General features: G+C 40.7%; 1 long non-coding RNA gene across 1 annotated transcript; it reads right to left on the bottom strand.

The window, feature by feature from the left end:
- Positions 1-38,280: 38,280 nt before the first annotated feature.
- Positions 38,281-51,554, bottom strand: LOC140908188 (uncharacterized). Its single transcript, XR_012157795.1, has 3 exons — positions 51,327-51,554; positions 47,986-48,341; positions 38,281-38,813 (listed from the first exon to the last, which is right to left on the bottom strand). It is a non-coding gene; the product is annotated as an uncharacterized lncRNA (long non-coding RNA).
- Positions 51,555-72,089: the final 20,535 nt, after the last annotated feature.

The raw sequence follows: 72,089 nt of genomic DNA, 5'->3' as shown, positions 1-72,089 counted from the left end.
GGGGAGACACCAAGCAATAGCAGTAAGTGAAAGGAGAATAGGATTGGGTGGGTAAGGGGTGAGCAGAGCAGCAGTTGAGGGTGCACTGGGATTTGGCTTTGTACTGGAACTTTGTTGTGTTTGGGTATCCAAACAACAGCAGTCATCATGTGCCTCTTAGTCATCCAACATCCACAACAAGATTGCAATCTATTAGGATGTGGACCTGGCCACAAGGATCCTTTATCACAGACTGGAGTACACTCATTTATATCATCTCTGTGAGATATTTTTACCATGTTAATTGCAGCCTTATGAAAGTGTTCAGACACCACAGAGTCAAGTTAGATAACTCAGAAATTTCAGCTGGAGCAGAATGCACCTGCCTGTATATTAATTGTTGTTACGTAGGGCTAACTGATCACATCACTTGGCTATTCCAGGGAGTAAGTGGAAATTACTGTTTGCCTGTGTGGCACTCCTTAGACTTTGACTCCAGCCATGTTGGAATAATAGGGGTTACTCCTTTTTTATGGGCAAGTAGGCCAAGAAGACAGGGGGAGTAAGAAAAGAGGGGGAGTGAAAAGAACTTTGGCTTCCTCTCCCACATTAATAAGCCAAACAAGCTGGTGAAGTGCACAGATGGGAGCCCCCTGGTGATACATGTACTTCCTTTGCAACTTTCCCAGTAGTGGAATACCAGATAATGACAAGTAACTGATCCGAGATCTCTGGTATGGGAGTACAGAGCATTACCTGCAAGCCAGCAGATGAAATGTTGTCACAAGATTTTAGTATAAAGTTGAGTTCAGTGCTACTTGTTTGCATGGATTTACTGTGTATTCTCCTGTTTGAATTAATTTTTGCACCTCTCTAAAATTTAAACATTAGTAGCTGCTGAGAGGAGATATAGATTGAACTGAGGAAAGAGGTGTCTCCTTTATTGCTAACCATCCTGTCACATCACATTACGGACCATTCCATCTTACTGTGTCAGCAGGGCAGTCAATAAGATGCAACATAAGATGACATGACAGTTAAAACTAAAGGTGAACAAACACTGATCAGATACCTGCTGAAAATGAAGTTGGTTAAATCCAGAAGACACATGGAAGTGTCATGGCCTGGCAAACAAGACAGCTCACTACACATTTATTTTCAATATACCTCCCAGATATAATAGGAAGCTGGACAATTCTGACATAATGAAGGAGCTAGGCTGATAGTCATTTCTTTCTTTTAAATTAACACCATTTGGGGGAGGAGGAGATGAGTTTCAGAATTCTAGAACCCCAGTTTTAAATCTATATCTTAAATTGAATCAGAAAAGGTCTTGAAATTATTTTTCTTAAACTCTGTATGTGTATTTGAAGTTAGTATTCTTGAAAGGTGTAAGAACAAAAGCCCTATAAAGTTATCTATTTAACCCCTTCACAGACCTAGCATAAGCAATAGTCATGTAAGCTTTCCTCCCACAAATGTGCCCCAACTATGACAGAAGGAAGCACTTCTAGAGGTAAAAGGGGGGATTATTATTCCTTATTATACAACTAGCACCATTGCTATACAAATACATCATACTGATATGTACAAAGGCATGTAGAGAGCTAACAATCATTCTCCATGCCTATTCAATCTTTGGTATCTCTGCTGAGATTTCTAGCAAGACTGCTAACTGATGTCAACTGGGATGACACTTTTATATTGTGTTGTGAGGCACACACTTGCCACTTGGGAAGTGGACTGAGACTGGTAAAGTAATTTCACATCAGTCATCAAATAGCCATCAGACGTGGGGAAAATATGTTTGTAAATAACTAACCAGGACTGCATTTGTTCTGGCAAGCTAGAGATGGAATGCTCTACAACACAGCTGGGTGTGTCTAGTCCTGTCTCCTGTCCTGTAAAAAATTTTCAGATATCAAATTTTCCCAGCCCAAATTGTGTCAAAAATCTCAATAATAATAATAATTAATAATAAAAACATTGCTTTGGGTCTATTCAAACATTTTTTTAAAGATAATCACTAACCATTTCATTTCGCTTTCAGCCTTTCCCCCCTTTCCAGTTCAGAAATATCAAAACAGGAAGTTTTGACAATTTTAAAACTTTTTTTATCCAAATGTATTTCAAGTTGGGAGATTTATCAGAACAGACCCGTTTCACACTCAGGTTTGGTTTTGACAAATTGGCATTTGTCAGCAAAATCACAGCTTATCAAAATATTATCCACCAGCTCTAGTCTATGGCCTGTTATCAAAACCAAGAAAATTCAGTATTTACTCAAAGTATTTAGTTTCTAATGTGGGTTTTGATGGGTCAGTGGAAGGTGCAGTCCCAGACACAAAGCTAACATCAACCTCATGCTCATCCCCTCCAGAAATCTAAAGGAAAGACTGCATTTTACATCACTTACAAAAACTCCTTGGGTATTTACTTTAGCCTGGAAATAATGTTGGCTGGACCTCTGCCCTCTAGCCATGAATTTTCATGGCAATGGCCACTGATGTGCACTCATTAAAAATATAGAGCCAGATTCTCTCCTGAACCTGAGCTCCACTTGGTGCACGAGACAGGGGTTTAGCATCATGGGTCAGCTGTGCTCCACAGTCTCTTATGGTTGTTGCCATTAAGCTCTAACTTGCATCCTTAATGGGCCCTGTTCCAGCGGACAGATGTTGTCCCCATTAATGAACCACTTCTCCTCTGCCATAATCTCTCCCTGCCGTGGGCATGCCCCCTCCATTCCCTGATGTCCCCCCTATAGCACAGGGATGGGGGAGCAGAGGCACAGTCTTGATCTGTCGCATCTACCCCCTCATAATTGTGTCTTGGGAATTCATAGTCAGATTACAGCCCCTTTGCACCACTTGAATAGTGTAAAGAGGCTATAACTTTCTTGAGAATCTGGTCCTTAGTTGCCATCCATGAAAATACTGGTCAAAACTCTATCAGTCCTTCTCAGAAGGGGCATGATTCTGGATTCAAGATCCTGATATGGGAACCCTGTAGTGGGCATCCCAGGGCCCCTCTCTCGTTACGCTATAAAACAACTCAGACACACACACAAATCCCCATAGATTAAACAGGTTTCATAAAATGTGATGGGAAAAAAACCACAGCAAGCTCTCTTGACTCCTTTATTAAACGAACAAACAACCCAAACTATCTTGAGCATTTTGCTATTGCCTTTTTCCAACGAGTCACTTGACAGTAAGAGAATGTTTTACAGCGAAGATTGTCTACTAAACAACCTAATCAAAATATTATTAAACAATTACACTGCAGTAGGCTGTTTAATGAAGTGTTTTCAGTGTGGTTTGAACGTTAATAGCAACAGTGTTAAGCTGCTTTGTGCTCTGTGTGTCAAACAGCCTGAAGTAATGTGAGCTGACGAACAGCCAAATAAAATCTTGAAGCACCTTTGACAGACAATATACTTGTGCCAGTCTAAATCTTGTCATGCATTGTTATTGAGCAGGGAAATGACAAAAAGCAATGTCAAGAGCTTCCACATACTGAATATCATAGTTAACTCCATGATAACTGAGGGCCTCCCAGCTTCTTCCTTGTGGTTGGCCGGTGTGCTGACTGAATCTGAGTAGGCATTCAAAGTTACGTGGAGAGTGAAGAGTTTAGATTTCTATACAGATTTAGAAATACTCCTGAGCTGTTGCCTAGGGTGCTGCGTCAGTGTGTAATTTACACAGGACTTTCTTCTGAGTGGATCTGAGACATTTGATGGGAGTTAAATGATGGGAGGAATGCACTGGCAAATGAGAGATGGACATAGCTGATGTGTGCTGATTCAAATGTCTCTGGGAGCACTATGCCACTGGAATTTATTTGTTTTGTTTAAGAGAGGGGCCTGAATCCAAATCCAGTCAACTCCAAACTGCAGGGATAGGGGGGACATTACAAGACCATGGCCCAAACCACAAACCTAAATTCATTCTTGGGGCCTATATCAGTACTAGAACTTTGAACTTGAACTGTCCCAAACTGAATAGGCAAATTGATGGAGTGTCAAAATCCAGACCCAAATCCAGATTTAAATATAACTTTCATGGGAAGGCTGGACTACAAAGATAAGATGATCTTGTGGCTAAAATATAGGAATGAGAATCAGGAAATTTGTGTTATGTTCCATTCTCTCTCACAGACTTTCTGCAATCTTGGACAAGTGACTTAACCTTACTGTGTCTCAGTCTCTCCATCTCTGGACGGGGGATAATACTTCCCATTCCGTGGGTTCTGAAGCTTAATGCATTAAATTGATAGAGGTGCCAGTGGTGGTGATTTTATTTTTTAAAACTATCAAAATATTTAAACTTGTAAGGAAAATGCAGCACCTGATTAATTATACCTTCTATTTCACACATTGCCTAGTGAGACTCATGAGTCTGAGGATCCCCTCCTCTGTTTCCCAGAATGCCTGAAGTTAGGAATGGCCACTGATCACTTTTTTGTAGATTACCTCCCTAAGAGTCCATAGCCATGCAATAAGAAGGTGGGTTTCTTAAAGGCTGTATTGAGGCTACTCTCAGAAAACTTTGTCTGAATTTGTTAAAATGATAAAAACTGCTAAACTGAAGTATTTTTCTTCATGGCTATTGACAATAGAAGTTGGAACTATTTTTTTGTCTGTCTTCCTCACCTCAGCAAAACAACTGTGTCTATTCTCTGTTCTAAACAGCATCTTCTACTACTACCAAAATATATATTTTCCATTCATCATGAAACTGTTCTCTAATAGCAGAGAGACAGCCCTGAGGGGATGATTACCATGAGATAATTGGGTAACACACTCCTGAAGTCTGAGACATGGCTTGGCTGTGCTGTGCAGCACATCACCCCAGAGATATGATACAGACTATGGAAGTCTCTGTTTCCACTTCTGCCTCATTGTCTCTGTGTGCCAAGGCACTCATGTAAGCTGTGAGGGATACCTTTGTGTCGAGTGTAATCTATGCTTCCTAGTCCTCCAGCACAAAACCCTCCCCAGAAGTTCCATATATACTGCATGAAGTAACATACAATGTTTATCCTTTCCTCCCCTCTTGTTCCCTTCTAATTCTCCCAGGACCTTTCTCAGATGCCAAACTTTCTCAATAATTCACTGTCTCTACTAGCCACTCCATGAAATTCCCGATGTTGTCCTAGCCCTTCTCATGCTTCTGTGACCACCCCACCCCACCCCCAAACATAATCTTCCTGGCTGTTCCCCTGACTTTCACTTGACTTATGTAATAAAGTGACAGGTTTAAGGTCAGAAAGACAAAAGTTCCATAGGGTGCAAGTTAGTGCAGCCTCTGTCCTGCAGTGTCAGCTTTTCTACCTTATAGCTGTTAAAACGTTGGTGAAAATATAGTCAATGGGGTGAGGTGATTGAGGAAACAGAGATGGCTCCCTGCTCAGTGCTACTATTGACTCTGCTGTTGCACTGGTAGTGCAGAGTAAAGTCAAGCTGGGAAGGATCTCTATATCTCTGCCTGCTGCTTTCACAGCCTTGTGGCCTTAACCCAGCATGGGAGAGGTTGTTTCTGAGTGGCTGGCTTAGCAGAGGCTTGAGGACAAATACCTCTCCGCATTCAAGGATATAGCTACTACATTTGTATACCACCTCTTATTAGATGATTCCCTCCTGAAGACAAAGGGGAATTACCTTATAGGAGAGTCCAAAGATTACCTCCCCTGGGAAATCATTTTGAAAATCCATGGTATTTTGGGCAGCTCAGAGTAAAAGAAAATGGTTTACAGAAACCTCTTTTGAAGGCAGGGACAGTAATGATCCCAGAAAGGCATGACTTATCAGTCTCCAGAGATGAGATGCATCTAACAGAGTAGGAAAAAAAGCCCTCCCAACTTCCCATCACTTGAAACAATTCATCGCTAGAAACATGATTCAGCAAATGGAACACATTTTAAAGTACATATTCATTTTACTCCCTTTTTTTGCAAATCGAACCAAACCAATGAACTACAGTGTGGTGCAACATTTGGCTCCGGAGCTTGGTTTGGATTTCAAACATCCCAAATTCAAAGACACCACAAATTTAAAGACATGCACATCTGGGATTTATATCTGGCCCTGTCTCTAGTTTAGATTACAGAAATTAATGGGCAAAATCAGCACTTCTGCAGTCACTTTCTGCTGATTCAGCTAATAAAAAGCACCTCAAAGGAGATGTAAATCCCTCCTGATAGCAGGGAAGAAGACCCAGAGATTCTGCACATTCCCAACACAGACCTGTGCGAATTCCTGATTGCCACAAGCCCTGTAGGCAGTGGTGAGCTGGAGCTGCTTCGCACCAGTTTGCTAGAACTGGTTGTTAAATTTAGAAGTCCTTTTAGAAACGGTTGTTCTGTGAGGGACAACCGGTTCTAAAAGGGCTTCTAAATTTAACTGGCCAAAAGTGGTGCCTTAGGCGCCGATCCATGGGTGCTCCAGCTCTGGAGCAACCACGGGGAAAATTTGGTGGGTGCAAAGCACCCACCGGCAGCTCCCCGCCCCCGGCCCCAGCTCACCTCTGCTCCGCCTCCTTCCCTGAAAGCATTGCCTCGCTCTGCTTCTCCGTCCCCCCCAGGCTTCCCGCGAATCAGCTGTTCGTGCGGGAAGCTGGGGCGGGCTGAGAAGCAGGTGGCAGCTTCACACTCAGGCCCAGGGAGGCGGAGGGGAGCTGGGGCAAGGGGGGCCGAGGAGGGTAGCGGTTCCCCTGCACGCCCCCCACCCCGGGGTTACCTGCGGGGTGGGGGGCGTGCAGGGGAACCGCTACCCGACCCAGCTCAGCTCCAACACTCTCGGCCTGAGCAGGAAACCACCACCTGCTTCTCAGCCCTCCCGACCCAGCTCAGCTCCAACACTCTCGGCCTGAGCAGGAAGCCACCACCTGCTTCTCAGCCCTCCCTGGCTTCCCGCCAAACAGCTGATTCATGGGAAGTGGGGGGACGGGGACGGAAAAGCAGAGCGGAGCAGTGCGTTCAGGGGCAGAGCAGAGGTGAGGTGAGCTGGGGCCGGGCGCGGGTGGGGAGCTGCTGGTGGGTGCTTTGCACTCACCAAATTTTCCCCGTGGGTGCTCTAGCCCCAGAGCACCCAGGGAGTCATCGCCTAAGGCTCCACTTTTGATGTGATCAGTGGGGAGCGGCTGCTCCCCCTGCTCCTCCCGCTCCCCCCGTAGCTACACTACCCCACCCCTAGTAGCCAGAGGGACCTGCTGGATGCTTCCTGGGAGCTGCCCCAGGTTAGCACCGCCGGGACTCCCTACCTCACCCCCCGGCAGGTCCGTCTGGCTCTTAGGGGGTGGAGTGGGCACCCACTACGGTGGCCTGGTTCCGGAGGCAGTCAGGGGACAGGGGAGGGGGGTGGATGGGACAGGGGGTCAAGGAATGCAGGGGGTTAGGTGGGGCAGGAGTCCTGGGGGGCGGGGGTGGGCAACAACCTCCTCGTGGGGCGAGGAGGAAACCCGTTGTTAAGATTTTGGCAGCTCATCACTGCCTGTAGGAGCTATGTGGGAAGCACAATATTGGTAAAACCAGTGCTTAAAATGCTCTTAAAATGTGTTGGCGGGCAGGGTGATAACAGTCCACTCGTGGCTTGTGGGTGCAATCCAAAGCAGTGAGGGGTTGTGTCACCACTTGCCCTGTAGCCCTGGGTGCCTTACAATGCTTTCCTAATGGAGCTCCCAGCCTGGGATGATCACAACCAGCCATAGGCACCGACTCTTTGGGTGCTCCGGGGCTGGAGCACCCACAAGGAAAAATTAGCGGGTGCTCCGTACCCACCAGCAGCCAAGTTCCCGCCCCCTCCTCACCTCTTCCTCCCCTAAGCACGGGGACTTGGGGGAAGGCGTGGAATGGGGTGGGGAAAGGGCAGTGCAGAGAAGAGGCTGGGCCATGGGTGGGGGGGTCAGGGTTGAGCACCCACTGGGCAGAGGGGAAGTCGGTGCCTATGTCCATCCTACAAGAATGAAGGTCACACCCTGAGTTGTCTATGTGCTAGACAGCCCTAGTTCAGCAGCTCTGACCCCAGCAGCCTGTCTACAATCTGGCTTCCACCAGCCTTGGTGACAACTAGCAACATGACCCTACTGCCAGTCCTAAATTTCCCCTGAACCATGTGCCCTGCAATGTCCAGCCCTCTCCTGGACAGTTTTGAGAAATAACGTTAATTTGTTCCTCCAAAGACACAAAAACACATCACAACTTTTAAATTGAATTGGAATAAATACACTCTTCCATTTAAACACAGCATTGAGTTGGTTTATAGTAAGAATATAACTAATGTATTAACAAAAGGACATAGGTTAAGTGATGCCAAGTAAAAAGAATTAAGTTTGAAAGGGTTACAAGTAAAACAAAAGTGAAAACATCCATCTAAAAGTCTAAAACAATCGAACAAGATACAGGCTTTATTCAAGGTGGTTTCTCTAACCAATAATTCTTTTTTCCATCCATGGCTGACTGTCTCTCAATCAGGACCTCCCACAAAAGTACAAGATGCTGGCTTCCCTTGTCATCTTAGATGAAACATCTTTGCCTAAGTGGTTTCTCGTGCATATTCAGTTCCAGAGACTTCAACGCACCCATGGGCTGAAGGACCTATCTTTCTCAGCTTGCAAGAGCACTGTTCCCTTGTGTCTGTCTACTAATGGGCACCAAAGATGGTGTCTGTCCTTCATTATATTTTCCAAAGTTCAGTGAATTTGTATTGAGAGGCAGAATGATCTCATGTGGTCCTTTCCTTCCTCTGGGCTTCCCAACCCCTCCCTGTATGATTTCTATGTAAATTGGGTATCCATTGTTTCTGATTCCACCATGCTTAATTTACACAAGAGACATGTAGATAGCTGTGGCATTCCCACCTGTCTGGGCAGGTTGTACAGCCTAATATCAATGAGTATCCATAATTCCTCCTTACATAGTGTTAATACGTACATTTCACAATGATATTAATCAACAATGTGTCATTAGCTTTCAGAAAAGACCTCACTATATACACTTTTATAATACAGTAATATTGTACACAAACAGTTGATTCAATTGTTTATCACTTGAGGGTCAGTCTGTCCGTCCCCCCTGGCCCCCCTCCACCATATTTATAGACCAGTAAAGCTTTGCAATCTCTTCTTTGAAATTTAAAAGTCTTTCGAAGTACTTTGGAACTAATCCAGGTGGGGAAAACACATTCCTTTATCTGAGGCAGACCTGTTTACTAGTCCCCTGGCATGCCTGGTTTAAACTCATTTTAATAATTGTTCAAATATATCATACACATACTTCATGCAATAATATTAATGATCATGAGTTAGTTTTCAAATGATACCTCACAGGGCATATTTTGTACAAAGTTTACTACAATAATGTAGGGTTTGAATAAAGGGGTGCTTAGTGTCACGGGGGAGTCTATTAAAACCTAGGAGCAGCACCTTTGGTAAGATAGTGCTTAAAGTGCAACCCTCAGCAACTCGGGTCAGTTTGTAATTTTGTTTTTGTTTAGGTCTGCAATCCCTTATGCCCCCCACCCCTCCCATGCACACAAACTCTTTAAACACTTCATTAGCTTGCATCAGGAACTCTACCTGCCACATGACACCTAATTACAGGAGATGCAAATTATTTCCTCTCAGTCCTTGTTACCAGTGAAGAGAGGAATCTGGGCCTATGCATCTCTAAAAGCTTGGTGGTGACGGTATTGAAAAGGTTAGGAGATGAGGGACCCTGATTTTTTCCTCTATTCACTGGAAAACATTTTAATGGAGTTGAAAAGTGAAAGGAATACTCCTAATCTTTCTTGGCAGTTTTCTTGACTAAAGGTAGTAGAAATGTTGACATTTAGTTCTAATGAGTTGACTGGATTGCTGCTTTCACACCAAAAAAATAAAAAAAATAAAAAATGATGTTTAAGAATATTTAATGTTGTATTTTCCCTTGCACATAAACTGCTTGTTTCCCTTGCACATAAACTACTGATTGTTCTGTAATGGCAAAAGTTGTTAGCCAGTAACTTTCCACAGGCTATTTTTCCCTTCTTCTTTAGAGCTGATGTCTTCCATATTTTGTGTTCCTTATTGAAATTGTGATTATAGCCTCAGCTCCATCTTTCACAATGTCAGTGGAAATGACTATAAATTACTAAATGAGCAAATGCAGAGTTCTTTGAAAGGTCTGAAATCTGTGGGCCGTTAATGTGAGGTGATATTTCATTTTCAACTAGTAGATGTTACTGCAGTTTTGTGGTCCTCAGTGCCACACAATTTAAGTACCTGTAACTCTGAAAGGACCTACAATAATTTGTGTTGAACTATACTAAATGGAAATATATTTTTTTCTTTCCTTAATTGCGGTGGTTTCTAAACACATTTGATCCAGGAAAAGTAAGACAAGAGTGATTCCACTGAGCTATGTGATTAGAACATAACATTTATGTATTAGTCATTTGGCTGCTTTGGTAATACTAAGTAAACTTAGTAATTTAATACATTTAAAAATAAAATAAAATATAAAGTAATAAATACTTCTAACAAAGCAATCGAAAAATAACTGCCTTGCAAGTTCTAACTAGGCAGTGTTCTGGAAAATGTCAGACTCATAACTTTTCTCCCCCCCCCCACCCCAAAAGATCTGTTAACCTAGGTTCACCCAAATAAAATTTCCAATGGAGCTTTTGTTTCTGATTGCAAGACCGAACAGCCTAATTGTACTGCTAGGTGTGAATTATCACACTGCATTTAATAATCCTATCTGCTTGTTTTTATTCTGTTAAAAAGAATTATATATCCATTGTAAGAATGATAAAAGCAAAGAAGTCCAGATAGCTCGCTAGCTAGTTCATTCTATCTTTTGGCCATTGCTCTGGAAAGGCAGTACAGTCTGAAAGCGTATAGTAATAGCTGTCTAGCTACCAGCCATGCTCTGATCCAGTATCAGTTACTGTAACAAGCTGGGTAAACCACACATTCTTTCACCTGATGCTTCCATTCATCTGTTTTGTTGCCAGGTAACCGAAACAGTATTGTTAGGTTTGCATGGTATTAACTGCTGTCACACTTGATTATTTTTTAATGTTTTGAAACTGAATGAAAGGCAAGGACCCAAAATAGGATATTTTTCCTTCAGATAGGGTATATTTGGAAGATCATATCATATATCAGCAAGAAGTCAGGTTCTCATTTATTCTACTGATACGTGAATCATAACACAAATCATATGGCCTGATTTTCACTACATTAAACATGTCCTCAGTACTCTCTTTATACTCTAAAAGGGGAATCTGCACTCTTGAACTGTTTATATTTCATGCTGTCATATGCAATAAACCTTCAGTACTCAGTGCATGACATCATCAGTCTCAGATGTGGAACACACTTAGGTACTATGCAGATGGGTACATTAGGTGATGAATATTCAAAAGAGTAGAGACTTTGCTTCCACTTTTGTGGACGCAAAATATTGCTACAAAGCTTTGAGTAACTGCACCAGTATTTACTTTTTTTGCCCCTGTCACAGATCTTATCAAGGTCTCCCTGCTAGATGTTAGGGGATCAAAACACTGAATCCCTCTGCTGGGGCTGGATAGAAATTAATCACTCTATACCTGGCTCTTGGCCTGTAGGAATACACTCCAAGTGCAAACCTCATATCTAATATCCCCACAGCAGTGGGAATCCAATTGCCTAGATCTTTACACTAGTGTTGTCACCACCATCTATCCCAGCAGCATTTGCACATTCCCCGGAATCCCACTAAAGGTGTGAGCCTTCTGGTTTACAGTTTACCTTCAGGGCCACATGTTAGAGAAAGCCAACAGATTCATAGACAGAATTTGCTCAGGTTTCAAAAACATCATTGTTCTTTACATAAAAGCGTGAGAGATACACAGATCTAGACAAACTAATAAACACACCTATACACATTTCCCTTGTCTCGGTTTTCTTACAACTTTGGAGAGTTCTTTGGGCTTGGGAATCCTCTGGTGTAGCTAGGGTCCTTCCCCTACAGCTCATGACTTCTCTTCCAAAATAGAGAGACTTCTCTCCCCCCGCTAGCCTCTTCTGACCTGAGCTGGTCCTGCAGTTATACAGAACCCCCCGGCTACAAAAGCATTCCTCTCTCTTCCTTTCTCCTGCCCAAACTTACTGTGTGATTCTGTGAATCTTCCCCTGACCCACCCAGCCTCTCTGATTTTTAAAGGTTAGCATAACACCCTGAGTTCTTTGTTCTGCATTTGAGGATTTTCCACTCTCCAAATGCCAGCCCTTGTAGGAAAAAAAATACTTCTCCTAGGCTTCAGCTAACTCATTGTACCAAGATCCCATTACTGCTATTTGAATAGGTGGCCATTAAGTTTTAACAAATCACCATTGTATGTGGTCCAAGAAAGTCACCTTTTTTCAGTAAATGGTGGCAGTAAAAGGTCTGTAATACTACAATGTTCATAATAATTTTATAGCATCAACCAGAATTCGTAAATGATTCTGGCAGATTCCCCAAATCATCACACTTCTTCAGATACATGTAATTGTGTGTGCAAAAATTCAGGTGAATATTTGCAGATGCAAATTGCACCCTACAGAAGGGAGAGTGTTTCACTGAAAATGTGACGATATAATATCTAAAACAGACAGAGTGCTTCTCCAGATTCAAAACACCAAATCAGAGATAAACATAAGATGACCGTAGGCTTGCAAAATACTCAGACAAAAGCACTTAAAAAAAATGTGTGCTGTTATATCTACCTACACACATGGACCCTAATTCAGGAAGAAGCCCTATTCCAGAGAGCGCTCAGGAAGTTGCTTAACTTTAAGTCTCAACAAAATTAATGGGATATAAGCACATGCTTAAGTCCTATCCAGAAAAGGGTTAGACTTAAACTCATGTTTAAATACATTCCTAAAACTAGGCCATTGTCTAGATACTACTAGTGTCTAACACACTATTTTAAACCCATTTGGTAGTAGAAAGAGTAGAAAAGCCACTTTATAAACTGAATTCTGTTCTAGACATATTGAGTTTATATACACAACACATTTGATTTATGAGCTGGGTTGGAGGAGGTATGGCATCTAATTCTCAGACATCTTAACATACTTCTCTCAAATCAACAAGTCACCAAGCTTGGGTTTCTTCCATCTTTCTTATTCATGTACTACCTCTGAAACCTTCACAATAGCTTCAATTTACAGCCCTCCAAGAGCTACCACAAGTTTTCTTAATGAATTTATGGATTTTCTTTCTCAGTTGGCTCTGGAATCATGCAGACTATTAATCTTATGTGATCCCAGGGTCCATGTTGACAATGTAGAAGATATGTTTGCTTTTCTTTTTCTTGTTAGGCAAAAAAAAAAAAAAAAAAAAAAAAAAGCTTATTGGGTTTTCCTACCATCCCTGTTGACTACTTGTGATAGCAAGTTTTCTTGTCTTCTATCCCTGCTCATCACTGTACTGAATGACAGTTTTATTTTCTTTCTGCCAGGGATGCAGTTCTTCTCTCTATAATTTCTCCTAGTTTAATATCAGTTCTGAGACCCTTCTGGCTTTTTTTGTTAATTTTCTGTCTCTCTGTTTTTCATGTCTATTTGGATACACTACAGCATTCTTATTCCCAATATAGTTTTCACAAGGCCTTTCAGGCCAAAGTGAAAAATACTTCTTGCCTAGAAAACTTGAGATTTTTAGAGATTCATTGACTTTTGGTTTTTGAATTCCAGAAGGTAAACATGATTCCCAGTAGCAGCATTTGCATACTTATCCTGACTTTTTTCTCCCTTCAGATCTGTACCCTGCCATCAATGCCTTCTGTTCTGGGACTGTAAGGGTTGTCTTTCTATCTTGGCATGTTTTAACTAAGTGTGTGACTTTCTCCATTCCATTGCTGGGTTTCCCCCTCACCACTTTTCAGCTTCTCCTCTTCCTCTCTTCTTTTTGTGCTGCTTTGGATTTCCAAATATAACTCAAGATCTGTAATGTTGGAGAGTCTAAATTACTCCAGGCTTCTGTTGCTTCTAGTAGCACTGCACATGACTAACATTATTGAATTTTTTGGAGTGGGGGAGGCAGGGATAAGTTCAAATATCAATCATATGAATAGGACCCCTGTGAATTCTGCAATTTCATGATTGGGGAATTTGTTGTGAAATTCACTTTGCTGTACAGTTCTCTAGAATCTGATCTACCTGGCTAATGTTAATTGTTAAAGTACACTCAAAAATCATGATGATAAGCACCCTATAGATGCTCCTAATAATAATTGTCTAGGAAATGTCTTGAGATTTAATGTCTTGGGCATGTGAGTGTGATGGGGTTCCCAGGGTGCAACCTGAACTGTGGGACCGCTGAGCCCTGTCTCCCACCACCAACCTTAGGTACCCCTCTCACACTATGATGCTGTGACAAGCTACAAACCTCTGGCATGTACGGAACTAACACAGCCTGTAACCAGAGCTGATCCAGAGAATAGGAGGGTGTGCTGTCTTCCAGGTGCTAAGATACGGGATGTAGACCTGAGGTTGAAAAGGATTCTAAAGGGAGCAGGAAAGAATCCCCTAATTATCCTTCATGTGGGAACAAATGATATGGCTAGATTCTCGCTGGAAAGTATTAAGGGAGACTATGCTAGGCTGGGGAAGATGCTTAAGGAAATCGAGGCTCAGGTGATCTTTAGTGGGATTCTGCCTGTTCCTAGAGAGGGCAACAAAGGTGTGACAAGATTATGACTATCAACAGATGGCTTAGGCAGTGGTGCTATAAGGAGGGCTTTGGGATGTATGGCTACTGGGAGGCATTCATGGACAAAGGACAGTTCTCTTGGGATGGACTTCATTTGAGTAGGGAAGGAAATAGACTTCTAGGATGGAGGCTGGCACAACTGATTAAGAGACCTTTAAACTAGGAATTTGGGGGAGATGGTTGGGAGATGTCCAGGTAATCTCCACGCCGGATTTTAGCTTTGAGAGGAAAGAAAACAAAGTAAGAGAGGATACAGCCGTGGGTAGGAGCAAGGGAAGTGTAGATACCAGTCTAATAGGTTGTACTGGCTGTAGAATGACCGGGCCTAATCGGGTACAGAATGTGAGTGAGGCCAAACAGCAAAAATTAAGATGTTTGTTCACCAATGCGAGGAGCCTAGGTAACAAAATGGAGGAACTAGAGCTACTGGTGCAGGAAGTGAAACCAGATGTTATAGGGATAAGAGAAACATGGTGGAATGGTAGTCATGACTGGACTACCTGTACTGAAGGGTATGTGCTGTTTAGGAAAGACCGAAATAAAGGTAAAGGTGGTGGAGTAGCATTGTATATCAATGATGAGGTAGAATGTAAAGCAATAAGAAGCGATGAAATGGATATGACTGAGTCCGTCTGGGCAAAAATTACTTTGGGGAAGAAAACTATTAGAGCCTCCCCTGGGATAGTGCTTGGGGTGTGCTATAGACCGCCGGGATCTAGTTTGGATATGGATAGAGCCCTTTTTAATGTTTTTAATAAAGTAAATACTAATGGAAACTGTGTGATCATGGGAGACTTTAACTTCCCAGATATAGACTGGAGGATGAGTGCTAGTAATAATAATAATAGGGCTCAGATTTTCCTAGATGTGATAGCTGATGGATTCCTCCATCAAGTAGTTGCTGAACCGACTAGAGGGGATGCCATTTTAGATTTGGTTTTGGTGAGTAGTGAGGACCTCGTAGAAGAAATGGTTGTAGGGGATAATCTTGGCTCAAGTGATCATGAGCTAATTCAGTTCAAACTGAACAGAAGGATTAAGAAAAATAAATCTGCGACTAGGGTTTTTGATTTCAAAAGGGCTGACTTTCAAAAATTGAGGAAATTAGTTAGGGAAGCGGATTGGACTGAAGAATTTATGGATCTAAAGGTAGAGGAGGCCTGGGATTATTTTAAATCAAAGCTGAAGAAGCTATCAGAAGCCTGCATCCCAAGAAAGGGGAAAAAATTCATAGGCAGGAGTTGTAGACCAAGCTGGATGAGCAAGCATCTGAGAGAGGTGATTAAGAAAAAGCAGAAAGCATACAGGAAGTGGAAGATGGGAGGGATCAGCAAGGAAAGCTACCTTATTGAGGTCAGAACATGTAGGGATAAAGTGAGACAGGCTAAAAATCAAGTAGAATTGGACCTTGCAAAGGGAGTTAAAAGCAATAGTAAAATGTTCTATAACCATATAAATAAGAAGAAAACAAAGAAAGAAGAAGTGGGACCGCTAAACACTGAGGATGGAGTGGAGGTCAAGGATAATCTAGGCATGGCCCAATATCTAAATGAATACTTTGCCTCAGTCTTTAATAAGACTAAAGAGGATCTTAGGGATAATGGTAGCATGACAAATGGGATTGAGGATATGGAGGTAGATATTACCATATCTGAGGTAGAAGAGAAACTCAAACAGCTTAATGGGACTAAATCGGGAGCCCAGATAATCTTCATCCAAGAATATTAAAGGAATCGGCACATGAAATTGCAAGCCCATTAGCAAGAATTTTTAATGAATCTGTAAACTCAGGGGTTGTACCGTATGATTGGAGAATTGCTAACATAGTTCCTATTTTTAAGAAAGGGAAAAAAGGTGATCCGGGTAACTATAGGCCTGTTAGTTTGATATTTGTACTATGCAAAGTCTTGGAAAAATTTTTGAAGGAGAAAGTAGTTAAGGACATTGAAGTCAATGGTAAATGGGACAAAATACAACATGGCTTTACAAAAGGTAGATCGTGCCAAACCAACCTAATCTCCTTCTTTGAGAAAGTAACAGATTTTTTAGACAAAGGAAATGCAGTGGATCTAATTTACCTAGATTTCAGTAAGGCATTTGATACCGTGCCACATGGGAATTATTAGTTACATTGGATAGGATGGGGATCAATAGGAAAATTGAAAGGTGAATAAGGAATTGGTTAAAAGGGGAGACTACAACGGGTCCTACTGAAAGGTGAACTGTGATCGGTTTTGGGACCAATCCTATTTAATCTTTTTATTACTGACCTCGGCAAAAAAGTGGGAGTGTGCTAATGAAGTTTGCAGAGGATACAAAGCTGGGAAGCATTTCCAATTTAGAAAAGGACAGGGATATCCTACAGGACGATCTGGATGACCTTGTCAACTGGAGTAATAGTAATAGGATGAAATTTAATAGTGAGAAGTGTAAGGTCATGCATTTAGGGATTAATAACAAGAATTTTAGTTATAAGATGGGGACCCATCAATTAGAAGTAACGGAGGAGAAGAAGGATCTTGGAGTATTGGTTGATCATAGGATGACTATGAACCGTCAATGTGATATGGCTGTGAAAAAAGCTAATGCAGTCTTGGGATGCATCAGGAGAGGTATTTCCAGTAGGGATAAGGAGGTTTTAGTACCGTTATACAAGGCACTGGTGAGACCTCACCCGGAATACTGTGTGCAGTTCTGGTCCCCCATGTTTAAGAAGGATGAATTCAAACTGGAACAGGTACAGAGAAGGGCTACTAGGATAATCCGAGGAATGGAAAACTTGTCTTAAGAAAGGAGACTCAAGGAGCTTGGCTTGTTTAGCCTAACTAAAAGAAGGTTGAGGGGAGATATGATTGCTCTTTATAAATATATCAGAGGGATAAATACCAGAGAGGGAGAGGAATTATTTAAGCTCAGTACCAATGTGGACACAAGAACAAATGGTTATAAACTGGCCACCAGGACATTTAGACTAGAAATTAGACAAAGGTTTCTAACCATCAGAGGAGTGAAGTTTTGGAATAGCCTTCCAAGGGAAGCAGTGGGGGCAAAAGATCTATCTGGCTTTAAGATTAAAGTCGATAAGTTTACGGAGGAGATGGTATGATAGGATAACATGGTTTTGGTAATTAAATATTCATGGTAAATAGGCCCAATGGCCTGTGATGGGATATTAGATGGGGTGGGATCTGAGTTACCCAGGAAAGAATTTTCTGTAGTATCTGGCTGATGAATCTTGACCATATGCTCAGAGTTTAGCTGATCGCAGTATTTGGGGTCGGGAAGGAATTTTCCTCCAGGGCAGATTGGAAGAGGCCCTGGAGGTTTTTCGCCTTCCTCTGTAGCATGGGGCACGGGTCACTTGCTGGAGGATTCTCTGCTCCTTGAAGTCTTTAAACCATGATTTGAGGACTTCAATAGCTCAGACATAGGTGAGAGGTTTTTTGCAGGAGTGGTGGGTGAAATTCTGTGGCCTGCGTTGTGCAGGAGGTCAGACTAGATGATCATAATGGTCCCTTCTGACCTTAATATCTATGAATCTATGAATCCACAGGCAGGGACACACCCAAATGAGTTATATGAGTGCTTCTCCCAGCCATTCATGAACCCACAATAGAGAGGCTCCAGCCAATTCCCCCCAGCTCCCCAGTCTTGCACCCAAGAACTGTACTGTCTTGCCCTGGTCAGAAACCAATGTAAGTTTATTACCCAGTCCACCCTCCCTCGATGTGGAGAGGACACACACTAGCCTTTGTAACCTGAGCTGAGATTTCCCAAGCACTTCAACCGAAATACACTGTTTAGGTAAAATATAAAAAGATTTATCAACTACAGAAGGATAGATTTTAAGTGATTATAAGTAATAACTGTAGAGATGAAAGTGGGTTGCCTAAGAAATAAAAGTAAAATCACAAATCTGAATTCTAGAAACTAAACAGGATTTGACTCAAGCAGTGTCTCACCCTGATAAATGGTACAAACAGGTCAGAAATCTTCAGTACACAAGCTGGAACTCTCTTCCAGCCTGAGACCACCCTCCCCAGTTCAAAATCTTTCTCTTCCAGATCTGTTTCCAGGCATTGAGTTGTGGGGGAAGTGAAGCCAAATGACGATGTCACTTACCCTCTTTGTAGTTTCTTCCAGCTTGCTGGAAAGATCTATGCTTGTGAGGTGAGTCAAGCAGTCTCCATTGTCCATGTGCTCTCTCTGAGAAGTCTCCATTGTGTACAGTTCCTGAGATATGGCTGCTGTGAAAGTGGATTCTCTTTAATGGGTCATCAGCACATCTGGCTACTCCATTTTTGCATCCAAAAGGCTGGTTGTGGATGTTCCTCACCTCACAACATATTTCAGTAACTCACACATAGCAAAACTCCATAAGTTCACATACAATGATAGCACATACAATCCAACAGGATATTAATGTTCAACAGATCAAGACTTTTAAAATGATACCTCACAAGGCAGACTTCATACAAAACATATAACAACTATATGATAGTGGTGAATATGGGGGTTTCAGGGTGCTGCTTTGAGGTACAAAGTGCCACAGTTAGTCAACCGCATGAGTGCCAAACTGCCGATACAGTACACTGCACTGCATTTGCACATGTACACTGCATTTGCTGAAGTGGGTAGGGAAGACTTGAGGGTCCTGCCTGTAGTCATTCTTAGCCCTGCAGAATGGTGGTCAAAGGAGAAGAGCATGATTCAATAGGAGTGTTTTCAAAGGAACTATTTACTGTGGCCAAGCTGCAGGCCCCTGGAAAATTCTGTCATCGGATCATGATCACGGATGCCATGAAAATCTGTCCTTGCAGAACTCATTTCCTTTGTTTGCATGAAGTCTTTCATTCTTTTTCTTCTGGGCTGGCTCAGATGCTCAGAAAAGAGCAGCAGGTTTTGGGTTTTTTTTTAATGTATGTCATTTTTTAAATTTCTCTTCTTCAATATTTGTTTTTATTTCTACTTATGATGTCCCTGTACTGTTATACTAATTGCTCTTTTCCAAAACTATGCTTTTTTGTCTTTCCTGAGGGACTAGTGAACCAGAGGTATGCAGAACTGCTGTTGAACAACAGCAGTTCTACTTTTACTGTATTATTTATTATAACTATATAATTATAATAATCATTTATTTGTATTATGATAGCATCAAAAGGTACTGATCAAGATCAAGTCCCACTGCGCTAGGAGTAATAGACATATTAGGAAACAGTCTTTGCCCACAATTGTTTACAGTCTAAATCCCTACTACTGTTCCCAATTAATTCAATGAGAATTTGATCATTGACTTCAGTGGAAACAGGATCAGGCCATAAATAGACAAGACAGACAAAGTGTAGAAGAAAGAAGTATCCTATTTTTACAGATCAGTAAACTGAGGCACAGAGTGAGTAAGTGACTTCTACAACATCACACAGGATGTCTATAGCTGAGCTGGGAAATTAATTCAGATCTCCTCAGTTCCAGAGCCTTAACCACAAGACCAGCCTTCCTCTCTACGGATTTGATTTAAATTCAGATTGTGATGCCTATCTGCAGTAATGTAAATGCTCAGAATACGGTTAATGCTTTTACCACACTCTTCCTTCCTGACTGGTAGAACCGTATGTAACAAAACAAAATGTCCAGGAGTAAAACATTTGGGGAGCTGATAGCTTTGCTTTTGTTTGAAGGGAACAACTCATCTTGGCTTCATTGACTGTTATCAGATACAATAAAATTGAAATAAATATCAGAGAATGAAACATTTAAATCACAGAAAATTCCTGGTTTATGTTTTGCTTTAGGTTTACAAAAGCCTTTCACCTTCTCTGTTCTTTCTACCAGAAAAGCCCGAGTCAGAGGAAAATCAGGGTGATTAGGCTTAGGCCTGGTCTACACTGGAGGGGGATCAACCTAAGATACGCAACTTCAGCTACGAGAATAGCATAGCTGAAGTCAACGTATCTTAGGTCGACTTACCTCACATCCTCACGACGCAGGGTCAACTGCTGCTGCTCCCCCATCTACTCTGCTTCCGCCTCTCTCCACGGTGGAGTACAGGAGTCAACTGCAGAGCGATCGGGGATTGATTTATCGCATCTACACTAGACACGATAAATCGATCCCCAATATATCGATCACTACCCGCCAATCTGGCGGGTAGTGTAGACATACCCATATAAGGACTATGCTCAGACTACAGTGATGACTGAGCACCACTATAAAATATGCAGATAGACAATCTTAGGATTCAGTATTTGTTGGAGTTTGAACCTTGAAAGGCCAGTCAGTGCCAAGCTTATGTTTTACAAGGCCACAATCTGCTGAAAGCATATGGATGATTAGGTTGAAATTTCTTTTCTCCAATTCCAGTCCTGCTGATGCAGCTTCCAATAGCCACATCAGGGCAGGAACATGTGACCTGCAAAACCGGAGGACCCTGACCTTACTTTCACTGCTTGGAAAGCCGTGAAAAAAAATGGTGGCTAATCTGGTGATAGTTGGTTTCATCTGACTTTCAGGGCCTGAAAAAGGCACAGGCTGAAGTATTTCCTGAAGTCTGGAAATCCTGACCATTCTCCCCTAAGCATGTCAAATGGAAATACTTTAAATTACAATCTCATTTTCACAGGGCTAATGCTATGTTTTGAATAGTTATTTGATGAGTATTTAACATCGTTCACTACAAAATAAAAATATTATAATCTCATGGAAACATCCTATGCAATTTCATGGACAATAATATCCAGTCTATAGAATTTTTAAACCAACCCATAGAATTCTATGCGTAGGGTATAACTCACCATTAAATTCTGTAGGGAGATCTAAACATTCTCATTTCCACATAAAGAATATCACTGTTAGGTTCTATAGCTTTGTAGAGCAAGATTTTTTAGAACACTAGTTAATTTATATAGAAACCTCTTGGTTGCATCCCTATTCCAGTCTATTGAAACTTTCCTGCAAGGCTAGATGTATTATGTATTTTGTAGTTGTTAATCCTCAAGAAATATCACTTCAGTGACCAATCAGTATTCATTTAGCATACAACTGACTTATTAAATCTTAATTAAATGCAGAGAACTCTCAATTAATTAACAGCATTGAATGTAAAGTATTCAAAAGTATTGCCCTCACTAGGTCAAGGCCAGGTTAGGGGGAAAAGAGGCTTTAATAGCTTGCCAGGTATGTTCACTGTACATACAGTAGTTTTTCTAGTTCTACAATTGTTGCTTCTTTGCTTTCACCTAGAACATGTATAGTGCCAACTATTAGAATCTAAACTTGATTTGCTTTTGATTATCAAAAAGACACTTCTCTTCATTCCTCCTTACTACTGATGATCAATGAGACATTTTCGTTTAGTGGCTTAACCATGATGTCATACTCCTGGCTGTATAGGTCTCACTACTTTTGAATTAGTGCTGCTTTGCTTATTCCTGAGGTTCTTAGCAGTTAAGACAGAGAAATAAATAACATAGGACACACCCCACCCAATCTGGTGATTGCAATATCTATAAATAGATACACACAGCCACCAAAAAGAATTCAATCCATTAATAGAAAAACAATCTGATCTCAGCCACCCAGGTTAGGGATATACTATTGGAGAGAGAAAGAGAAAAAGAAATCTGGGGCTTGCTGAAAACCTGGTAACGTCTACTAAAAATAAACAAAATCTCTTGTGTTTCCTTGTTTTATAGCATTTTGCACACATCAACTCTATAGTGCCTGACCAAAATATCTGCTATCTATGTATTTCTAATGTATGCATCACTTTGGAATAGAAACACTAAGGAGAGTATGTTTTAGCAAAAGTATGTCTTTTAAAAATTGAAATGGTACATCTGATATTTCCCATTCTTTTACTCAAAACTAAGCAAAGTGACATGTGGATTTTGCACACACCAACATTTAACATTGTTTGAATTTAAGCCACTTTGTTTCTTAGCACAACTTCAAAATAGTGTAAATTCTACCATAAAATATTAAATATACTACATGCATTGTATAGGCCTGCTCACATGAGTAAAGCAAACAGAATTTGGCCCATTTTGTTTAATTGATGCATTTGTCTGGATTTTTTTAAATACTCAGCACACAATTCTCTTTTCACTTTCAACAGGTGATATAGCTTAATCACCTTCATTTTCCATTATAGGCATTAATCAACATGTACCATACAGATGACATTTAAGGAATCTTTGGATTATGCTTTTTATATTATCATAAAACACATCACAGGCAGTTGCCTCCAAGAGACCAAGGAGAAGAGCCATGCTACTGTGCAACAAGGTGTGTGATGGGGGTATATAAACCCTACAAGGGAGCAATCACCTCCCCAGCTGCAGCCTGTGGGTAGGCTAACCACTGCAAGGATAAAAGGTCACAGCCCAGTCAGAACATTGTGGCTGTTGGAGAGAGCGAGAGCGAGCGTGCACGCGCCAGCCAGCCCGCCCGCCCGCCCCAGAGAAGGGGCTCCACAGGGTCAGACTGGAGGAAGCTTCTCAGACAATCCAGTTCTCCACCAGAAGGGAACAGAGAAGATTACCAGGCAGGAGGTACTTGCAAAGCCCTGAGATAGGAAGCAGCTCAGGGGAAACAGCAGGAGATTAAAATGAACAAGTTACTGACTACACTACTCAGGGTTCCTGGGAACCCCTTGTGTCCCCGGCACATACTTCAGGAGGGGAGGGCAGCCTGGCTTCCCTCCTGTCAGGCCTTCCTTGAGCAGGTCCTGCAGGAGGATACTCCCTGCCTGCACCCCAGGCTCTCTGGACCTTACCACTGGGCCCCTGCCCTACGAGCCACCCACCCACTCCACACCACCCAAGCAGACTGCGTGACCTGCAGCCTATTTGTTTTTGAGCCACGCCTAGAAAACAGTTATATATGCTCATGCTCCAAACCCTTCATTTCCTCACTCTTGGCTCCCACCCCAACACCAAATGGTAGGACCTTCTACCATCTGTGGAGGATGAGGAGCCCCAGTGGGCCAGTCTGGTCCCGTGGCCCACCGGGGATATTAGTTGACAGCTCTGTCACAGAGCTGTGAGCACAGGTGTGTACCTGGCGTGGTTCATCCCCCTTCCCAACACCTGCCCCTTTTGTGGCATGAGGGAGACCTTGGCACACATTTACACCAAGTGCACCAGGTTGCAGCCCCTTTTTCTGGCTCCACCAAAGCCTTCTCCTTAGGTTCTGGCTGCATTTTCCCCCACATCTCCAGATCTATACTCACCCCATCCATGGCCCCATGAAGTTGCAAGACCTCCTTGTCGACCTGCTCCTGGTGCTAGCCAAGGTGGCCGTCCACCATACCAGGAGGAGGCTGTTGGATGGGTACATGCTTTGTGACTGTGGGGCATATTTCCACTCCTCCATCAGGTCACATATCTGGGCACAGTTCCTTTGGGCCACGTCCACGAGCTCCCTTATTTTGATTTTGATCCTATGACCTTCCTCCTGTCCCTGTTTCTCATTAGTTGTCCCTGATCTCATTGCAGCCCTGGGCTTAATGGCTCCTACTCTTAGACTGGGAAAGAGGCCTTTAGATGCAGGGAGGTAGTCAGGGTCCCTGGGCTTGGAACTAAATGAGAGATGCATAGATGGGGATACAGACTGCTGAGAATCCTGACCTGAGGTGGCAACAATAACAAGGATGTAGGACTTTGCCTTTGTGTTCCTGCTTTAACTTAGGTTATTTCTGCCCTTTTGAAGAAAGATGGGAAGAAACCTGTAAAGCAGGCAGCTCTGGAATAGGAATTAGGAAAGTCCCTGAGACAAAGCCTCAAGCTCCTGGGAGCAAAGGTCTACAAAAGGCACTGGTAGAGCTTCGGGTGGGATGAGACTCATTTCAGTCCTGAAAGAGGAGAGAGACAAGTAACCCAGCTGAGGAACGGAGATGCAGATGAAGATTGGGGGATATAGGTTCCATGCCTGAATCAGCTAAGGAAAACTGAGGCAGGGACAATTGTGTTCTGTGGTGTCCTACCAGCGGGCGTTAAGGGAATGAGGTCCTTCAGTTACAGAGTGCCTTTCTTCTTAAGGGCTGGAGGCCTGGAGCCAGTCAACCCTGACTACTAAAGGAACTCTTCCAGTCCACCTGTGCTGTATCGAGAGTCTTGATTGGGCCTGCTGGAGGACAGTTGATTCCCCTATAAAAGACAGAAGGAAGATGTGGGGGAGAGGGGAGATCAGAAAACTGTAGAGAGTGAAAGAGGTGCCTATAGAGGAAAAACCTGTCACTGGTGGAGTTTAGGAGCCATAGCTCATGGAACAGGAGGCTCCTGTGAGGAAACATGAATGGGCTGGGCTTAGAAGTTTGAGACCAGTGTCAGTGCCAGAAGATTAAGCATCAGCTAGGAAAAGCTGGGAGGACAGGCTGTGAGAACAGATTGGAATAGAAGAGCTCTGGCTGTAAGAAAAAAACATCAGAGCTAAGTATGGACTTTTGTGTGGTGAGGGAATTTATTTTTGGACCCCAATGACTGTGAAGAGCTATTTTGGTTATTAAATCAGCCCCAGGCGGGGATGGTAGTAACCCAGAGAGAGGCCTGTGCACAGTTGTTGAGGCCCTGGAAAGAAGGGGAAATATTTGCAGGGTTCCGCATAGATGCCAGGCCATGAGGGGAGCAAGCAGGAGGCAGCCAATCCTATTACAAACTACCATTTTAGTTTGCTGTGGCTGTTCAAGCATTTTCTTTAGTTCCAGCTCAACTCTTGTATTTTGCTAGAAGTTTTGAAAAAGTTAAAACTCATTCAAAGACTTGGCTATTACATGGCTTCAGTGCTTCAGGAGAAGGGGTTGTGTACATCTCTTTGTGTATAGTGTATGTCTCCTAGCCCCAACTTTAGTTTGGCTTCTGGCACTGATGTAATTAATAATTCATGATGAAACCATAATGGCACAAGTGTGTTCAAACCCGGACTACGAACAACAGGAAAGTTGTTATAACCTCAGAAAACATTCACATATCTTAAATCAAATTAACTAAACAGAGTTTGGATCAATAATCTAGCCTGTTAATTTGAAGGTGGCTTCAGGTTTCCATATATAGGCATTTTTTGTTCTGAGACCATTATTATCTAATCTGACCACTGGCATAGTGTCATCTCCCAGCTTCTACTCTGTATTTCTCTGCTTATTCATCCAAGGATTGCATTTACTCTTAGCCACTGCATTACTGGCAGATCATGTTAATCTGGTTATCTACCATAACCCCTAAGAACCTCTCAGAGTCACTGCCTTCCAAAATTCATTCATTGGTCCTTGTTATATGACCTTACATTTGAGTGTATTAAAATACATGTAGTATGAGCCCACCTCTTTTACTAAGTAATCCAGGCCTCTCTGTATCAGTGATCTCACTATCATTATTTACCACTCCATCAATCTCTGTATAATATGCAAACTTTATCAGTAATGATTTCATATTTTCTACCAGACCATTGATTAAAAATACTGAATCGTGCTAGGATGGGAACTGAACCCTGCAGAACCCCACTAAAAATAACCCCACTACACTAATTCATGATTTCCTGAGTACAATTGCATTTTGAGGTCTGTCAATTAGCCAGTTTTTAATTCATGTAATATGTATCACAGTAACCTTGATTGATCTAACATGTTCACAAGTCAAAGAACAGGATAAAAGTTCACTTACCCTTTCCAAGGATAATAAAATATATTCCATAAGTGCCCACAGCTGGCATATTTGCATAGATGTATTCACCAGTACATTCCATTCAGGACTTGTGCTGTACTCTTTATGTTCTCATGGGCCCGAGAGAACAGAGAACATGGATTTGGAATTTGCCAAGGCAACTCTTGGCATGACAGGCTGTTTTCTGAAAATCAGAATATCTTATTATTTAATGACTATTCCGTTCATCTACCTAGGCCCAAGGGATTGCACTAGTTTATAAAAAGGAATTTTGGGTGAACTATATATGAGTAAGCCCTTTTTTAGTGATAGCTTAAAAATATTGGCTGTCTTATGTGTCACAATAAATAGTTACATCCTGAAGGGTGTGTGCAGAGTACAGCTGTTTGAAAAAATTGAATTAAACACTTTCCCAATGGTAAGTGCGGTTTGATCAAAATAGACACTTTCTATGGGAAAAAATTGATTTTTGGCAGAATCTTCCGCCAAGAAAATAAAGAAGAAATATTTCAGGTTGGATTGACCAGAAACAAAACACTTTTTTCATTCTGGCTTGTTAACACAAAACAAAACATTTTGTGTTGGGTCAATAGTAATATCTGTGACCACATGAGGTGCCCCAGGGACTCATGAGGTGGCTGAGTCTTAGGGAGAGTCTGTGGTGCATCAGGGAAATGTAGGCTGACCAGGAAGTAGAGCCCACATAGGGGAAAGAGGGACCAGAAGTTGTTGACATTAGATACTATGGTGAAAAAGGTAGACGCAGATTAATGTTCACTTGCCCTCAAATGAAACACTTTCATTTTGATGATTTTGATCAAATCAAACATTTTGAAATCAATATTTTTTGTTTCACTTAGTGTTCATATTTTGACATTTTCATCAAATGGCATAATATTGGAATTTCCCATCAAGGAATTTCCCATCACGGAATTTCCTGTCATGATCACTTTCACCCAAATTGCTTTCCACCTTCAGATTAGCAACCAATGGTTGTTTCACCAATGCTATTTTCTGTTACTTTCACAAGCACCATTTTTAAAAAAAAGACAATTTTTCTACATTTATTTTGGCAGGAATATTTAGGGAACTTGATTTGTTTATATGTGATGCCGTTGAAAGCCTGTTCCTTAATTTAGTTTCTTGTCTTGATTCAGTGCCAGCCATATCATCTTTCTCACTGGTGTTTTCCAATCTACAGATTTAGAACTACCCAAAAATGATCGAGAATAAAACTGCCTCCCCACAAAGAATATACACTGAGGTAATGCATTAGCCATAAAATCCCACATGTAAATGAACCTAATGATATATGGATAATGAAATGTGACAGCTGTTGTACCACTTCAAACTTCAGGAGGAATATTTTTTGACAAATAGATGGAAATGTTTGTTTTTTGCAGCTTATCTGGACTTGTGCTGGCCTTGCTCACTGTTGCCTTGTTACTGCGTAAAAGTTATTGGTTGATTTGTATTCATTGTTCTGAGGCCCTGGCTTGTTACATATAGTGTGCGAGCAGAGTGGCTGCGTGATTTTTATATGGGGACAATACAGTTGATTTTGCTACATGTGCTGTTAAGCGTTTTGTTCATTCTCACTTGCATCAGTGGAACGGTAGGAGTGTCTGTACCTGGGGCCAGGATTAAAAATAGAATATGCTGCTGCCATATGACCCCACATCCATGTGGCATATCTGCCACCACACACTTTCATATCTTTGCAGGCTAAAATATTGTACAAACTTGAACTATTTACATGCTAATGATCCAGTGTAGCACTCTGCCCAAATGGGGTAGGTACATAGCTCATGAGAAAGGAGAGATTCTATTCTAATCCGATTAAAGTTTGCATCTAGTAATCTGCTTCATACTTATTTGGATGGGTTTGCATTTTGTTTCAGCTCAGATGTCTGTTCCCAGGGATTTTACTATTAATCTATGCATTTGTATTGTCCTCTGAGCTTCACATGTCCTCTACCCATCCTCCCACAAATGACCCTATCAACAAATTATTTTTTCCCATAGAAATCTGCTTGCAAATGAAGTTTTCCTGAATTTGGAGCTTTGACCATATGGCTTTGAACCAAGAATTGGAATCGCTATCCAGCTGATCAATAATTACACTGCGTCTTTAACAAATGTATTGCCAATGCTTTTGCCATTTTTTGGTTAGATCATTCTGATGGTTCAGAATGGTTTCCATAAAGATGATGATTCTTGTGCAGAATACTCAAATGGAGAAAATGGACGACAGCAAAAAGTCCACTTCAAAATCTTGAACAAAATCCTCATGACATGTTTAATCATGTCATGTAAATATGTTTTAGCTAATAAGAGAAACTTTAAAAGCTAGGTCCTGGCAGAAAGATTAGTGAAGTGTCCCAAAGCATCTTCATTTTTATGTATTTATTTTAGGTAATATTTACAAGTGGGTGGATTTAGGAGATAGAGTGCCTCAGGTTTATACAGTAAATGAAACAGCTGTATCTGTTTGTTTTCCTGAAGCTCTTTACTTGAAGGTTTGCCAAACTTTAATGTAAATTTGTGTTAAGTCACAGAGCATATACATTAGACAAGTATAAAGTGGTCTATGTTACATTGTGGGGAGAGAGATTCTTCTAACTAAATCTGTGATGTGTTATCATGGACATGTTTTGATTTTTGCCAGGGTGTTAAAAAAAAAAGGCATTTACAACCATGAAGCTGGACAGATTTCAAAACAATGCAAAGTGATTCTTCATTTTCAATGCAGACTTGACTATGTCACCAGAGTAGAGATGGTGACAGGGAGCCCTGTAGAAAAAGATTAATGACACTAGAATCTACCAGCTTGGTGCTTACACTGCACTTTCAGTGTGCAGGGACAAACTGTTTGTTTTCCCTTTTAGATTGCTCATCACTGCTTGATTTGCTGGGCAGCAGACTGAAGACAAGGTTTTAAATAACTGTGGCCTGGCTACCATTCTTCTCAGCAACCAACTGAAGTTCTTTCAGAGGCTGCAAAAGATTACTTGTTTCCAGCAAAGGAGAATACTTTTTGTTCCCATGCCATGAGATGTGACCTTTAAAGGATATTTCAGTTATAACCTACTTCTGACTTTGAATAGCCTTTGGGAACCTTTCAGCAATGAAGAAGAAATTCTTCGACCAATGGAAAAAGATCTACAAATAAATCCCTGGAAAAAGAATATAGTAGGCAACATCTTCATCCACAGAAGAATAATGTCCAAAACCAAATTGATTAACATAGCTTTTAAATGAGGTTAAAAAGTTGCAAAGAGATTACAGAGTTACTGAAGATTTCTAAGTCAGTGTTGTAGCAAGTGCTATTGGATGAGATTCTGATGTTAACAGTACCCTTGCAACTTCATTGATTTCTACTCAGATATACAGCATACAAAACTGGTGTAAAAAAGGGCAGCATTTGGCTCATTCAGCTAATTGTATCATTGGTGTAACTCTATTGAAATTGAAGGTGAATTTGATTCATATATTCAAATTCAAGCAAGTAATTCTTTTCAAAACACTTCAGCTCCTGAAATGCACTAACATTTAACAACCCCTGTCCCCATTTAGTCACATTTGTACTTGTTATGGATTTTCTGAGAGAAATGTTGTTCCAGCTGTATGCAGTGTCTCAACAAAATTTTGCAAACTTGCCACTTATTGCCACTAGGTTTGTAATCTAGATGGACTGTTTTAAAATATTATTTCAGATTCTTAACAAGCACAGAGGATGGCTGTGACACATTTTTAAAATAAAATCTCATCTTCCAAGATAGTTCAAAATTTGTTGCATTTAGTCTGCACTAAATCTTCTTTTAAAGTATGTTAAAGGACAATGTCATGTCTTTACTGCTGTATGTATAATTCAAACCCTGTTTCAGAATGGCTTACTTGGAGTGGACAAAAGTGGGTAGTCCCTCAGGAGGAGCTTACCATGACCCCAGTAATGAATCACCAGAGAAGGTGAGACTTGGCACTTAAACTGAGGTTGTCTAAGGTTTGATTTCAATATCATTTGCATAACACTGCAAACTAGAATCTTACATTTTAAACACTGTAACTAAGACCTTACACTGCAAGACCAGAATTGCAATAAGGCAGCAGCAACTGCCCCAGGCATGCACTTTCCTCTAGATGACAGACAAGAAGATGGTCATTTTTAAAAGTGTCTCTACTGATACTCTGCATAGCTATGGAGAATAGTAATCATAATGGCTTGTGTAATGCAGAGAAATGTATATAAGTGTATAAGGAATGTAGCATGGCTTTCCTTAAAACCCTACAATTTATTTACACAATTGTATGCCAATTCCATTAGTGGCAGAGTGAAACCAAGCTGTAGTGTATATAGATAAAGTATTCAGACCAAATGAGTGCAAATAAATCTAATGTTTCATAGAAGGTCATTAGCCTCTGTTGAAATGGTGCAATGTTCCATTCTGAGAGAGTGCTGGCCTGTCACTTGATTTTCATTTTGGTCTATCTCCTCAGCAGGCGAATACCATTTTAGTGGCAGAGGAAGTAGGTTTACCTTATAATGTAGGTCAGGGTAGGGGAAAGAGGAGGTCTTGTCTCAGAATAACTCCATGAAAGTCAGTTTCTGCAGCAGCTGCTCTGTCTTTTAGGTTTTATACTACCACCGATACCTGTCGAATCTAAGTGTCCACTGTCTGCTCATAAGTCCTAAATGGCAATAGGATGGATCACTTCTCACACTAGAAAACCATTAGGCAGTGATAAAAGAGAAGAAAATCTCTGTTAAGTTCTCCCTGTGGAGTTCTTATCCATATTGTTTGACCCCAGGTGAACAGTCAGTGGGTCGGGGTAGCCAGCCAGAACTCCAGGACCATCATATATTCCTGGGGATCAAGAGGAAGCAACTATGCTGTGAGCCTCTGTGTTGGCGCTGTACCAACAGCAGCCAATTTGCCTGTTGCAGTGTACCTCTAATGAAACTATGCTGACATGTCTTCTGCTGCAGTCCTGGTCTTGGCCTTGCAAAGACAGATCCCCAGTGCAGTCCTTAATCTGCAAGGCCAGTGAGAGGATGATGCTTCTTCTTTCCCTTAGCCCTAGCCCCACCCCTGGCCTGACCACTCACCACCTCTCCGTGACCATGCACAAATATTTGGATTTGTAGAGAGCCCTCTCTCAGGGTCCAGTGAGGGAATGCTGCTACATAAGTATATTGCCCCCAACCCCTTTTGTGCAGGAGGAGAGATCTGCACAGAGGCCTCCTTTCCTTCTGCAGACCCTACAGGATGTGATTAAGCCTAATATTTTCCTTATAAAATGTAACAATATGGGGAGGTATAAATATGTACACTGGAGACATTGGGCTGAATTTTCAAAATCACTTAGAACCTGAAGTCTCATTGAGAATTGGTGAGTCTTAGACCTTATCTACTCAAGAAAGTAGCACCAGTTTAATGTAAATCAATGTATAACCTGATTTAAATTAAACAGGTGTAAACCTCTGTATGGACACTCTTATTTTAGTTTAAGAATGACATCCTTAAACATGTTCCTAATTATCCTAATCTACAATTATATCAGTTTGGTTTAAACAGAAATAAGTAGAATCATACATCCTTTGGTACCAGTTTAAATCAGCTTTAAAATCACACCTTTTGTTAAACTAGTGCAAATTCTCACATATAGTGAAGGCCATAGACTCCTCTGTAACTCAGGGGCTTTTGCAGATTTTAGCCACAAGTTACAGTGTCTTCTACATCATCAGAAGACATTACAATTACGTTTCTGCTTGTCAACACTTCCATTTGCTATTAATGATGATATAACTATGGCCACAGGTAAGATTTGGCATGGAGTCATAGAGTTCAGAGCTACAGAACATACATGTGTGAGAGATTTTTTTTCCCCGTTTTCTCTCTTAATTTTGATTGGCTAAAATAACATCATTACATGCCCTAACATCGTTTTGTTGTTTAGCCTAGGAAAAAAAAAACCTAAACAATAACAGACCAAATAAGTCAGTACTGTTGAGATATGCTGTGCTTGCAAAAACAAGTTTACTTGGGGCAACACCCAACTTTCATATTTAAACCCTTTTTTTAAAATTAAATTAAATATGGTAAAACAAATCAGATATAGGTTTCAGTGGCAGCCGTGTTAGGTCTGTATCAGCAAAAAAACCCCGTGGCATTTTAGAGACTAACAGATTTATTTGGGCATAAACTTCTGTGGGCTAGAACCCACTTCATCAGATGTATGAGGTAAAAGATATAGGAGCAGGTATAAATACATGAAAGGATGTGGGTTACTTTACCAAGTGTTAGGTCAGTCTAACAAGATAAGTCAATTAACAGCAGGATACCAAGGGAGGAGAAATAACTTTTGAAGTGGTAAGAGAGTGGCCCAATACAAACAGTTGACAAGAAGGTGTGCATAACAGTAAAGAGAAATTAGTATTGGGGAAATTAAGCTTAGGTTTTGTAATGACCCAACCACTCCCCATCTTTATTCAGGCCTAATCTGATGAATATCTAGTTTGCAAATTAATTCCATTTCTGCAGCTTCACACTGGAGTCTGTTTTGAAGTTTATTTATTGAAGAATTGCCACTTTGAGGTCTGTTATTGAGTGACTAGAGAGATTAAAGTGTTCTCCTACAAGACAGGCCCAACAAAGAAAGTAACAGAACACCACTAGCCATCACCTACAACCCCCAACTAAAACCTCTCCAGCACATCATCCAAGATCTACAACCTATCGTGAAGGACGACCCCTCACTCTCACAGACCTTGGGAGACAGGGCAGTCCTCGCTTACAGACAGCCCCCCAACCTGAACCAAATACTTACAAGCAACTATGCACCACACAACAAAAACACCAACCCAGGGACCAAACCCTCCTACAAACCCAGGTGCCAACTCTGTCCACATATCTATTCAAGGGACACCATTATAGGACCTAACCATATCAGCCAGACCATCCGGGGCTCATTCACCTGCACATCTAGCAATGTGATATATTCATAGATATTTAGGTCAGAAGGGACCATTATGATCATCTAGTCCGACATCCTGCACAACGCAGGCCACAGAATTTCACCCACCACTCCTGCGAAAAACCTCTCACCTACGTCTGAGCTATTGAAGTCCTCAAATCGTGGTTTAAAGACTTCAAGGAGCAGAGAATCCTCCAGCAAGTGACCCGTGCCCCATACTACATACTATAGAGGAAGGCGAAAAACCTCCAGGGCCTCTTCCAATTTGCCCTGGAGGAAAATTCCTTCCTGACCCCAAATATGGCGATCAGCTAAACCCTGAGCATATGGGCAAGATTCACCAGCCAGATACTACAGAAAATTCTTTCCTGGGTGACTCAGATCCCACCCCATCTAATATCCCATCACAGGCCATTGGGCCTATTTACCATGAATATTTAATTACCAAAACCATGTTATCCCATCATACCATCTCCTCCATAAACTTATCAAGTCTAATCTTAAAGCCAGATAGGTCTTTTGCCCCCACTGCTTCCCTTGGAAGGCTATTCCAAAACTTCACTCCTCTGATGGTTAGAAACCTTCGTCTAATGTCAAGTCTAAACTTCCTGGTGGCCAGTTTATATCCATTTGTTCTTGTGTCCACATTGGTACTGAACTTAAATAATTCCTCTCCCTCTCTGATATATTTATAAAGAGCAATCATATCTCCCCTCAACCTTCTTTTAGTTAGGCTAAAAAAGCCAAGCTCCTTGAGTCTCTTTTCTTAAGACAAGTTTTCCATTCCCCGGATTATCCTAGTAGCCCTTCTCTGTACCTGTTCCAGTTTGAATTTATCCTTCTTAAACATGGGAGACCAGAACTGCACACAGTATTCCAGGTGAGGTCTCACAGTACCTTGTATAACGGTACAAAAATCTCCTTATCCCTACTGGAAATACCTCTCCTGATGCATCCCAAGACAGCATTAGCTTTTAAATATGCCATCATGTGCCAGCAATGCCCCTCTGCCATGTACATTGGCCAAACCGGACAGTCTCTACGCAAAAGAATAAATGGACACAAATCTGACATCAGGAATCATAATATTCAAAAACCAGTAGGAGAACACTTTAATCTCTCTGGTCACTCAATAACAGACCTCAAAGTGGCAATTCTTCAACAAAAAAACTTCAAAAACAGACTCACTTTTTCAATCAGATCTGTGATCTGTTGAAACGTCTTTATTTATTAATCAGTGTGTTTACTTTGACAGCACCCTGAAGGTCCAGTCAATACTCCGGCTCCATTGTGCTGAGAACAGTAAGAAAAATAAATAAATAAAAGGAGAGAGTAAAAGATGGTCCGTGCCTCAATGCAATTCGAATCCAATCTAAGAGAAGATAAAACAAGAGAGTGTAACAAATGAGAGGTAACAAGAAGGGAGGATGAGATTAACATCAATAACAGTGGGTAGCTAGATAGGCTAGCTGTGGGCTCCCCAAAACCCACTGCCATGAATGATAGGATTTCCGTTGGATGATTGGATCCCAGCCTATTTGACCCTAAGCAGACCTGCTTTGTAATACACATATTTGTACATTTATCCAGCTTTTAACCTAACACATCTATTAGTTGCAGATTAGGCATGTGGAGACTTATTTTGGTTTAACATTTTTTAGAGCTGCTGTTAATCACAAGAAAATCTTTCAAATGCACATATTACTTTGCTTCACCTATGATTAGTTACAGTGAGGCTATTATTCAGTGGCTACTATATTTTAGTTGTAGAATACGTTGGAACCTGTTATGATTTTGCTAGCTACAACAAAGCATCCTGAACACAACCATGTATGATGTAAGTGTACCCTATAAGTGGTACAAACAGTATATAGAATCCGTGTCATCTAGTGGTTCAAGCAAGGGATCATGAAGCAAGAAACATGTCTTCTGGTTTCCACTCGATGACTGACTTACAGTGTGAATTTGGAAAAATCCTTTCCCCTTCTGTGCCGCAAATTCACTATCTCTAAGAAAACTGGGATAATATTTACTCATGTTTTTAGGATTTTCTGAGAAGTCTACAGCATGCTTAACATTATCATTAATTATTAGTATTATTTTATATATTATTTAGTAGTATGTACTGACAACATGCAGAGAGAGCATCTCCCCCACTGTCATTTCTGCATCATTCGAATATGAAAAGCAGATAGAGCAAGACTTCAAATGAGACTTGCTCGCCTGCTGGTGCACAAAGATCCACAGGAAACATAGTTAAAAGTGGATAATTTTCTGAAACTTAGAGGTGGTGATAGCCCATTGGGGACCTAAGCAAGAATATCTCCCCCAATAATAATAATTAATAAAAAGTGAATCTGGGGGCCCACTGAGCTGCTCAGGGCCCGAAGCAGTTGCTTAGTCTGCTTATGTCTAGTGCCAGGTCTGTCTGTAAATAACAGAAACTTTGAAGTTATACCTTTTAAAAAAAAATAGATCTCTGAACATCTCTAACTCTCTGTTAATAGCATCGTTAGAGTTAATGAAAAATAGAACACATTTTATATTTATTTATTTAGTCATCTAACTGTTCATTACCAGTTCAGTGATATTTCAATATACAAAATATATGGTACCAAAGATTGTTGTAATCATGTTCTTGCATTTTAAAAGCATGGTTATATTTTTGATTTTCATGTCTTACTGCAATGTACGTGAAATCAAAGATTTCTTTATTGTTTTACCAGCATAACAGTAGCATGCTGGTGGGGGGACACGTTAGATTGATAGCTTAAATTTCCTCATATCTTTATATGTATAGGCTATTAAAAATTCTCCAAAATTGGAGCACTTAATGCAGGGAAACATCAAAGCAATTTCTAAAAACTTTACAACAGTCACAGTGTTGGATTGTGTCAGAAGTCTACTATTATTTTTCTGACTTTATTTGAGAGAAGATTTGTAATCATCACGTCATCTATTAACATTGACTAGAAAGTTAAGGTTCTTTTCCCTCTTCTGTCTCTCCTCCAAGAAATGAAACACAGACACAAACAAATTCAAATATGCAAACTCTTGTACAGGCAGGCAGATATACAACGAGTTCTTTATCAGTGTTGCTGTATAATTACATAATATGGTTGCAGGAGTAATTTACTAATTACTAGTCTGTGATCTCATCTTACTCGTGTATGCATCAAGGGAATAAGTTTCTCCCCAATTCCTTTCCTCAGACTACCTGGATCTTGGATCTGGGTCTGGCATGGAGTGCAGCCTCTGCTTCCTAGATACTCCCCACTGTCAACAAGAGGGTGGGCTGTAGAATAGCTTGAGGCCTGAAAAATAACCCCACCTTCCTGGCTAGAATAGCTGGCTGTGTAGGAGTAGGGGATAATAGGGCTGCCCTTGAACTAAGAGGGAACAATGCTGTCCTGGGGTCAAGAAGGCAAGGGTTAGGAATTGTGACTCTTGAGATAGTTCCTTCATTGGGCTACTGCTGGATGAAACAGTTATGCACTACCCCTTACTCAGGGCTAAATCTAAGGCTAGGGCTAGTGATTGCTAAAGAGCATAGCAATAACAAAAAGAAAAGGAGTACTTGTGGCACCTTAGAGACTAACCAATTTATTTGAGCATGAGCTTTCGTGAGCTACAGCTCACTTCATCCAATGAAGTGAGCTGTAGCTCACGAAAGCTCATGCTCAAATAAATTGGTTAGTCTCTAAGGTGCCACAAGTACTCCTTTTCTTTTTGCGAATACAGACTAACACGGCTGTTACTCTGAAACATAGCAATAACAGTTCACAATCATTATGCAGATTGATCTTAAACTGGTTTCCAACAAAATGCTGGAGTAAGTAAATTTCAAAAGAAGCATAGTCTCATAAGATTAATAGCCTCAGGAAAATATGCATTATATAAAACTGATGTTGCAAATGATATACAATATAAACATTGGGCCATATGTTTCAATAGCATGTGCATTAAAATCATGGGCATTTAACACTAAAACTGCATTGAAATATTGAACACAAGTTGAAACCTATTAAGTGGTATAACACAAAAAATAAGATTGTGCTGGTGATCCTCAAAAGGTTATAAAGCAGAAATGAGTGTGTCCAGTGGAAATTAAAGGGAAATCAGGGTTCAGCTATATTATTATGTATGATATCCTTGGGAAACCGTGTAACTTATTGAAGAAAAAAACATAGTAAATTACGACTGTCCTGGGTAGCAATCACCAGACATCTGCACTTTGATATGGTATGATATCAACCCTTAAGTGGGTTCCTCGGCACACACAAAGTAGTCTTCAAATGGTATGTGTGTGTATGGTCTTCATCTCATACTGGAAGGGGTTTGGTCAGATCTGCTCTGAAGTTATGAACCCCCTTGGTTCCCTGTACAGATGTTTATCGTGAGTCTAGTAGTGCCTTTTTCCTTGTCTTCCCTGATTCTCCTAAGCAGCATGGTTTTGCATATTAATGGTCTTGGTTGGAGATGTCAACTGGAGGTGCCAGCTCATTCATGTTTAAAGATGCAGGACTTATAATTTATGCTTAGCATTAATTCTACTAGGTATCAAATGTGAATCGTTAAAACTAATCTGTCAAAAAATCAATAGTCCCCAAATGCCCCTCAACCTAACCAATATTAATTGACTAGTTGTTACTCCTAACAGTTAAACTGAGACTTTAAGAACAGCTCTGTGTTTGCTTATTTCTATGCACTCACATACAAGGTTCAGGTAGCCTGCTCAGCAATATAACTGAGGTTTTTATTCCCTGACATAGGTATATAGTCTAAGACACAAAATAGCCTTAAATATGTAATAATGGTGATGAGTGGGAATTCAATGAAGAGGCAATGACTTGTTATCTTTTAAATATTTATTAGAAGGAATATGATTTTCACACCTTTTAATGAGTGGTACAGTAATTATACCATATGAAAAGGTTTGGTGTGGTACAGATAAGTATCCAGAACTTTTGAATCACTATTTGAACCTCTCTGGTCTAAATTACAAGCTTGAAATCTCATGAGAACAGATGTCCTCTTCTGATTTCTTGTGCTTCCTGGTTTAATCAGAAATACGGCATCAGAAACATACAGTCGTCAAATTTATCCTTGGTACTTCTGCTTCTGTTGCTTTTCACAGCCAGGATATGGAGAGACCCATATCGCAGTGGAGTTGGGTGGGCCTGCGTTCCCCTACCACGGCGCTCCCCTGCCTGTGGGGCACGCTACTGGCTCCGGCCGGCGCTCCCCTGCCTGCGGGGCGCGCTACTGGCTCCGGCCGGCGCTCCCCTGCCTGCGGGGCACGCTACTGGCTCCGGCCGGCACACCTTCCCGCTAATTCCCCAACGCCCAGGAGGTGGGGCCGAGGCCTGCCACGGGGACCATTGCTCTCCATCGCCCCTAGGGGCTCGGAGGACCAACCGACACCTGTCACAGACACGTGCTGTAGTCCATTGCCAAAGAACTGATGTAAGCCTTTGTCTGAAACAAAATTCAAAATAAATCAAACCTGAGTCTTTTTTTGAAGATCCAAAATGTCTAGTTAACATGTCTTAAAACAAACAAACAAACAAACCATCTTATATTAGTTCTTCCCATTCTTGGCTGGGGATAAGCAGTAAAAGTGAAATAATCCAAACATTTCTAATCCAACTAGAACCAAAATATTAATGCAGAAACTAATTCTGAGGGGTATTGATGACAGTGGGAGTGGTTGCATCTTCACAGGACTGAATACAAAGTTCCCCCCTTAATTCTAGAACACAGATAATTGGGTTAGACAATTTAGGATGTGAACCCTAGTGAACCAAACCTTTTGAGGTTCATCCATCATGTTTTGTAGTACCAGTTGTTAGGATATAGATATTCAGGCCTGTCTGTAAAGGCCTATACTCTAATTTAAGTGTATTCTTATCACTTAGCTAGTTATAGAGGTATAAAAGACAGAATCAAAATCATTGTAAGGGCCTTCTCTTACTGTCATAGTCTGAGGCCCTGTTCTTAGGCTAAGGCCTTTGGTTGAGCAGCAGAGGCAGCCATAAGCTGGGAAGCAAAAGGTCACATCTTCACATTTCAAACTAGTCACATTGAAATAAGGTGCTATTGGGCTGTTAGGAATACAATCCTGTCCTGATAATGCCTATCACCTCCAGAGAAAGGGAAGTGCCTAGAAGATGTAAAAGGAAACTTAGTTTGATAGCATCCTGTCTGGCAAGAGCTCACTTATCAATAGTTGGGATGTGAAATCCTCATTTCTTTGTTGTTCTGTCACTGTAGTCCCCATTTCCCTATTGTTTGTCTGTATAATCTCTGTCTGGTTCTGTGATTGTTTCTGTCTGCTGTATAATTAATTTTGCTGGGTGTAAACTAATTAAGGTGGTGGGATATAATTGGTTAAATAATCATGTTACAGTATGTTAGGATTGATTAGTTAAATTTCAGTAAAATGATTGGTTAAGGTATAGCTAAGCAGAACTCAAGTTTTACTATATAGTCTGCAGTCAATCAGGAAGGAAGGTGGGGGGAATGGGAACAGAGAATGGGGGTGGGGAAATTGGAATCATGTTTTGCTAAGGGGGGAACGGGAACAGGGACACAGGTAAGGCTCTGTGGTGTCAGAGCTGGGAAGGTAGATACTAAGGAAGGAAACTGGAATCTTGCTTGCCGGAAGTTCACCCCAATAAACATTGAATTGTTTGCACCTTTGGACTTCGGGTATTGTTGCTCTCTGTTCATGTGAGAAGAACCAGGGAAGTGAGTGGGTGAAAGAATAAGCCCCCTAACACCAGTGTAACAGATGCTGATTTTCGGTGGGTAGGATCAAACCTGGGACCTCAGGAGCTGAATGCCTGAGCCTCAAGCCACATGGCTATTAGCTAAGGCTATAGAGAAGATTCATTAATCTCTCTAAGTGGTCTCATAGAATCATAGAATATCAGGGTTAGAAGGGACCTCAGGAGGTCATCTAGTCCAACCCCCTGCTCAAAGCAGGACCAATCCCCAATTAAATCATCCCAGCCAGGGCTTTGTCAAGCCTGACCTTAAAAACTTCTAAGGAAGGAGATTCTACCACCTCCCTAGGTAACGCATTCCAGTGTTTCACCACCCTCTTAGTGAAAAAGTTTTTCCTAATATCCAACCTAAACCTCCGCCACTGCAACTTGAGACCATTACTCCTTGTCCTGTCCTCTTCTACCACTGAGAATAGTCTAGAACCATCCTCTCTGGAACCACCTCTCAGGTAGTTGAAAGCAGCTATCAAATCCCGCCTCATTCTTCTCTTCGGCAGACTAAACAATCCCAGTTCCCTCAGCCTCTCCTCATAAGTCATGTGTTCCAGACCCCTAACCATTTTTGTTGCCCTTCGCTGGACTCTCTCCAATTTATCCACATCCTTCTTGTAGTGTGGGGCCCAAAACTGGACACAGTACTCCAGATGAGGCCTCACCAATGTCGAATAGAGGGGGACGATCACGTCCCTCGATCTGCTCGCTATGCCCCTATTTATACATCCCAAAATGCCATTGGCCTTCTTGGCAACAAGGGCACACTGCTGACTCATATCCAGCTTCTCATCCACTGTCACCCCTAGGTCCTTTTCCGCAGAACTGCTGCCTAGCCATTCGGTCCCTAGTCTGTAGCTGTGCATTGGGTTCTTCCGTCCTAAGTGCAGGACCCTGCACTTATCATTATTGAACCTCATCAGATTTCTTTTGGCCCAATCCTCCAATTTATCTAGGTCCCTCTGTATCCTATCCCTGCACTCCAGCATATCTAGCACTCCTCCCAGTTTAGTATCATCCACAAATTTGCTGAGAGTGCAATCCACACCATCCTCCAGATCATTTATGAAGATATTGAACAAAACCGGCCCCAGGACTGACCCCTGGGGCACTCCACTTGACACCGGCTGCCAACTAGACATGGAGCCATTGAACACTACCCGTTGAGCCTGACAATCTAGCCAACTTTCTACCCACCTTATAGTGCATTCACCCAGCCCATACTTTAACTTGCTGACAAGAATACTGTGGGAGACCGTGTCAAAAGCTTTGCTAAAGTCAAGAAACAATACATCCACTGCTTTCCCTTCATCCACAGAACCAGTAATCTCATCATAGAAGACGATTAGATTAGTCAGGCATGACCTTCCCTTGGTGAATCCATGCTGACTGTGCCTGATCACTTTCCTCTCCTCTAAGTGCTTCAGGATTGATTCTTTGAGGACCTGCTCCATGATTTTTCTGGGGACTGAGGTGAGGCTGACTGGCCTGTAGTTCCCAGGATCCTCCTTCTTCCCTTTTTTAAAGATTGGCACTACATTAGCCTTTTTCCAGTCATCCGGGACTTCCCCCGTTCGCCACGAGTTTTCAAAGATAATGGCCAATGGCTCTGCAATCACAGCCTCCAATTCCTTTAGCACTCTCGGATGCAACTCGTCTGGCCCCATGGACTTGTGAACGTCCAGCTTTTCTAAATAGTCCCTAACCACCTCTTTCTCCACAGAGGTCTGGCCATCTGTTCCCCATGTTGTGATGCCCAGCGCAGCAGTCTGGGAGCTGACCTTATTAGTGAAGACAGAGGCAAAAAAAGCATTGAGTACATTAGCTTTTTCCACATCCTCTGTCACTAGGTTGCCTCCCTCATTCATTAAGGGGCCCACACTTTCCTTGGCTTTCTTCTTGTTGCCAACATACCTGAAGAAACCCTTCTTGTTACTCTTGACATCTCTCGCTAGCTCCAGGTGCGATTTGGCCCTCCTGATTTCATTCCTACATGCCCGAGCAATATTTTTATACTCTTCCCTAGTCATATGTCCAACCTTCCACTTCTTGTAAGCTTCTTTTTTATGTTTAAGATCCGCTAGTATTTCACCGTTAAGCCAAGCTGGTCGCCTGCCATATTTACTATTCTTTCGACATATCGGGATGGTTTGTCCCTGTAACCTCAACAGGGATTCCTTGAAATACAGCCAGCTCTCCTGGACTCCTTTCCCCTTCATGTTAGTCCCCCAGGGGATCCTACCCATCCGTTCCCTGAGGGACTCGAAGTCTGCTTTCCTGAAGTCCAGGGTCCGTATCCTGCTGCTTACCTTTCTTCCCTGTGTCAGGATCCTGAACTCAACCAACTCATGGTCACTGCCTCCCAGATTCCCATCCACTTTTGCTTCCCCTACTAATTCTTCCCAGTTTGTGAGCAGCAGGTCAAGAAAAGCTCCCCCCCAGTTGGCTCCTCTAGCACTTGCACCAGGAAATTGTCCCCTACGCTTTCCAAAACTTCCTGGATTGTCTATGCACCGCTGTATTGCTCTCCCAGGAGATATCAGGAAAATTGAAGTCACCCATGAGAACCAGGGCGTGCGATCTAGTAGCTTCTGCGAGCTGCCGGAAGAAAGCCTCATCCACCTCATCCCCCTGGTCCGGTGGTCTATAGCAGACTCCCACCACTACATCACTCTTGTTGCTCACACTTCTAAACTTAATCTAGAGACACTCAGGTTTTTCTGCAGTTTCGTACCGAAACTCTGAGCAGTCATACTGCTCCCTTACATATAGTGCTATTCCCCCACCTTTTCTGCCCTGCCTCTGTGTGCCTCAGTGCCACTAAATGTGACAGAGCATCACACCCAGGAGGTGTGTGGGTTACATACATCCCCCAGCTGAGGAAGTGCGTCCTGAGCTTCAGAGACTTCCCAGTTGAAATCCCGGACAAGCCCACAGTTGTAACACCAACAGACCCTGGTTTTTGGCAGGCAGAATTGAACCTGGGACCTCTGGAGCTGAATGCATGAGCGGAAAGTCATATGGTTATTAGCTAAAGCTGTAGAGCAGACTCATTAATCTTTCTCTCTCTCTCTACGTGATCTTGGTGCCACTAGATGGGACAGAACACCACATCCAGGAGGTGTGTGGATTACATAAGCACTGTGCTGGAAAGGTGTTTACATAGTGCCAAATTCTGTCACACTTACATTGAGTGTCACTTTATTCGCCAGAAGTCCTACTGAAATAAGTGGATCCTGTATAAAGAAAGCTACGGGTGGACGTAGGAAACAACAACCAGAAAAGACATCTTGCAGTGGCCTACTGCAATACCTAAGCATTACCTCATTGTACGCTATTTCACATACCACTGCATATTCAGCGTTACTGTAGCCATGTCGGTCCCAGGACATTAGAGAGATATCTTACTCTCTAATAACACTACATAGTGGAAATATAATTGTATTTACCACTGGATCAGGCCCAGCATATATAATTATTTGTGGCCAGAAAAGCAGACATATCCTTATACATGTGAAGAAATATGAGTATGTCCCTTCTAACATTTCCTGGTTTCTTTTTTATTTCTCTGTGGGGACACCTTTGAGCCACAGTATTTTCAATCTACCAGATGAGTTTACTGCAGGTTCCAAGTAGGGCTGTTTTTATTGCTCTTCTGTCAATTCAATAATGGAGAAATTAGAATTAAACTCATGTTTCAAAATGTTGATTGCTTCATACACCAGTGTGTGTAATATTTGGGGACTTGGAAGATCAACGGGGGGTGTTCTCAGCTGATGTATTTGCTTGACAGATACAGAAAAGTGTTTCACATTTCTCAGCAGCAGAAAAAGTTACTGGCTCTAAGCTTTTTGCTACATATTTATCTTGAACAACAGACATGCTATTTCCGAGGGAGTGCTCTTTCAATAATTTTTTATCTTATACTCCACATCAGAATTTAAAATTATATAAAAAGGGTGAAATAATTTTTGGCCTGGAAACTTTTTATTATTATTATTTTAGCAGTCTTTGCTTGCTTAGTTCAGATAAACTGATTTAGCTGGGGAATACAATTCCTTGACAACTGAACAAATAACTTCAAAAATGTATTGTACTGGTCAAATTAAAAGATAGTACATAAACTGTTTGTGGACCTGATCCTGCTTTCACTGGAGTCACTGGCAAAACTCTAATGTGACTCTGTCTGACATCAGTTGGGCAACAAGAAAAAAAATTAAATGTGAACACTCTATTGATTCAGAACAAGAATTGTATTCTTTCATACAGGATACACTGGGCCAAACTTCACCCTTATTTACGAATATATGCTTCATCCAGAGGAATACCAAAATCAATGGGCTCTTGTGGAATGAGGACTCCTCTAAGCCAGCGTTTCTCAAACTTTATCAACCCGAGGACCTCCATTTTTATTTAATGTTTTTTCATGGACCCTCAAGTCCCCCACTCAGCCCCTGCCGCACTCCACTCCTTCCCCCAAAGCCCCACCCCCACCCCAGCTCTTCCCGACCCCTCTCCACCCCTGCCCCTCCTCTTCCCCACCTCTTTCCACCCCTCCCCTGAGCAGGCCCTGTCTCTGCTCCTTTCCTGAACAGCTATTTCCCGGAGTGCAGAATGCACTGGGAGGGAGAGGGAGGAATTGAGGGACGGGCAGGGAGGAGTTAATCAGCAGGGCCCATGGACCCCCTGGAGTGCCCTCATGGATCCCCCAGAGGTCCATGGACCCCAGTTTGAGAAATGCTGCTCTAAACTATTAGTTTCCATTTTCTGAGATTGACTCTCATTTTACTATATTCTGTTATGTCATGGGTTAGCCACTTTAATCCCATTTCTCTGTCATTGTCGTGTGCATTACTCTGAGCATCTCACCAGTTATGGTAACCTTTTCTAATTAATGTAGGAAGAAAGCAAAACATCTAGAGACAATGTGTGTGTCCACTGAGATTTAACATGCAAAAAGAATAATTTTAGAAGATGCAAAGCACAATATGCTAGGATATCTGTTGGAAGTGTTATTATTGACTATGTCAAACTCCCAAGTAAAGATGTGTGATATTTTCTCAGTTCTCTGTGGGTATCAGTAGAAATAGTGCCTTATGTTTGTCAAATGTACTTTCAGGCATATGTAAGATATCATATGTACTTTCAGGCAACTGCATAGGTAATGTGATACTATTCTAGCATCACATTTGCAAAAGAAAATCTTGAAATTAGAACCACTTTGGTTAGCTATTCTATCATTATTTATTGCTTGCTAAGGATCAACAATTTATTAAGGACTGAACAAGACAGGGTCCCTGCCCTGTAGAATGTAGAGTCTAAATAGATAGGCAACCAAAAATGCAGGAGGCCTGGGAGAACCAGAAGGGTGCCTCTAACTTAGAACAACTTTAATGATACATTTATTCCTTGATGTTGGATGAATGATTGTATTTTTACTGACAGGTTTTAGCATTTGTGGGCATCAATAAAGAAGAATTCTGAGGAAGGATTTAAAAAAAGAATATTTTCAGTCATTCCACAGTTGTGATGTCAGTCTGTGTCTTGAGATTAATTTATCACTGGGTAACCCTCTAAGAAGACAGTCTGGACGTTGTGACAATACTAAGTAAAACCATGTCTGGCTAGATATCATACTGTGGTAGCATAGAAGGATATTTCTACTATAGCTCTCTAAACAGAATTCAGGAAGGGAAAGTGCCTATAAATAGATAAGTCTAATGGTGACAGGGATAGCTTTGCAAAACACATTTTAAATCAATGAAATATACATTTAGCTACTAGGAAAATATACACTTCTCATTCCTGAGGTAGACAGACAACTTGAAATCCTAACAAAGCAATAAAAGACTTAAGAAGAGTGATGGTAACATCTCTTAGGCCTCATCCCACTCCCAGTTTAGTCAGTTGGACTTTTTCCAGTTGCGACAATGGGAGAGGGTTCAAGCCTCATGCCTTCTCCTAAAATAATTTCTCTTATACGTCTTTAAATCTAAATAGACCTAATACTATTACCTGTGTTTTGATTTTTTTCCATTGTTAATTAAAATCCCCCAATTAACTTCCTTCTTTGGATGCCATTTCATTGAAAAGAAAAATTGCAAGCTCTCCACATGTCTCCAGATTGGGCATAGAAAGTGTCTAATTTCTTTAAGCAGGATGGAGCAGATTAAAACAATTTACTGTAAAATGTATGGAAGTTGACAGGGCATACCATGTGTTTAGAAGAGGGGGAATGCTATATGTTAAAATGTAGACCTATTTAATGACGACTTTGGTAGACATAATGAGTACTTTACGTCATTCTATATTTCTTCCCTGGAATAGAAGAGGAAGATTTGGCATTAGAAATTTGATGTAAATGGTAGCCTTCCTTATTTCAAAACCAACAGTTTGAAGGAACCATACTGATCACTCTAGGTTCCTGAATTTCCCTTAAAGAAATTCTATGCAGCATTTTGGAGAATCATATATTTATAGATATATTTTCCACATATCATCTGTTATGTTTTGCCCTGTCCTGGGGTGTATATATCCCATGCTAGCCTGGCAACTAAGAAGTTCATGAAGTGACTACCAGACAGCTCTGACTGGCAATTTCACCACAGCTGGGAGAATAAAAGAGCTGAGGAGCAGATAGGTGGGGTGTCTGCCAGAGGAGCAAACAGGCTAGAGGTGTGTCCTCCCAGTGAACTGGCGAGAAACCACAGACAGACCACACCCCAGAGAAGGGGTGACTGGAACTACAGGATTAATAAAGCCACAGAACCGAGGGAGGAACTCAGGGTACAGCAGAGTAATTGTTGAGGGTTGATTCTTCCTACCTGGTTGAAGAGCCTTGATCTGGAACTCAGTGGAGTGGGTGGGCCTGGGTTCCCCCACCAATCCCTCAACAGGGTCTTAAGAATCAAAAGAGATTTCTAGCTAGATCCTGCAAAGTATGATGGGAAACTCCATACACTCCAGAGGCATTGAAACTAACACCCTGCATAATCCAGACTAGGACTACCATACAGACTCAAGCAAGAAGGGCTGACTGATTGCCCCACTGGACTGAGTCGACTCTGTGGAACACTATTTCTGACCAAAGGGAGGCACAGAGGCATTAGTGCACCAGCACAAAGGTCCAAGTAGCATTTTATTAAAACACCCAAGCTATTAACATTTTATAAGCACTACTGGGTTCTGAGAGACCCAAACATAACTAAGCAGCCAATATGTAAAAAAAACAAAACACAAAACCCACTATTTATATATTTACTGGTGAGTGCATAAGAGAGTATATTTCTTTTAAAACTACTTTTCCCAAAACTCTAGGCAATTGTACATATATTTAAAGTATACAAAGTCCCCAACCTAATATTACTTATTTACCCAACCAAATGAAGCCTCATATACATTACTCAAGAAAATTGCAACTCCCTTACTTACCCGCTATCTCTCTACTAAAGCCTGGAAAGTAAACAAATCTGCATTTTGTAAAACCAATAGAAGGACTGAGTTCCACAGCTGAGGACCATTCACAGGAAACCTTTCAGGAACCTCCTCTTTTCTTAAATCAGGAAGCTGTTGGGTCAATTGTCTCTTGATCACAAGGCTACTTTTCAAGAGCATTGGTAGAAAAAAATGTTATGTTGGTATTGTTTAAATGTGTTTAATTAGTTGTTTTAATAATGCATAAAGATTATGTAAATCACTGGCTCTAATGAAATCCAGTATGGAGTATATCCTCTGTGACCCTTGGACTCCATCTTTGTAAGTGAATTTCTTTACAACTTAGACACTGAAGTCTCCTGGCTCAAACCGGACAGAATCAGTTTTTCCCACCAAAACCAACCCCCAACACTCTATTCCATCAGAATTTTTCCCACCTTAAAGATTATATAAGATTGCTCAGTGCCTCCGTGGGGCTGTCCATTCCAGTGGCAGCGCGTGCATGGTCAGGTCTTCCCAATGTTCCAGAGCTAGCAAGAAGAACATCGTCTATCCTGAAGCAAGACAGAGGAAGGAGAGGCCTGTCATCATCATCATTCCCGCCACTGCGAAACCATCTTAACTGTGAGGGAATCCTGCAGCTTTCCTGGTGCCCATCATCCCAGAGGGTCTCCCCACCGGCGACAAAGTCCACCAGTTGTCAGGACTCCCCAGTGGTCCTCCTCAAAGGCTCCCAATCAGCCAGAGAGTTGAAGGTCCTGGGCCTTGCATCTGTGCATAGCATCCACTGCGCCTGAATATAGTAGGAGAGGTTTCTGTATTGGGGTTTCATTTATTATTTTTCTGAACACCAAGGGAGGTTTTGTGGGTCTGAGCTTCAAGCTCCTAAAGCCAGTCACTGTTTCATTTTATTGGTTAGGTTTGTGTTTCTTCTCCCCCACCTCCCCATTTCTCCCAGTCTTCTGTACCTTTACCCTGAATACACTTACCTTTGTTTGCACCATATCACCTTGGCTTCTCTTTATTTTATTTACGTTACACAAGGAGGGAGGGACACCCTTATTGTCAGCTAAATCCACTAGTGTCAGATACAGGAGGGAATCGAGTCTGCACCTTCTGAGAAAAGGGCTTTCCTTTTATCTCCCCTTTACCATTTCTAAAGTTTTCCTTTCTGAAGTGTTGCCTTATTCCTCTTGAGGTAACAGAATGAAGACTGGATTGTCAAAAGAGATACTACTCCCAGTGAAATTCCCTTAGTTTCCTTTATACTTCAAAACCAATAACTTAAACTCCTCTGGAAAGCTGACTAGAAGTGAGTGATATAATGTTCTGTCTGTGTGAAGCACTGCTTGTTAAGTGACCAGCCATAGTTTGCACTAACTTAAGTTCCTGAATTATCTTATGGTGTATATATAGGGCCTGATCCAAAGCCCATTAAAGTCAATTACACTTGCATTCGAGTATTAGATTTGTTTGTCAGGATGGGAGCCAAGTCACAGCAGACTGTGTTTGGCTTCTAGTTAACCAGTCTGGTACTCCAGAAGCTCTTTTATTACTGGCTGGGTGAATCTAATTATAGAATAACCACCAGTTTCGGAGGATTGTCCGCCCTGTTTCTTGCAGTATGCCCTGAGTGTGGCATTCTCAATATGGTCCATCCCAGACAACTGGTCACAGACTGATCTCAAGATGACGAATGAATGAAAATCTTACACCTTACTTGCTGAGTCATCTAATAAAAGGTGAACCTAGGACCAGTAAGGTTGAATTTGGAAAAGATACTGACAATTTGGGTTGATTATTACCCTTATTTTTGGGACTTTTTTTTTCTTTTGTGAACACCCCCACATGTCTTGTACATTTTCATATCCAGAATGTTTCCCAAGAACTCACGTACACAAAAGGGAAATGGATCTTCTAATTCCCAAGCACTGTGCTGGAAATGTATCTGTAAGCCTCCTAGGAATAGCTTTAATAAACTTTGATCCTGAGTTCCCTGATGTGGTTTTTGATGCTTGAAATGTATCCATAAGCCTCCTACAAATAGCTTTAATAAACTGTGATCCTGAGTTCCCTGATATGTGTTTTGATGCTGGCATTTCTTTCCTTTTGAGGCCAGGAGGAGGAACCCTCCAAGACGTGCCAGTCTATTCTTTCAGCCTAAGCAGAAGAGAACATGTATCTACTAAAAAGCATCAGTTCTTTCCCTCCTGTTTTCTGCAATCTGTTTTTTGAGGATAAGAAATAATTTAGTGACATACAATTCCTTCTCAATTGACTGGTTTAAAGATGATGGCTATATCCTCAATGTAATCTAAGGCAAGTCAGGTGGGATACATTTTGCAGCGACCTGAAGGATTATTTCTTAGTTAGATAACACTCAGAGGAATGCATTTTAGCAAAGTTTTCCTCTGAAGTCACTGCTAAATTGATAAATTGTTCATGTCAGATTTACAATGCTGTTAATGTCAGATTTCTGAGTCTTTGATGCTGTGGAATTCTCTACAGCCTTTTCACTGTCTAAAATAATTCTAGCCTAAATTCTTAGGTACAGAAATGAGAAATACATTGGCATATTAAAGAGTGACAGAGTATTAGTCTGTTTAAAGATTTATAAATAGATGACTATTTATTTAAATTGCACAACCATATACTATAAGCATCAAAACAGTAACATACTGTGATAGAAAACCTCATGCAGTTCCTAATACGGTATATCTTTACACTTGAAAATATCCTCATTACCCATCCATCAACTCTAGTGAAGTTATGAAACTTCATTTCACTAGCGGCCTTGACATTACATTTCTCACTATTTGTTCTGCTTGTCAGCACTTTTTGTCATTAATGGACAGGCACTCAGGTCCAAAATCCCAATTTTTGTCTTAAAAGAGATATTTTTCACATTCAATCATCTACTCAGATAGCCCATAATATGTCTGTGGCTGTACAGCCAAATCAAAGTAATACACTCTGTTGGGTCAGACTTGAAGAATGGCATCAGTGGTTGAGGCCATCGCTGTTTGATTTTAGTCTGTCAAAATCTGATTTTTACTGCCTCTGAAAAGTTATTGGAACTTCTTTTGGTTTACAGAACACTGCTGAAGAAGCAATGCCTATTAATGTGCAGATTGCAGGGCCATATTTATTGGAATTCAGGTGAAGTAACAGTTTTGGTTTTTTTTTTAAATAAACTCTGAGCTTGGGCTAAAGCTGTCCCAAGGAGGCAATGAGCATTCTGTCTTCAGCTGAACGATTACAGAACGGTGGTGTCTGCATAAAAAATATAGCCAGAAAAAATTGATTCTTTTTTTGCTAAGATAAAGATAAAGAAACAAAAACCTGTGCAGCTTAGTGAAATAGGAACATTTCTGCATGTGTTTAGGTGTGACTGTCAGCTAAGTTATGCCTAAGGTTAAAATCTCCTGACTGCATCATTTTTTTTAATGTTACCTGAATAAACTACCTCAAGTAGGTAGACTTTGAAAAAGAGACCAGAGGCAAAGAGCACACTCCACGCTCCCTGGGGTTGGCACACCAACTACTCCCCAAGAGTTCTGGAAGGAAATATCCCCTGTGAAGACACAATGGGTAAAATCCTGGTCCCATTGTAAATGGCAAAACTCCCACTGATTTCAATAGGGCCAGGATTTCATCCAATGCCTTCAGAAGTCCCAATTGGGGTGGTGCAGTTCCATAGCATCTCTAGGGCAGACAGGTCTGTAATGGGGCAATTTGGCAAGATGGCAGAGATGAGAGGTTGTGATGTCACATTTACTTGCAAAAAGCACATCAATAGTTGCGACCTTCTTCTCCCTTGAGAGATGAGGAGATGGAGGGGTTCTGGGTAGGAGAGGGCAATAGTCTAAAAGAAAACAAATTACAATGTGAGAATGAGAACCTTGAAAGTGTGTAAAATGATGCCGGTCTAAGTCTGCAGAGAGCCTGAAACAATGTCTCTAAGAGGTGTGAACAGCACCAGCCACCTCTCTCAGGGCCCCATGGTCTCTATGATTCTGCAGCTGTGGAATTTAGCTATTTTCCCAGGACACTTTAGAATTCAACATTTTTGTGACATAATTTATTATTTTGCTGCAGACAGGCACCCAGAATTCTGTTTTTTGTCTTTCTGCTATGCTGGGACTGGCTTGTAGCTGTCTCTTGCGTTTCTCCTCATTCCATTCCATGGAGAATTAAATGGATGCAGTGTATGCACCTGTCAAGGTTCCTCCCCCACTCTGAACTCTAGGGTACAGATATGGGGACCTGCATGAAAACCTCCTAAGCTTACTTTTACCAGCTTCGGTTAAAACTTCCCCAAGGTACAAATTAATTTTATCCTTTGTCCTTGGAATAACCACTGCCACCACCAAACTCTAACTGGGTTTGCTGGGAAACATAGTTTGGACATATCTTTCCCCCCCAAATCCTCCCAACCCTTGCACCCCACTTCCTGGGAAAGATTTGGTAAAAATCCTCACCAATTTGCATAGGTGACCACAGACCCAAACCCTTGGATCTGAGAACAATGAAAAAGCATTCAGTTTTCTTACAAGAAGACTTTTAATAGAAATAGAAGTAAATAGGAGTAAAGGAATCACCCCTGTAAAATCAGGATGGTAGGTACCTTACAGGGTAATTAGATTCAAAACATAGAGAATCCCTCTAGGCAAAACCTTAAGTTACAAAAAAGACACACAGACAGAAATAGTCATTCCATTCAGCACAATTCTTTTCTCAGCCATTTAAAGAAATCATAATCTAACGCATACCTAGCTAGATTACTTACTAAAAGTTCTAAGACTCCATTCCTGTTCTATCCCCAGCAAAGCAGCATACTGACAGAGAGAGACACAGACCCTTTGTTTCTCTTCCTCCTCCCAGCTTTTGAAAGTATCTTGTCTCCTCATTGGTCATTTTGGTCAGGTGCCAGCGAGGTTACCTTTAGCTTCTTAACCCTTTACAGGTGAGAGGATTTTTCCTCTGGCCAGGAGGGATTTTAAAGGGGTTTACCCTTCCCTTTATATTTATGACAGCACCCTTCACTGTTTTATAGAACAAGGAGACTCAAGGAGCTTGGCTTATTTAGCCTAACCAAAAGAAGGCTGATGTGAGATATGATTGCTCTCTATAAATATATCAGAGGGATAAATACCAGAGAGCGAGAGGAATTATTTAAGCTCAGTACCAATGTGGACACAAGAACAAATGGATATAAACTGGCCATCAGGAAGTTTAGACTTGAAATTAGATGAAGGTTTCTAACCATCAGAGGAGTGAAGTTCTGAAACAGCCTTCCAAGGGAAGCAGTGGGGGCAAAAGACCTATCTGGCTTCAAGATTAAATTTGATAAGTTTATGGAGGAGATGGTATGATGAGATAACAACATGATTTTGGCAATTAATTGATCTTTAACTATTCATGGTAAATAGGCCCAATGGCCTGTGATGGGATGTTAGATGAGGTGGAATCCGAGTTACTACAGAAAATTCTTTCCTGGGTATCTGGCTGGTGAATCTTGCCCACATGCTCAGGGTTCACTTTTCCTCCAGGGCAGATTGGAAGAGGCCCTGGGTTTTTTTTGCCTTCCTCTGCAGCATGGGGCACGAGTCACTTGCTGTAGGATTCTCTGCACCTTGAAGTCTTTAAACCATGATTTGAGGACTTCAATAGCTCAGACATAGGTGAGAGGTTTATTGCAGGAGTGGGTGGGTGAGATTCTGTGGCCTGCATTGTGCAGGAGGTCAGACTAGATGATCATAATGATCTCTTCTGACCTTAATATCTATGAGTCTATGAGGAGGGAAGTTAGACAGCTTGGACTAGGGTCTAATTTTGCAGCCAGAGATCAAGGGAGCAAGACGTGTGGGCAGAGTAGCTACACTGCCTGAAGAATAGAACAACAGCTAAGGACAGGAGAAGATGAACTGCTGCAGCTTTCCCTTTCTCTCGCTTGTATAGAATGGTGAAAAGATATATCTGAATTGGCCCACCCAGGCAACATTGTGATTTATGAAACCCATAGAAGTGCAATAAATAAATAAAATTTAAAAAAACAATTATCAAATCTATTGCTGAGACCCATCATTGATGAATTGTATGTGAATGAGTATTTGAGAGGGATGGGAACAAAGATTATTTCATGGAGGTACAATAAAATAACGTTGCTGAAGAAATTAGGAGTTTTTCTACTGAATATAGTAGCGTTTGCCGCAGAATTTGTTCTCATGCCACAGAGTATGTGAGGCCCTGCTGTAGGGGCTCATTCCTATTGCAAGTGGGCAGATGTCCCTGGGACTTTTGCTTCAGTTAAGATTTAAGGAGTTCCTCATTAGTGAATTTAGTTCACCTACTGCTAAATGTAATGATCTACTGAGATATTGGTAGAGAAATTTCAGTGAGATGCAGGCTTCATCCTGAGGGCACCAGAGAAAGGCCCTTTGTAGAGAACTTTCTGCGTGTAAACAATATTTGGTTCTCAGTCTGAATATTACTAGCTTATATGAACATAAGAACAGCCATACTGGGTCAGACCAAAGTTCCATCTAGCCCAGTATCCTGTCTTCTGACAGTGGCCAATGTCACGTGCCGCAGAGGGAATGAACAGAACAGGTAATCATCAAGTGATCCATCCTGCAAGCTGTCATCCATTCCCAACTTCTGACAAACAGGCTAGGGACACCATCCCTCTCCATCCTGGCTGATAGCCATTGATGGACCTGTGCTCCATGAACTTATCTAGTTCTTTTTTGAGTCCTGTTATAGTCTTGGCCTTCACAAAATCCGCTGGCAAGGAGTTCCACAGGTTGACTCTGCATTGTGTGAAAAAATACTTCCTTTTGTTTGTTTTAAATCTGCTGCCTATCAATTTCATTTGGTGACCCCTTGTTCATGTATTACGAGAGGGAGTAAATAACACTTCCTTATTTACTTTCTCTACATTAGTCATGATTTTATAAACCTCTGTCATATGCCCCCAAAGTAATCTCTTTTCCAAGCTAAAAAGTCCCTAATAATTTTTGTTGCCCTTTTCTGAACATTTTCCAATTCCAATATATATATTTTTTGAGATGGGGAGACGACATTTGCATGCAGTATTCAAGATGTGGGCATACTATGGATTTATATAGCGGCAATATGATATTTTCTGTCTTATTATCTAACCCTTTCTTAATTATGCCCAACATTCAGTTTGCTTTTTTTGACTACCGCTGCACATTGAGTGGATATTTTCAGAGAACTATCCAAAATGACTCCAAGATCTGTTTCTTGAGTGGTAACAACTAATTTAGACCCCATCATTTTATATGTATAGTGGTATTATGTTTTCCAATGTGCATTACTTTGCATTTATCAACACTGAATTTCATCTGCCATTTTGATGCCCAGTTACTCAGTTTTGACAGAGCCTTTTGTAGCTCCTCGCAGTCTGCATAGGACTTAACTATCTTGAGTAGTTTTGTATCATCTGCAAATTTTGCCACCTCACTGTTTACCCCTTTTTTACTGATCACTTATGAATATGTTGAATAGGACTGCTCCCAATACAGACTCCTGGGGGACACCATTATTTACCTCTCTCCATTCTGAAAACTGACCGTTTATTCCTACTGTTTGTTTCCTATCTTTTAACCAGTTACCAATCCATAAGAGGACCTTCTTATCCCAAGACAGCTTACCTTGCTTAAGAGCCTTTTGTGAGGCACCTTGTCAAAGGCTTTCTGAAAATCTAAGTACACTATATCCACTGGATCTCCCTTGTTCTTTACTATAGTTTCAACCAGTTTGCCCGGTACTGAAGTCAGGCTTATCGGCCTATAATTGCCGGGATCACCTCTGGCGCCCTTTTGAAAAATTGGCGTCACATTAGCTATCCTCCATTCATTTGGTACAGAAGCTGATTTAAATGATAAATTTAGTACTACAGTTAGTAGTTCTGCAATTTCACCTTTGAGTTCATTCTGAACTCTTGGGTGAATACGATCTGGTCATGGTGACTTATTACTATTTAGTTTATCAATTTGTTACAAATCCTCCTCTAATGACACCTCAATCTGTGACCGTTCCTCAGATTTGTCACCTAAAAAGAATGACTCAGGTTTGGGAATCTCCCTCACATCCTCAGCCGTGAAGACTGATGCAAAAAATTCATTTAGTTTCTCCGCGAAGGCCTTATCCTTGAATGCTTCTTTAGCATCTCGATCGTCCAGTGCCCCCGCTGGTTGTTTAGCAGGCTTCCTGCTTTTGACGTTCTTTTAAAAAAAATTGCTATTACTTTTTGAGTCTTTTGCTAGCTGTTCTTCAAATTCTTTTTTGGCCTTCCTACTTATATTTTTATACTTCTTTTGCCAGAGTTTATGCTGCTTTCTATTTTTCTCACTAGGATTTAACTTTCACTTTTTAAAGGATGCCTTTGTGCCTCTCACTGCTTCTTTTACTTTGTTATTTAGCCATGGTGGCACTTTTTTTGTTCTCTTACTATGTTTTAAATTTTGGGATATACATGTAATTTGAGCTTCTATTATGGTGTCTTTAAAAAGTTTGCAGGGATTTCACTTTTTGCTCTGTACCTTTTAATTTCTGTTTAAATAACTTCCTCGTTTTTGTGAAGTCCCCATTTCTGAAATTAAATGCTACAGTGTTGGGCTGCTGTAGTATTTTCCCCACCACAGGGATGCTACATTTATTATATTATTATCAGATTACCAAGTGGTCCAGCTATATTCACCTCTTGGAGCAGATCCTGTGCTCCACTTAGGACTAAATTAAGAATTGCCTCTCCTCTTGTGGGTTCCAGGACTAGCTGCTCGAAGAAGCAGTTATTTAAGGTGTCAAGGAACTTTATCTCTGCAGTATACAGAGTATATCCTATACAGGAGGTTGCTGAAGAAATGATAAAAGTTGGAATTTTGAAAGGCATCTTAGGGAGTGAGGCACTCAACTGTCATTGCAAAAATATTTTATCAATAGCTACAGCATTACAGGAGCAGAGGGGATACCAGTAAATCAGAAGCAAGCACACACAGTACTTCTGCATAGTATCTGCGCTATGCAGGAAGTCTGAGTTCAAGAGACACTTCACACTCCACAGCAACTAGAACTTTGGGATCCCACACTCAGATAACTGGAGATTATAATAATCACCTTCCAATAACTGGGTTGGCCTTGTCTGAGACTATGGAAAATGTGCAGAAAACAATTTTTTGTAAAGGGCATTGATAACCTGGGATGAAAAGTTCATTATATAAGTGCAAGATCTTGTTTAGAAACATAGTACTAATGTGACTGCCTCCTCAATGCTCACAAAGCGATGGAAGTTTGCTAGTCCCAAGGTGATGGTGGCTGCATGCTTGGGAAAGGAAAGGAGTGAAAGGAAAGGAGGAGTGATTCAAGTATTAAGTTGACCACAGAGAAGTAACATAGGATCAAAAGGAAGAGTTGGTTGAGAGCTCACAATAAGGGGGCTAAGACAGGACATTTTGCATGCCATTGAGAATAGTCAGACTTAATGCTATATAATTTTGCCATAATTAATGATCTATTCCTCAAGGGGCTGAGCATCTTCGCAGTGTTATTATCTAAACAAAAATAAAATAAAACCAATATAAAACATTTGTGAAGTTTAACTGAACCCTTTCTGGGGAGTTGATTAAAATTCCCGTGATCAGAACACAGCCTGCTCTTCATGAGTTCTCCTCTTTTTTTTTTTTTTTTTTTTTTGCTAAAGAGTCTTATGAAAGTTTCCAGCTCATTGGGCTATAGAAGAAATTTCCTTTTTACTTTATGAAGGAAGGTCAGGAGGGCTGGGAACCAAAGCTGAATGCCCAATTTCTTCATAACCTCACTGTGGGCCTAATCCAAACCCACTGATGCCTCAAATTTTCAGAAGAAAATGGAACTCTTGTTCTGATTAGTATACATTAATTAAAACTAGTAGTTAAAATGAAATTCCTGTCATGTTACATATTATATCCATGTTAATATCAAATGAGCTTCATCAAGGAGATCAACGATCCTGCATTATTGCTATGGATTAATAATGTGTCATAATTTATTTTAAAGTGTTGCTATGGTATCATCTTCACAGCCTTATTTTGTGCTGAACTGATTAAACCAATAGCACCCAAGAGTTCGGAAGTAATCTCAAAAACCTTGAACTGCAACAGAGTAAACAATTTGGCGGCTCCATCAGCATTTATTAATCACACCAATTAGTGCTAGGCCAAATGCCACAGCTACTGGGTGTGGTGCTTACACCACAACAGCGCAGAATTGATTTGAATAACCTTTCAAAAGAATGAGGAGCTCTTCTGAAAGGGCACTTGTGCTTTTAGGCACCTGGATGCAAGTAGAAAATGGTTTTTAAAATAGACCAAATATTCTTATACTAGATCAGCATCAGATAAATAAAATTAGATTTCAGACATTTGCAAATGTGAATGCATTTTTCCTCTTCGGTTGTTTAATTGGAAAGGTGAAGATGAAGAAGAAAAAAAAAACAGAGCCAGCAGCACAGTCTGTATGTAATAATGACACATTGGCATTTAAAATGATCCCCATGCACCCTTGAGCAAAATGAAAGGAGGGTAGGGTAGAAAGGGCCTTAAAACAGAGGGATTTCATATGTATCCAATCTATAATAATCTCATACAATTTCTCTTTGCCAACCCAATTTATATGAAGGAACTATTTCCATTTTTCATCTAGTTAAAATTTTAGATGATCAACCATGAAAATGTGATGGGCTTCAATATTGTTATTAATCCAAGACCTTCTCACACCTCCCCTTAGCCTAACTTCAAGGGGCAATTTTGCACAGTGTCTTCATGAAATGTTTCTTCTCATAAGGCTAGACTTTAATTTCTCCAGGCTCCTGTCAGCATGAAACAGGATTTCCTCAAGTGCGAGCACCAGAGAAGATGTGGGTTCCTACATCTCAGCACATTCAGTGATTAATTCTGATTTAGGAGACATACATTTTATCCTCAACAGATTAAAGAATAGGTAAAAGAAATTGAAACTGTTGACTGAGGACACCAGACTTTTGATCTGTCAGGGGAAGACCCTCTAATAAGAAGACTAAATATATATTTTAAAGACTCACAAATCTTCTACTAATCATAATAATTTTCAAATGTGTTGACCCTTTCATCCAGGCATCTCAAAGCACAAACAGTCATTATTTTGGCCCTGATGCAGCAAAACAATGACTTACTGTATATGGTTTATATATAAAGGAAAACAAAATGATCAGTTACCATGGTTAAAATATAATGTGGTAATAAAATATATCCATCATATACTGAAAGTACAAATGCAGTATCTTTTTCATAGCTGCAATATGGGAAGATGTAGATTAGCAATAAACATTTGTAGCAACATTCTAATACATGTATCAAAATGATCAGAAATATTGTATTGTTGTAACAGAGCAGGAGACAGAAGAGAGAGAAAAAAAAATAACCCCACTCGGTACAGTATTTTCAATTAAAAACATGATCTCTCAAAAGATAAAAATACTTTAAAGTTCCATCTTAATTTCCATTTTAAAGGAGAGGGAATAAAGTTTAAGGGTGACCACTGCAGTCACATATATATAAATTCTGAGGAGTAAAATCCTGGTCCTGTAGAAGTTAATAATAGTCTTGCTCTCTTTTATGTTGTATGTTGTACGTGTATGTTGTATGTCTAGTGTTGGTTGCAAGGCGTTGACAACTCGTTATCATCTGAACTCCAATCAAACATATGTGTTAATGGGTACCAATTCCTTTATGCAGAGTTCACCCATTTGTTGTACCAAGACATGCTTATATTTCTGCACTGAATAGTTTAACTATGTTTGAAGTCAATACTGCTGATTTACTGTTGGATTCTGATCAACTAAACTCTCTTATAACAAATTTTGAAGAAGCTATTCTAAGGGATTCTCACTTTTCTAATACTGACTAATTCATTTAATTACAAGAGATAATTGGGTTATAATTGCATTATCAGGTATTTAATTGTTATTTTGCTTATACAGTAGTTGCTTGAATAATTAAAACAGCTTCCTAATTAAAATTTATGCAAGCAAGTAATAAACATGAAGTATGGATGTTAATTATTCAGCTTGCTAGTATAACTCTTGTAATAATGTAGTATTTGAAAATGGAAATACAATCTGTTTACAACATGTGTGATAATACATCAGTTGGCACTGCTTAATAAGGACTTCTGAAACTCCGCAATCCCACCACAACCCAAACTGCAGAAATTATTCCAAGGATGTGTAATGACAGATTATTTGAAATTATCGGTTCACTCTAGTATTGAACTAATAATAACCATAGTTTCTATCATTAATTCATACTTTACATACTCTCAGAAGACAATTTCACAACTATGGATGTATTATTTTAATAATAGTTATGTTGTAATGTGGTTGTATGTAATAAAATGAGTGGCAAATATTTAAGACTGAACTTTTGACTTCACTATGCAGATTGCAGGAGTGCTTATGAGGTTGTGTTAAATAATCATTGTAATTGAACAGCTTCCATGCTGTTTGCTCAGCTTTTATGGGTAGACTTGTAAAAAAAAAATCCACTACATAAAATGTCCCTCTTGTTAGCTAAGACCACTGCCTATCAAGCTGGCCAGTGTTGTCTCATGGTTTCTTCCTACAACCCCATCTGTCTGTCTTCACTATCTCTTATATTTTATTTAGGGTTTGCCTGCACTCACAGCGCTGCAGCTTCGCCACTTCTTCCAACGGGAGAGCTCCTCCCCCTTTGGCGTAGATACTCCACCTCCCCAAGAGGTGGTAGCTATGTTGACAGGAGAAGCCCCCAACAAAGCACTGTCTACACAAGGAGTTAAGTCAGTATAACTGTGTTGCTCAGGGTGTGGAAAACCCATAGTTATAACATCATAGTTATACAGACATAAGTTTGTAGTGTAGACCAGGCCTTAGATTATAAATTCTTTGACGCAAGGGCCATTTTATTGTTCTGTGTTTGTACAGCACCTCACACAGATTAAAGAGGTTACAAAAACAGAAACCACAAATAATAATGGGAGATTTCCACTGTTTGCCTATTGACTGGGAACAAGTCACCTCAGGAAGGGATGAAGAGATAAAAATTTCTAGACACTATTAATGACTGTTTCTTGAAGCAGCTAGTTCTGGAGCACACAAAAGGAGAGGCAATTCTTGATTTAATCCTAAATGGCACACAGGCCCTTGTCCAAAGGGTGAATATTGCTGAAATGCTTGGTAACAGTGATCATGATGCAATTAAATTTAACATCCTTTTGGGGGGGGAAATATCAGAGAAACTGACCATAATAGCATTCAGCTTCAAAAGGGGCAACTACACAAAAATGAGGAGACTAGTTAAGTGAAATTAAAAGGAACAGTCAAAAGACTGATATGCTTGCAAGCTGCATGGAAAGTTTTTAAAAACACCATAACAGAGGCCCAAACTAAATAGTAAGAGATCCCAAACCCCACAACCATGGCTAAACAGACTAAAAGAGGGAGTTAGAGACAAAAAGACATCTTTTAAATATTGGAAGTCAAATAGAAAAGAGCATAAACTCTGTCAAGTCAAGTATAATTAGGTAGGCCAAAAAATAATTTGAAGAGCAACTAGCAAAAGGCGCACACACAAAAATATTAGATTTTTAAGTATATCAGAAGCAGGAAGCCTGCCAGACAATTGATGGGGCCACTGGATGATCAGGATGCTAAAGGAGCATTCAAGGAAGATAAAGCCATTGAGAAGAAACCAAATGAATTCTTTGCATTGGTCTTAACTGCAGAAGATGTGTGGGAGATTCCCACACTTGAGCCATTCTATTTATGTCACAAATCTGAGGAACTGGCTGACACTGAGGTGTCAGTAGAGATTTTGGAACAAACTGATACATTAAACAGTAATAAGTTACCAGGGCCAGTTGGTATTCACTCAAGAGTTCTGAAGGAACTCAAATAGGAAATTGCAGAACTACTTACTGTGATATGAACGAGGAGTACTTGTGGCACCTTAGAGACTAACATATTTATTTGGACATAAGCTTTCGGGGGCTAAAGCCCACTTCATCAGATGCATGTAGTGGAAAATACAGTAAGAAGATAGATATATATATATATATATATATATATATATATATATATATATATATATATATATATATATATATACAGAGAACATGAAAAAATGGGTGTTGCCATACCAACTCTCACAAGACTAATCAATTAAGGTGGGCTATTATCAGCAGCAGAAAAAAAAATCTTTTGTAGTGATAATCAGGGTGGCCCATTTCAAACAGTTGACAAGAAGGTGTGAGTAACAGTAGGGGGGATATTTTCATGGGGAAATAGTTTTTACTTTGTGCAATGACCCATCCACTCCCAGTCTTTATTCAAGCTTAATTCAATGGTGTCCAGTTTGCAAATTAATTCCAGTTCTGCAGTTTCTCATTGGAATCTGTTTTTGAATATTTTTTTGTTGAAGAATTGTGACTTTTAAGTCTGTAATTGAGTGACCAGGGAAGTTCAAGTGTTCTCTGACTGGTTTTTGAATGTTATAGTTCTTAACGTCTGATTTGTGTCCATTTATTCTTTTGAATAGAGACTGTCCAGTTTGGCCAATGTACATGGCAGAGGGGCATTGCTGGCACATGATGGCATATATCACATTGGTAGACGTGCAGATGAAGAAGCCTCTTATGGTGTGGCTGATGTGATTAGGTCCTATGATGGTGTCCCTTAAATAGATATGTGGACAGAGTTGGCAATGGGCTTTGTTGCAAGGATAGGTTCTTGGGTTAGTGGTTTTGTTGTTGTGTGGTGTGTGGTTGCTGGTGAGTATTTGCTTCAGGTTCGGGATCTGTCTGTAAGCAAGAACAGGCCTGTCTCCCAAGTTCTGTAAGAGTGAGGGATCGTCTTTCAGGATAGGTTGTAGATCCTTGATGCGCTGGAGCGGTTTTAGTTGGGGGTGAAGGTGATGGCTAGTGGCGTTCTGTTACTTTCATTGTTGGGCCTGTCCTGGAGTAGGTGACTTTTGGGTATTCTTCTGGCTCTGTCAATCTGTTTCTTCACTTCAGTAGGTGAGTACTGTAGTTTTAAGAACTCTTGATAGAAATCCTGTAGGTGTTTGTCTCTGTCTGAGGGATTGGAGCAAATACGGTTGTATCTTAGAGCTTTGCTGTAGACAATGGATTGTGTGATGTTGATGTGATGAAAGCTGGAGGCATGTAGGTAAGTATAGCGGTCAGTAAGTTTCCGGTATAGGGTGGTGTTTATGTGACCATCGTTTATTAGCACTGTAGTGTCCAGGAAGTGGATCTCTTGTGTGGACTGGTCCAGGCTGAGGTTGACGATGGGATGGAAATTGTTGAAATCATGGTGGAATTCCTCCAGGGCTTCTTTTCCATGGGTCCAGATGATGAAGATGTCATCAGTCTAGTGCAAGTAGAGTAGGGGCATTAGGGGATGAGAGCTAAGGAAGCGTTGTTCTAAGTCAGCCATAAAAGTGTTGGCATACTGTGGGGCCATGCGGGTATACTTGAAGGTATACATTTTCCCCAAATGTGAAATAGTTGTGGGTGAGGACAAAGTCAAAAAGTTCAGCCACCAGGTTAGCCGTGACATTATCGGGGATAATGTTCCTGATGGCTTGTAGTCCATCTTTGTGTGGAATGTTGGTGTAGAGGGCTTCTACATCCATAGTGGCCAGGATGGTGTTTTCTGGAAGATCACCAATGGATTGTAGTTTTGTCAGGAAGTCAGTTGTGTCTCAAAGATAGCTAGGAGTGCTGGTAGCGTAGAGCCTGAGGAGAGAGTCTGTGATATGTATCCTATTGCTTAAATCAATCTCTGTACCAGATGACTGGAAAATAGCTAATACTATGCTGATTTTATTTTAAAGGATCCATAGATGATCCTGGATATTACAGGCCAGTAAGCCTAAATTCCATACTAAATTGGTTGAAAATATAGTATAGAACAGAATTATCAGACACATAGATTAACACAATATGTTAGGAAGAGTCAACATGGCTTTTGTAAAGAGAAATAATGCCTCACCAATTTATTAGAATTCTTTGAGGTTTTTGACAAATGTGTGGACAAGGATGATCCAATGGCTATAGTGAACTTGGAGTTTCAGAAAGCCTTGGGCAAGGTCCCTCACCAAAGGCTCTTAAGCAAAGTAAGGAGCCATGGGATAACAGAGAAGGTCCTCTCATGAATTAGTAACTGGTTAAAAGATAGGACACAAAGGATAGGAATAAACGGTCAATTTTCACAGTACAGAGACCTACATATTGGGATCCCTCAAGGATCCGTACTGGGACTAGTGCTGTTCAACATATTCATAAATGATCTGGTAAAAGGGGAAAACAGTGAGTTGGCAAAGTTTTCAGATGATACAAAATCGCTCAAGATAGTTAATTGTGAAGAATTACAAAGGGATCTCAAAAAACTGGATGACTGGGCAACATAATGGCAGATGAAATTCAATGTTGATAAATGAAAAGTAATGCACAGTGGAAAACATAATCCAAATTATCCATACAAAATGATTGGATCTAAATTAGCTGTTATCACTCTAAAAAGAGATCTTAGAATCATTGTGGATTGTTTTCTGAAAACAACTGCTAAAAGTACAGTGGTAGTCAAAAAATCCAACAAAATGTTAGGAACCATTAGGAAAGGGATAGATAATAAGACAGCAAATATCATAAGGTCACTATAAATCCATGATACGCTCACACCTTGAATACTGCATGTAGTTCTGGTAACCCAATCTCAAAGAAGATATATTAGAATTAGAAACGGTACAGAGAAGGACAATAAAAATTATTATGGGTATAGAACAGCTTCCATATGAGGAGAGATTAACAAGAGTGGAACTGGTCATCTTAGAAAAGAGATGACTGAGGAGAGGATGGTGCGGAGAATGTGAATAGAAAAGTGTTATTTACCCCTTCAGATAACACAAGAACCAGGGGTTACGTGAAGAAATTAATAGGTAGAGGGTTTAAGACACCCCATGCTCTGGGTGTCCTTAAATTTCTGACTGCTAGAAGCTGGGTTTGGATAACAGTGCATGGAGAACTTGAAAAATTGACCTCTTTTGTTCACTCCTCTGAAGCATCTGGTATTGGCTGCTGTTGAATAACAGGATACTGGGCTAGATGGACCACTGGTCTAACCCAGTATGGATATTCTTGTTCTGGACTGACCCCTGTCAAACCCCACTGGACAAACTCTCCCATGTTGACAGCGAACCAATGATAACCACTCTTTGAATATGCAAAAAGAAAAGGAGTACTTGTGGCACCTTAGAGACTAACCAATTTATTTGAGCATAAGCTTTCGTGAGCTACAGCTCACTTCATCAGATGTAAATGTATCCGATGAAGTGAGCTGTAGCTCACAAAAGCTTATGCTCAAATAAATTTGTTAGTCTTTAAGGTGCCACAAGTACTCCTCCTTTTCTTTTTGCGAATACAGACTAACACGGCTGCTACTCTGAAACCTCTCTTTGAATATGGTTTTTCAACCAGTTGTGCACCCCACCTTATAGTAATTTAATCTAGACCACGTTTCCCTAGTTTGCTTAGGAAAATATTGTGTATCTAAAGCCTTACTAATATCAAAATATCTCATGTTTACTGCTTCCCCCCTCCATCCACTAGGATTGTAGGCCAACAGCTTTCTCTCTTTTCAGTCAGCTTTCATCCTGTCTTGTCACTTCTACTTCTCCAATACATCCAGTATCTCCAAAATCCACCCTTCACCTCCATAACCATTACTAAAAGTCTGGTCCATGTTCTCATTACCTCCTGTATGCACTACTGCATCCTCCTCTACTTTGTCCTCCCCACCTCCAAACACTCCAACCCATAAAACACATGGCAAGCTAAAATCATCTTCTTTGCATGCTGCTCTGATCATATCACTTTACCTGTTTGCATACTTCCACTGATTTCTTGCCTAATTTTTACCGTGAGTTCATGGCCCTCTTCAATTTTGAGGTTCTGTATGGCACCATTCTACATACCCCCATTTTGTGGACCACTCCATCCTCACCTTTACTCTGTGCTCTGTGGCTTCTCTTCTGTTTTACTGAAGCCTTTGGGCTAAATTTTCCTCTAAGTTTTACTGTTGTAATGATAAAGCACCTAGTACACTTGGAATTTTACAAGAATTTTTCTGGTGTCAGTCAGGGTTTTTAGGAACTAAAGTAATTTAGGAACAACCAGGATCCTTACCAGTATGTGAGAGGTTAATTTTACTTCTTAATCTAGTATACATCCCAATGTTTTAACTGTTACATCCTTAATATTGCTTTCTCTTTAATTACAACCTCACCAATATAAATTACTTTATATACAAGCCTGTTGCTGTCAGCCTTGCATCACTGCTTATGGCTCCAGTTGAAATATTTCCCTTGAAGTTCAGACAAAACTTCTCTTGGGGGTGGGAGGGGGGTGTTCAACAGCACTTTCCTTTCTCCCAATTCCAAGGAGAAATTTTAACTGAAAGCACAAAGGGCATATAACTGATAGGAAGCAGATTGGAGAAATTCAGAAATGGAAAATATAAAATTGTTATTTGCAGCAATGGAATTGGGATTTTTAACAAATGTACAGTAAAGAGGCAACTTATCTTTATTGACTACTGGATCATTAACAGTAAACAAGGTTCTGCTATACAACCAATAACTTTAGTACTGATTTACTGTATATTCAGGGCACAATGCATGTGTACCATAAGTTGATTTACAATTATTTTGTTTAGCGCCCATTAAATAAAGGAATTACCGCTCTTTGAAATTTACACACAGATCTCATGTAACATTAACGATAATAACTGGTCCCTCCAAGTCTGATTGCGACACAATGTGAAGTGATGTGGGGAAGTTTACAAAATTGATACTTATCAGTGAAAACCTTAACAAATACAGGGTCTGATCTTGCAGTCTGTGCTCATGAGAGTAAGGGTACGTCTACACTATGAAATTAGGTCAAATTTTTTTAGAAATCGGTTTTATATATTCGAGTGTGTGTGTCCCCACAGAAAATGCTCTAAGTGCATTAAGTGCATTAACTCGGTGGAGTGCTTCCACAGTACCGAGGCAAGCGTCGACTTCCGGAGTGTTGCACTGTGGGTAGTTATCCCACAGTTCCTTCAGTCTCCGCTGCCCACTGGAATTCTGGGTTGAGATCCCAATGCCTGATGGGGCTAAAACATTGTCGCGGGTGGTTCTGGGTACATGTCGTCAGGCCCCCCCTTCCCTCCCTCCCTCCATGAAAGAAAGGGCAGACAATCGTTTTGCGCCTTTTTTCCTGGGTTACCCGTGCAGACGTCATACCATGGCAAGCATGGAGCCCGCTCAGCTCACCGTCACTGTATGTCTCCTGGGTGCTGGCAGACGTGGTACTGCATTGCTACACAGCAGCAGCAACCCATTGCCTTATGTAAGCAGACGGTACAGTAGGACTGGTAGCCGTCATCGTCATGTCCGAGGTGCTCCTCTGTGAGGTCGATCAGGAGCGCCTGGGCAGACATGGGCACAGGGACTAAATTTGGAGTGACTTGATCAGGTCATTCTCTTTAGTCCTGCAGTCAGTCCTATTGAACCATCTTATGGTGAGCAGGCAGGCGATACGGATTGCTAGCAGTCCTCTTGCACCATCTTCTGCCGGGCAGGCAAGAGATGAGGATGGCTAGCAGTCCTATTGTACCATCTTCTGCCGAGCAGCCATGAGATGTGGATGGCATGCAATCCTTCTGCACCGTCTGCTGCCAGCCAGAGATGTAAAAGGTAGATGGAGTGTATCAAAACAAGAAATAGACCAGATTTGTTTTGTACTCATTTGCAACCCCCCCCTCACCCACCGTCTAGGGGCCTCATTCCTCTAGGTCACACTGCAGTCACTCACAGAGAAGGTGCAGCGAGGTAAATCTAGTCATGTATCAATCAGAGGCCAGACCAACCTGCTTGTTCCAATAAGAACAATAACTTAGGTGCACCATTTCTTATTGGAACCCTCCGTGAAGCCCTGCCTGAAATACTCTTTGATGTAAAGCCACCCCCTTTGTTGATTTTAACTCCCTGTAAGCCAACCCTGTAAGCCATGTCGTCAGTCGCTCCTCCCTGCATCAGAGCAACGGCAGACAATCGTGCATTCGAGTTGAGAGTGCTGTCCAGAGCAGTCACAATGGAGCACTCTGGGATAGCTCCCAGAGGCCAATACCGTCAAATTGTGTCCACAGTACCCCAAATTCGACCTGGCAAGGCCGATTTAAGCGCTAATCCACTTGTCAGGGGTGGAGTAAGGAAATCGATTTTAAGAGCCCTTTAAGTTGAAATAAAGGGCTTCATCGTGTGGACAGGTGCAGGTTTACATCGATTTAACGCTGCTAAATTCGACCAAAAGTCCTAGTGTAGACCAGGGCTAATTTAATTCTTACAGGTTTAAAAGGTCTATTCCCATAAGCAAGCATTTCAGGATCAGGCCACAGACTTACATTCCTCACCCCAAGTAGTGTAGGACCAGATTTTTAAAGGCAGATAAGTGTTTATTCAAGTTTTCAAAGGTGCTTATGGCAGTTAGGCACCTAGGCACTTTTGAAAATCCAACTAGATGCCTCTCTGCATCTTTAGGTATCTAAATACCTTAAAAATCTGGCCCTTAGTCCCCCTGTGCCTCAGGTTCCAATCTGTAAAACAGAGTGTACTATAAATCCCTACATCACAGGAGTGCTATGAGGATAAAGTAAAGATTTTGAAGTGCTCATAAACCATTGTGATGGGGACAATAGAAGAAGCTTAGATACACAGATAGAAGAGCCTGCCCTTCTGTACAGGGTGGTGAGAGTCAATCACCCTGTTTTATAAGAAAACTTGATGAAATTGTATTTCTCCTCCACTATTAATAGCAGTTCTATGATTGGGTCTGAATACAGATAGCTACACAGCTGTTCTGAGGTCAGGTGAGTAAGGAGATGATAGTTTACATAAATTACAGGGGTTATTCTTTCACCATATTGCAAGGATCAGTGCATTCTTGGGAAATTCTCATTACTTGACTTTTGCACTTTCACTGCAGATATTGCATTGACACTGATATATAGGGACTTTGGCTGGGGCTTATCTCCTTTTATATGATCACTCTGATACCTTCTATTTCATTTTGACAGCTATTATGCAGTACAAGGCCAGTGAACCTGATCTTCATTATTCCTTCTCACTCATCTTTTTGTATCCTCCTCTTTAGACTCCAGGGGCTTGATTTTCCCATTCATTTCAAGGCACTGCATAGAGAAAAAGAGTGTGTTACATCACACAGAAAGCACAGTAATGTAAAACACAGCAAATATGCAACACTTTGTGTTCACAGCAGATGTGGAGACATGCATTCCTCAGGTGTCACTGGGCTGCACAAAGCTGGTGAACTGATGGAAAAGTGGGTGCAGTCATGGAAAATGGAGGTGTGGTGAGGAAGAGGTGGTCATGCTCCTGATTTAAAATAAAGCATGGCATAAGAAGAGTACTTTGGTTACCTACTGCTAACTCATGTTAAGTGTACTGCTTATAGCATGCACCTTTGAATATGAGCACTGCCAAAAATATTGCTTTTATTTAGATCCTTGAATGACAGGTGGGAGAGAAATATGAAGCATTATAGTGAGTAACAAAGTCCAGTACTAAAAGCCTTCAATGCCTTGAACTCCCAGTGAGTTCAATGGGATTTCTGCATACAGGGGGTTGCAGAATGGGATGTGCATCATCATATAAAGATATGTTTCATCTTTGAGACATAAACATCTAGACTAGTAGTCAGGAGCTATTTAGTAATCACATTTAATGATTAATGTACTTTGAGAATAAATAAGGAAGCAAGAACAGGTTTTCAATGAACTGCATAAATAAATGGTCCTAATTATTGTTCCCCTCCCAGCTGCTCTCAAAATGTCCCTTTTAATGAGGCTAATTAAACAGAAGACTGTATTAAAATCAAATATGCTGCTCAATAATCAATCCAACAAAGATATGGCATTTTGTGGGTTAGGCATGAGTCACATGATGGCTACTAAGTTTGAAATACATGAAGGGAAATAAACATATCTTAGACAGATATCTGAATAGTGCCAGTCAGCATTAATATACTGTAAGTGAAACATCAGTTATACTAAATGTTAAGTTAAAACGCACACTCCACAATATGATATTAAAAATAAGGAAGGAACAAGAAGAATTAGCTTTAGGCTTCTTTTCTGCTAGCACTGAATAAGAAACATTGCATTCACTTTCTTAAGCGGTCTCAATGCAATACACACCTATTGCACAGACACCTTATGATCTCTAGGAGGTAATGGCTTGTGGTCCTACAAAGACACCAATGTGTAATCCTCCCCTTTAAATATAGACCAATAAGACTCTAAAAGCATGAGGAATGAGTAATATATGAGTCAGTTATTGGAGTGAGAATAAACATTCAAGGGCAATTGATCATCATGGTTCAAGGAACAGCCTGAATGCTAGATGGAGTAAGGAAGGAATCCCCCTTCTTATATCATAGTAGTGGTGCATTAATGGAGGCAGGTTGGGGTTACATTTTCCTCTAAGGAATCTAGGTTTGGGTGTTTGTCAAACACTTGGTGGGCCATTGATCTGTTCCATTATGATAAATGCTAATATGCACCTGTGGGGAAATCTGAGGTCAACTGAAGTTTGGCCATTGACTTCAGTGGGGCCAGTATATGATTCTCGGAATTTATTTCTCTGAAAAATCATCAGGTTTACTGAGTAACATGGTAAGGGAGCAGAAAAGAATGGGAATACTTGTAATTTGTACTGAACTAGCAATCTGAGTATGGACATCATGAGATTTTCATAGTACAGAAGCCTGGGGTTCCTTTTCTAATGAATAGAATACCTAATTTGCAATATTCTCAGAATCCAACATAATACAAGTTTTTAATTTGCAATGGGGACTACAAGTAAATGACAAGAATGTCAAAACATTCATTCATACATTTTTAAACTGTCATTAAGGATGACTTATTCTAACTGTAGGAGAAAGTACACACACAAAAAAATTAAAGCTGAGGTACTCCATAAATTAAAGGTGATTGCATTTTCCTGGGTGTGCGTTTGTGTGTGTGAGAGAGAATATGTTCTTTAGTAATGGTGTTTACTGTCTGAATATGTTTGAGCTTACTTTAATGGATCTAACTTAATTTTATATATTCAGGACACAATTTCTACAAAATAATGAACAGTTATGAAAATAGAAAAAGAGTACTTGTTGCACCTTAGAGACGAACAAATTTATTTGAGCATAAGCTTTCGTGAGCTACAGCTCACTTCATCGGATGCATGCAGTGGAAAATACAGTGGGGAGATTTTATATACACAGAGAACATGAAAGAATGGGTGTTACCATACACACTGTAATGAGAGAGATCAGGTAAGGTGAGCTATTACCAGCAGGAGAGAAAAAAACCTTTTGTAGTGATAATTAACGTGGGGCATGAAAATGTCTATTAGATAAAAGGTCACTTCTATAAACTGCCATTTGTTTGTACAGGCAATGTATTTTTTCCTTCATAATAGATATAATCATTGTGACTTGTCTCTGCAAAATATTTCTAATTACTTATAGTAGTACTAAATTTACAGTTCCATTTTACTATTAATCCAATCAAGTATTATTATTGTTTAAATTCAGCTTCTACCAAAATGACTGTCTGAAATCACTAACAATAGTTAATTAACTGGCACTATCCTGAGAAAAGAAAAAAATTAAATTACTAATTTTAGTAGGTCTTATTATGAATTCACAAGCTTTCCAGAGCATTTTTAAGTATTTCCAATTTTCAGATTCATTGATGATAGATTACTTCATGAATTGTATTTCTTATTTTATTTTATTTTGCCAAAGTCTCTCTTGTGAATGGTATTGATGGTGGGAGAGTGATGTATCTTGATTACTGGAATTTGAGAAGATTATCACTATTCAGAAAAGGTAAAATCAATAATTTTTAATCAGCTTGCATTTGCAATGGCAGTCTGTATATGTTTTTAAGTGCTGAAAAGCAGAGCTTCAAGCTAAAAGAACACCTACTCTAACAGTAAGAGTGTATTTTTAGGACATGTTATACCTCTGTGAAATATCTAAACTGCTAATACAGTATAGCTTCCCCTTCATATTACAGAAATACTGAGACACAGATTTTCAGTGTATTCAGGATCAGGCCATCTAAGAACTAACAAGAAGTGCTTAAGCCTCACCTTTTGGAAAGGAGCTTCATGTGATGCATTTCTATCATGGAATCAGAGGATAGTGTTTAAAAAAAAATCTGAATCCTATGAAGAAAACATATATAATGTTTTTCTCAATGCCTCTGATGCCACAGTTATACTGAGGTAGTAAAAGCAAGCATACTTACTGTAGGGTATTAAGACCAACATTTTTTATTGTGTCCATTGCCTTTCTTGAGACAAGTAGGAGGGTACCCCAAACTAGAGGCAGCTTT

Source organism: Lepidochelys kempii, chromosome 3, assembly GCF_965140265.1.
Source record: "Lepidochelys kempii isolate rLepKem1 chromosome 3, rLepKem1.hap2, whole genome shotgun sequence".
Classification (NCBI taxonomy): Eukaryota; Metazoa; Chordata; order Testudines; family Cheloniidae; genus Lepidochelys; species Lepidochelys kempii.
The sequence above is the reverse complement of the archived record's forward strand: the minus strand, read 5'-3'. Positions and strand labels throughout refer to the sequence as shown.